This window comes from Haliaeetus leucocephalus, unplaced genomic scaffold (assembly GCF_000737465.1).
Source record: "Haliaeetus leucocephalus isolate CR32 unplaced genomic scaffold, Haliaeetus_leucocephalus-4.0 Scaffold840, whole genome shotgun sequence".
In the NCBI taxonomy this organism is placed as follows: Eukaryota; Metazoa; Chordata; class Aves; order Accipitriformes; family Accipitridae; genus Haliaeetus; species Haliaeetus leucocephalus.
In genome coordinates this window covers 2085290-2146237 of record NW_010973276.1, presented here as the reverse complement: position 1 = coordinate 2146237, position 60948 = coordinate 2085290, and the positions used below count along the sequence as shown (strand labels likewise).

At 50.0% G+C, this 60948-nt stretch overlaps 6 protein-coding genes across 13 annotated transcripts in view; 2 read left to right on the top strand and 4 right to left on the bottom strand.

The window, feature by feature from the left end:
• Window positions 1–14317: 14317 nt before the first annotated feature.
• On the top strand, window positions 14318–17900 carry FICD (FIC domain containing). 2 transcript variants are annotated; one of them, XM_010582099.1, is made up of 3 exons: window positions 14318–14364; window positions 15072–15413; window positions 16364–17900. In XM_010582099.1, the coding sequence occupies exons 2-3, from the start codon at window positions 15122–15124 to the stop codon at window positions 17437–17439; spliced, it is 1368 nt and encodes a 455-aa protein (XP_010580401.1). In that variant the 5' UTR covers window positions 14318–14364; window positions 15072–15121; the 3' UTR covers window positions 17440–17900. The 2 variants fall into 2 exon arrangements, with proteins under 2 accessions (XP_010580401.1, XP_010580400.1); XM_010582098.1 differs by lacking the exon at window positions 14318–14364 and adding an exon at window positions 14717–14933.
• Window positions 17901–17995: 95 nt separating this feature from the next.
• On the bottom strand, window positions 17996–37525 carry SART3 (squamous cell carcinoma antigen recognized by T cells 3). Its single transcript, XM_010582097.1, has 19 exons — window positions 37324–37525; window positions 36296–36422; window positions 35121–35225; window positions 33489–33673; window positions 32339–32444; window positions 31455–31579; window positions 30832–30987; window positions 29516–29654; window positions 28990–29097; window positions 28491–28568; window positions 28225–28283; window positions 26942–27051; window positions 26542–26654; window positions 26054–26130; window positions 25507–25670; window positions 24323–24773; window positions 23470–23622; window positions 21585–21772; window positions 17996–20951 (listed from the first exon to the last, which is right to left on the bottom strand). The coding sequence occupies exons 1-19, from the start codon at window positions 37498–37500 to the stop codon at window positions 20771–20773; spliced, it is 2802 nt and encodes a 933-aa protein (XP_010580399.1). The 5' UTR covers window positions 37501–37525; the 3' UTR covers window positions 17996–20770.
• A 520-nt stretch (window positions 37526–38045) lies between these two features.
• Window positions 38046–41764, top strand: ISCU (iron-sulfur cluster assembly enzyme). 3 transcript variants are annotated; one of them, XM_010582095.1, is made up of 6 exons: window positions 38048–38157; window positions 38229–38342; window positions 38614–38724; window positions 39334–39412; window positions 39791–39895; window positions 41221–41309. In XM_010582095.1, exons 1-5 carry the CDS (start codon window positions 38074–38076, stop codon window positions 39886–39888), a joined length of 486 nt encoding a protein of 161 aa, XP_010580397.1. In that variant the 5' UTR covers window positions 38048–38073; the 3' UTR covers window positions 39889–39895; window positions 41221–41309. The 3 variants fall into 3 exon arrangements, with proteins under 3 accessions (XP_010580395.1, XP_010580397.1, XP_010580396.1); XM_010582093.1 differs by lacking the exon at window positions 39791–39895 and having other exon boundaries at window positions 38046–38157; window positions 41221–41764; XM_010582094.1 differs by lacking the exon at window positions 41221–41309 and having other exon boundaries at window positions 39791–41187.
• Window positions 41765–42847: 1083 nt separating this feature from the next.
• On the bottom strand, window positions 42848–43606 carry TMEM119 (transmembrane protein 119). Its single transcript, XM_010582270.1, has one exon. It carries the CDS (start codon window positions 43604–43606, stop codon window positions 42848–42850), a length of 759 nt encoding a protein of 252 aa, XP_010580572.1.
• A 6179-nt stretch (window positions 43607–49785) lies between these two features.
• Window positions 49786–52027, bottom strand: SELPLG (selectin P ligand). Its single transcript, XM_010582092.1, has 2 exons — window positions 51951–52027; window positions 49786–51096 (listed from the first exon to the last, which is right to left on the bottom strand). Exons 1-2 carry the CDS (start codon window positions 51997–51999, stop codon window positions 49877–49879), a joined length of 1269 nt encoding a protein of 422 aa, XP_010580394.1. The 5' UTR covers window positions 52000–52027; the 3' UTR covers window positions 49786–49876.
• A 4086-nt stretch (window positions 52028–56113) lies between these two features.
• CORO1C (coronin, actin binding protein, 1C) overlaps window positions 56114–60948 on the bottom strand; it is a 52096-nt gene continuing 47261 nt past the window's right edge. For all 5 annotated transcript variants that reach the window (XM_010582086.1, XM_010582091.1, XM_010582088.1 and 2 more), the window contains exons 6-11: window positions 60918–60948; window positions 60163–60267; window positions 58847–58992; window positions 57677–57734; window positions 57340–57585; window positions 56114–56628 (exon numbers count right to left, since the gene is read on the bottom strand). The exon at window positions 60918–60948 is cut by the window's right edge and continues 89 nt beyond it. In XM_010582086.1, the coding sequence (XP_010580388.1) occupies window positions 56509–56628; window positions 57340–57585; window positions 57677–57734; window positions 58847–58992; window positions 60163–60267; window positions 60918–60948 (706 nt within the window). In that variant the 3' untranslated portion in view covers window positions 56114–56508. The remainder of the gene's footprint in view (window positions 56629–57339; window positions 57586–57676; window positions 57735–58846; window positions 58993–60162; window positions 60268–60917) is intronic.

The following is a 60948-nucleotide window of genomic DNA, read 5'->3' as shown; positions in this document are numbered from 1 at the left end:
CAATCCAGGGCTTGCAATGGCTTTTAATTCCTGCTTGCATCGTGGTGACTCTCACTTAGGTTTGGAAAGCGAAGCAGACTCCAGGAAACATGAAGAGTCGATTCCAGGCTATTTTAAGCTTAAAAACAAGAAATACCACAGCTTCTCCAACGAGTCCAGAAGCCAAGAGCTGCCCAAACTCAGGGCTTTGTCGGGAAAATCAAAACTGAAACGGGAAAGGGGCAGGATGGCAGGAGGGTGGGAGGTCAGCACAGTTTGAGGCCATGCTTCGTCCCCGCCTGCCCCCAGCACAGCCAGCCCCACGGACGGCATACTGCCAGCTCTGACTCTGCCAACGCCCCTCTCAACCCCGTGAAGTCATTTTAATCAGAAGCTAAGGTGCTAAATTACATTTCTCCAGCCTCAGTCTCCAGGCACAGCCCTGGCCCTGCTGAGCTTTCCCCTGCCGAGCACATTTTAAGCAGCTTCCCAGAGAAAACCACACTCAGGGGCAGCAGCGAGGGATGCTCCGCACAGACGGGCAGCACCCAGGGAACCCCAGCTCTGTTCTCCAGGACTGTCAGGTGCAGGCAACTCAGCCGACACAGGGACATCTCCCTAATTCCTGCTGGAGTGCAACTGTCAAACACTTTTACTAAGGCTGATGCATGTTCTGGGGGATTTCACCCTGGTCCTGCTCTGTGCACCCAGCGAGTGTCCCCTCTGCTGACACAGAGAGTGCATTTCCCACCCTCTGCCATGGTTCCCGACACATTCTATGCCCCAGCTGCACGGTCCTTCAGAGAAACTTCAATACCAACACTTCAAAGTGTGTCTCTCTCTTCTCCAACAAGAAGAGGTACTTTTCAGAGCTGTGTCTTTGTTCCATTTAAGCGGCAGGTTGTGCTGGGAGTGGGAGAGAGGGAAACAGATGCTTTTCCTTCATGGTTTGCATAATGGATTTCTCCTTCCACTTACTAATGTGGTGCACTTGGCCTAAAAAGAAAAAAAACTTGCCGTAATATTTACAAGCTAATTAGGCAGAGGACTGACTCGAACATCACTGGAATACCAGAAAAGAGCCAGTTGGGCTGGGAGGGCTTTAGCTGATTTTCCCTGGAAATTAAAACTGCAACAGGCTACTGCTGGCTCCAGCAGGGAGCCAGAGCTGTCCCCTGGGACCTCAGAGCACAGCCCTGCTCCCAACCTGAGCAGATTTCGAATTTCTGTGCCATGGGATTAGAGAAAAATTAAAGCTATGCTTGAAAGAAATAACAATTGCTTTATATTTAGCAGCACTGCCTTGTACAAACCTCAGCCAAAATGCCATTGCCAATAACACAAATTTTACAGTACATAAAACTCTGTGCACCAAGGGGGGAAAATGCAACATGGAATCGCTTGCTCCTTCCACACATCTCTTCATAGCATTGCTATTTTCTGCCCTGCCAGACCTTGGCCCCGCATGTCTGAGGCTCAGCAAGCCACGATGGGTCCCAGGAGCAAGGGATGGAGGCGTCTCTGCAGCCCCGAGGAGGTCTCTCCCCGCTGCGCTGATTTACCGTGTGGCAGGCAGTGGGAGTGCTCTGTGCCAGCAGATCATCGTCCCCACCCTCACCCTGGTTATCCATCAGCCAGCAGCTCGCTTTCAGAGTGCTTGTCCCCCGTGACTCAGGAATTATAGATCTACCCAGCAAAGTCGCAGGGAAATAATTGTTTTTTTGCTGCTCAGCCCTCTGAAATTCAAGGAGAAAATGAGATTTTGCTTGCTTGCTTTAGATCATGGGGTTTTCTTCCCTGCTGTGCTTATTTCAAAATCCCCACTCCTCCCATTCGGCTGCCAAACAAGTGCAGGGAGCTACCAGCGGCATGACAACGGATGCCCCTGGGTCTGGGGGATCAGCCTGTCAGCTGGCTGCCAGCACGGCTCAGCACTGGGGAAAGCTTTGATGAGCCCAAGGGGGAAATTTCAATCCCACTTCGGACCAAAACTTGGAGATGGTGCCCACAGAGAGGCGGATTTGCAAAGCTTCACGACTTCAAACACGGATTTAAATAGCGCCTGGACAAGAAGCACATTCCAGACAAATAGAGATGTTCCACTGGATACATTTAATCTCATTAACCCAGGAGCTGTTTGTGAGTTTTTGTTCAATCGTGGCAGAGCAGGGAACCAGCCGCAGCAGCAGTTACGCGCAGAAGCCGGCAGGGAAGCTGCATTCAAACACAGCTGAGATCAACCTGTCTGCTTTTATTGCCCCCCCAAGCAGCAAAACCACTGCGAAATAAATTACCCCTAGCAAATTAGTGTTTCTCTGGAATGAGGCGAGCTCTCAGAAGGGCTGACTCCTCGGGCAGGCAATGCTCAGCAAGGCCAGGCGGCCGCTTCTGCGGAGTCTGGGTCACAGTGCTGCCCACGGTGGGAGCACACGGCCACATGTGGCTTCGTGCAAAATACAGCAATGATTTATTGGCTCTCCTGCTCTGCAATTCTTGCCCTGCCAGCCTCCCCTCCTCCTGAAGAAGAGCAGAAACAAGGACAAGGGAAGGAGCTGGAAAAGGGTTTTGATTTCAGAGAAAGGGGGAAGATGGAAAGCGCAGGGGCAGCTCCAGCGCTGCAGAAAGCAGGATTTACAGCCCTCTGCCACAGCCTTTCGCACCCATATTGCACCTCCACCCAGTCCAATTTAATTGAATTGATTTGTTCGAATGAGCAGCCACCTGAGCCAAGGGCCTTATTTACGCCAGGATCTTTTGAGCGACAGCACTAATAAACACCAGCAAAGAGGAGATGTGCATGACCCTGCCGCAACCTGGGTGTGACGAAGGCACAACCCATCTCTGCTAGAACTTGCTCTCCCTCCACAAACAAGATTTACCACTCTGTGACTCCCCCGGGGCCTTTGCTGATGCCAACGTGCAGCTCCCCTACCATGTCCCTTCGGCCCTACCCAGGTGCTATGCAGATGCCAGGGCTCAGACCCCAAGTCGCTTGGAAGCACTGAGCCATGGAGACTCTTCAAAGCCAGATCTGGCTCCTCAGCCAGCAAAAGGCAAACCCGGGAGCTTGGTGGCATCCTGCAAGGCCGGAGCGCGGCAGGGACAGGCTAGAACTCCCTCTGACCCTGCTGACACTGAAGAGCTGGCAGGAGCCCTTCAGCTCCCCTCTTGGCCATGCTGGGGAGGCTAAAGCAAGAGGCTGTTCAGCAGCATTACAGCCTTTGCAAATGGCTTCTGTGCATGAGCTGCAGGCCTGCTGCCTTTCCTGCTCCTGCCTGATTCCTTATCCACTCTCTAGATGTCTTGCCTGCTAAAAAAAGACACCCTAAAGCAAAAAAAAAACCCCAAAACAAACCAATCCCAAACTCCATTCCAGATGGTCTAGAGGAAAACTCGTATCATTTGCCAAAAAGCCAGGATTTTGCTTTCTCAGTCCTGAATTTCAAGCTCAGAAAGGTCAGACCTCCCATAGAGACAACTGCAGTGCGCTCTACTCTTTTCTCATCACTAGATTCGCAAGGTTTGCAATTCCAACTCATTACACAAACCCGAGACTACTGTGCTCTTGTCAAACCCACTCCCTGCTTCTGCGTTCTGCCTCTTTTAAAGCAGAGACCACATACCCTGGGCACGCAGGGAGGCTGGGGCTGCAGCAGGGCACTCCATGCCAGCTGAATTCTGCCCCAGCTTCTCAGCTGTATGATCAGAGTCTGTCCTCTCACCACCGCAGGCTTCACCTGCCCCACCTGAAAAGGCAAGTGAAGGAGAAGGAGACACATCCCAAGGAGCTGGTTAGCTGATGTCTGAAGGATGCCAAGACCTTTGGTGCAGAACATGAGAAAAGAGCAAGTCAAGTGCTCTCGTGAACTTCAGCGTTACTGAATCACGGTCATGCTGGAGGGAGCCCACTGGGACACGTCTTGGCCAGTCCAGTCTCACCCGTCTGTTTCCAGCAACTCCGTGCCAGCATCCCCCTTCTCTGCTGTCTGGATCTGAACTCCTCTTCAGCACATGAACAAACCCAAGCCATTTGGTCTGCGTAAGAGTAACTGCTTGCAGGAGCTCTGCTCCAGGGCCACAGCTGGATGGATGCCTTCTCAGCACTTGCTTCTTGAGATTCAGAGTATTTTTCACTTCTCTGCCAACTGGAAATACTCAAGAACCTCCTTTCAGGTGCTTCACCTGCATTCCTGGATCCTCCAAACACTACTTGGGTGGAGACTGAATCAGAAATGACATCTCACAAACATCAAACACTCTGCCAGATGCTTTTGTCATCTTCTCCCGAAGCCAGGCACCATGAGCACAGTGTACTGGAAGGCCAGTCCACCAGCTCATTTACATTGAAGGAAACAGCTCCTACACAGCGTTTACAACATCCATCCAGCATTTTCTCTGCTCTTAGAATACCAGTAAACAGCCCTGTTAGATATGAAACAAGTCACTGGTTCGGCTTTAGCAGCTGCTGTGTTATTTTGACCTCTTGTACATCAGTCTTACCTGCTGCCTCATCCCTGAGCCCCAAGACAGCTCTGGCAGGGCACACTGATCTCAGGGACAGAGAGGTGGGAATGCTATGAGCTGCAGGACCTGCTACTCCAGGGCTCCCCGCGCCTGAGAAATTATGTCAGCATTCCCTGAGCGTAGACAAGGTCTAAGAGCAATTTCCCCACCATACCCCATGGTGGGCACAGCTCATTTCCCTCTCAAACACTTCGCACAAGAGGTAAACAAGAAAAGACCGAAGAGAAAATGAAAAAAATAGCGCAGCCCAGTTCTGAAGCTGGCTTCACGCTTTGAGGACAAGCAAAGGCTTAGAAGTAACTTTTGCACACTCGGGGGAAGCTGATCAAAGAGGCGCTGGCTGGAAGGAGCCCATTTATGGCTGGCGTTGTGTAATACCCGAGTACACTGCCAAGCATGCCACGGCAGCAAGGGTTAGGGGAGCTTCTCATGGCAAATCACTGCTGGGAAGAGCCCAGCAGAAAGGCACGCTTGAAATGCAAGGGATGTTCCTCAATGGCTAGGCAGAACTCTTGCTGCACACCCCAGAGGATCCTGAGCTCTGGTGTTAAACCATTTACAAAAGATCGCAAAGATCTGCTCCAATTGTTCATCCTGGTGAAATACAGGGAAAATAAACTTTTAGAAATCAAAGGCTAATGCATGAAGCAGATGTGCCAGCAATGATAAGGCAAAGCAAGGCTTTTAGAAACCAAATTTCAGCTTTGCACAGATTAGACATTAAAATGAACTCACTTAATTTCATGCCATATGCAAATCTTTACCAGCTGTCCGCTCTGTAGTCACTAGAGACTAAATGTAATAACTAAATGAGAACAAAAACGCAGTGAAGATTGGGTTCTGCAGAAGCCTAGTTATTAGCAGGTTCATGGTCTGGGAAGTCAGGGAGCCTGCCCAGCCTGCTGCCCACGGCTGGTGAGGCACATAACCCAAATGCCAGCAGGAGCCTCAATTAAACATCTGCAAATAAAGTAACTGTAAAAGATGAGGCTACTACTTACTCCTGACATTCAAGGGTTCCCAGGCAAGCTGCTGTTTTCTGCACGATCTGACTGTCACTAATTTGGTAGCTGGACTAACGCGTGACCCAGCACTCCCAGAGCAGAGGCCAGGTAATCACCAGGCATCTTCCCAGACCACAGCTCAATGGGACAGCAAAGGGACACCTCCATTCTCAGGCTTTTCTCTTCCTTGGTAGCCCTGGATCTATGACACACATATGCCATCAGCCAGAAGTCCATGAATGCGGAACAAGGAGGAACATTCCTGTTTCCCTCTAGAGTAAGAAGCCCTTGAACGCTGATCCCCACCAAAGTAGAGAGCATCGTCCTGGCTCACGCTCGTACTGAGCACACGGCTATGCCGTGCAGCACTGCTGGCCGAACTACAGCTCCATTCCCAAAGGAGCTGCACTGAATTATGACCCAGCATTGGCCATTTACCGAAACATTCAGCAAGCATCAGCTCCACTGAAGTAATTCCACAGAGCTCTTAGCTCTTGCCTGAAGCCATTTGCCATGTCTGGGAGAAATGGCAATCTTATAATTGCTTCCAAAATGGAAAGAGCTCTGAGAAAAGGGAGGCACCTTGCTGCTTTGTGGGAAGGCACGGTGCTGGCCTAGCCAGCAAAAGCAACAGATGTGCCACCGCTTTCAGGACCTGAACTGCATCCAGCTGCCAACACCATGGGCTGGGGTTTAGGCTCACCTGGCAGTAGCTGATCATCAGCTACAAACAGCACAGATGTAAGCTGCAGCTTCTGGAGATGAGCGAGAGGCAGGTGAGGAAGCCACAGCGAGGGAGGGCAGAGAGCCGGAGCTCAGCCTGACAATCGCTCACCACTGGAGAGCTGCAGGGAGGGGGTGGCACGCAGAGGGATGCAGGCGTGAGATTCAGATACCAGAAAGCAGGTAACAGGTTGGCTAAGAGGCAAGAAACAATAACAAGAGTGCTTCATCAGAAAGGCTTCCTCACGGCTAAGACAGCATGTGGGTTTAGACAAATCACCTGAGCTGACAGACAAGGCACGAGCCCAGGTGTGCGTGCCCTAGCTGCACTGTATTTATTTTCACATCACCTGCATTGCATTCCTGGGGAAAGGCACAGCTCTGTCCTGCTCTGCCAGCATGCTGCACCCACATCCTGCAGGATGAGGTTGGGATGGAGCCGGCACAGGAGCATCAGCACACCACACCTAGCTTTTCCCATCCCTTCACCCAGCCCAAACAGGAGCCTGCAGCAGCCCACCCCAGTATCACCCTTTTTGGGAACAGGCAGCCAGTAGCGAGGGCTCAGGAACAGATGGGGCAAGCCCAGCATGGTGCCAGGGCTCCACTGGCATCGGCAGAGAAGAGCTGCATGTGTACAGCGCAGCAAGGAGCTTCCACGCAATGCCGAGAGCTTGCAAAAGCAGCTCATGGTGCTTGCCCTACATACCAGCGCAGAAAGAGATTTACACACAGCTCCTGTTCCAGCTCAGCCTCTTCCTGTTGAAAGCCATAAAGCCCAACAGAGGAGATTTAACACTCCATCTCCAAAGTAATTAAATCCAGCCATATAAAGTGAAATGTTTAACAACTTTGAGTTTTGCACAGCGCTGGAGGAACCTGATAAAGATGGAGTTACACTGCTGGTAATAAACAGGGGCTGTTCTCTGCACCATTACTGGCAGGGGGGAGAGAAGAGCCTGAGTTTTAATTTGGAGGAATTTCAGAGGATGCATTTTATTTAGCAGCATGCAGGAAAATTAACAGAGCACCATGGAAAGATGTGAACTACACATGCTCTTTCTCCGTATTTCCATGAGGGCTCTCGAGTCAGCGACTGAGCTGTGCTGAGAACAGCACAGATTGCTTTGCAAATCCATTTCCTCCAACTCTTGCCTTGTTTCTGAGCGTAGGTGCTGAGAACACAGTAGTGCAGAGTTCCTGAGTTCAGATCTCTACATCAACGTTACTAACCACAGAGGTGCTTTATAAGGGATCATCCACTTGCTTTGGTTTGAATTTTTAACAATCAGCACATATAAAGAGCCACTTGACTATCCCAGGCTCCAGGAGCCTTTGGAAACTTAGATCCATGGGGAAGCAAAGCCAGAGTGGTCAGCAGTTACCAAGGGCTCTGCTCCAGAGCCCCTGCTTTGCTTCCTGGGATTTAGGAACTTAAATAGCTCTTGAAGACTGCATTCAGGGAGCACCTCCATTATCAAGCGCTGCTCAGGGCAGTCCCAGCTCAGCAGAGACCCTCGCAGGCAGTCCATACCAATCAAAAGACTGAAATGTTGGGAATCAGCCCAGGACCAGGACATGCTGGCCTCCAGCACCCAGCTCAGGCTCACGCACAGCCCCCTGAGAATCCCCTAGCACTTCTGCCAGGACACACCGGTGCCTCCCCAGCATCCCTGCACTGGCTGAAGTTGCCATGGTGACTGAGCATCATCCCCTCTCCTGGTAACTTTAAGGAAAAACGTCCCCCTGTTCAGCAGCCACCCATGGCCCTCCATAGCATGCGGCTGTCCCTAGACCACCTGCTCTCAGATTCTGCCTCTCCCCTGGCCGCATCCTGCACCCAGGGCTCTGGCAGGCAGCAGAAGGGCAGCGTGGTCCCCCAGGACAAAGCGGGCAGGATGGGGACAGCTGCCTGTGAGGAAGCACCTCCAGCTGGATGACACTGCTGGCTCCATTCTCCAGCTGCCAGGAGCCTCCTGCAGCTGAACATCACCAAGGAAAAAAAAAATAAAGACAAGATCAATGAGGATCTAGTCATCCCCAGATCTAATCAGGGTGGGTTTTTTAAATGAAGTCCAAGAAGGGAAGAGCTTAAGGGCATCTAAGACTAGAAAAGGCTCTCTGAGCTTAATGCCTGTGGCCTCTAGGGCCACCACTGCCTCCATCCCCACTACAGCCGATGGCATTGGCATCTCCCTGGGCACACACACAGGCCCCCAGAGACCCCAACAGTGCCAGCCTTGTGCTCCCCACCTGTGGAAAGGACCATCTTCAGCCAAGTCTGTCCCACCGTTGCATTAGCAAGAAGTGCCACCTCCAAGTCTGACAAGCTGTTGCCTTGCCCTCCCAAATCTGTGCGGGGACACCTGCTAAGCTCTGACAGCTGTCAGTACCTTAGCAGGGGGCGAGCTGAGAATCTTACAGGGTAAAATAGCTCCTTTTGTAATCTGCTCCTACAAAACACCTACCCTCTTGCCTGTTTTAGCCCTCCTTGTCCTAGATTACAAGCCCTGGAGGCAGCAAATGTGCAGAGTTTTAACTATTAAATGATGCATCTTGCAAATGTATTCCCAGTAAGCGTGCTTGCTGGAAAAGAAGTCTCTGCTGTGGCACAGACAGCTCTCCACCCTTCTCTGCCAGGCTGCACTGCAAGTGCTGCCCTGATCCGACTGCTCCTCTGGCACCTGGAAAGGATCAGGAAGTTGTTTTAATGCCTGCATGGCTATTGGGAAGCTGTTCATCCTTGTGCTGTGTCCTAAGCAGGTTTCCATGCTCCTCGATACCCTGCCAGAAACCAGTGTGCCAGGAGGACGGACAGTGCCTACGCAGACTTTGACACTCTTAACGAGCATCGCTTTTGTTGCATTTTTAGCTGAACACCCCCCTGCCCTGCTTCACTCAGCCAGAGGAGGAGGGAGGTAAAACTACAAGATTAACTGAGCATCTTACCCCAGAAGCCCTCATTATCCCAGGAGGTCTCCACTGCCTCCTGGAATCAATTACATGGACTGGAGTTGGGGATACCTGGCACTTCACAGGATCAAAACCCAGAGAGGAGACTGTGGGAGGCAATTTCCCTTCTGTTATTGACATGCAAATCATCGCTGCAGTAGCTCACGGGTTTAATATATTTCCAGATTGCCTGGCGTGGAGTCACATTAGTCAAGTATATGTGGCAGTTAGTCCAAAATTACTCTTATTATAGAGTCAGCATTTCCACCTTAGCTTCAAGGACAGGCTGGAGATGAGCGTGCAGCCACTTGCCTTACCCCTCCCCCAGGTCCCCTCTGGGGCAGGACTCCCACAGAGTTTGGGGACTGTGAGTAAATGGCCACGAAGTCCCTCATGAGCTAGAAACGGACTGAGGTCCCTGAGAATCGTCCTCTTCAACCTTGGGAACATGTATGACTGAAGCTTTCTACAGCCCTCAACTTCCGTAAAGCTGACGTTTCTTACCCCAAGGCAGGACAGCCAGCAAGAACAGGAACTGCCGTGAGAAACAGTGTTCTGTACCACAAAATATGTTGGGTTTTTCCAAGATTTTTCAGGTGTGCTGAAAAATTCATTCTCCATCGCTCCCAGCACCATGACTAAAAACTCTTCATGAATACTGGAACAGGAACGTGTTCCAAGCGCTGCCATTTCCACCTCTGATCCTGCTTGGGGACAGTATCAGCCCAGCAGTATTCACTGCTCCCTTTGGATGTTTTTTTCCTGTGCCCCACTGCCTTCCAGACCTTCAAACCAGCAGCAATGCATGGCTGATTGGAAAACTGTGCTGACCACAAGTGCAATAATGAAAGATCTTTTCTTCCACATAGATGGGACTCCTTATTCCCTTCTTCCCTCTAAATTGCATTCCTCATTATACCCAGACATTGCAGAAGGGCTTTTCTTGGGACCTGCTGGTTGAAACAGGCTTACTGGTCTGATGTTAGAACAGCTCTGTCCCAGCTTAGCTGAAATAACGTTGTGCTCAGCTGCAGTATTGCTTTGAAAGTTCTCCTTTTGTCCATTTATTCCCAGTGCCGCAAACCAATCTGTCGGAGAAGCTCGTTCCTCATTATTCGTTAAGAGAGCCAACAAAGCCCTCTGTTCCTGCACCCTCTCAGAGCTTTGTTTTCAGCTATCTATTCAGTCTTCTGTTTGTGCTTCTCAATGTTTTCATTAAGAGCTTTAAATCGTTCACTTAGCCTTGAACCCCCTCACTCAGTGAGGTTTGCAGCTAGAAGAAGTAATCACCACAGTGCAATCTAGCTCTTGCTTTTTGCTTACCCTTCTATTTTCTCTTTAATTAAAAATCCCTTTGGTCTTTGCACTGCTCACTAGCACTTGGATCCAGGACGTGGTTTCCATTTGCCTTGCAAACAGCGCAGCAGAGAATGTCAAAACCGTTTTTCACAACAACCTTGCTTTGACCTGGGTGACAGCTTTACCACCAGGCATTTGATCTCTTACTTGCCCATCTGTTCATTGATTAAAATCCCACACTTCAATATACAATTCTGTCTCTGAATCCAGTAGCTTCTCTTGACAAGACCCTCATACAGACAAGGAGCCTTTCCCAAGTGATGCTTCTCAAGCAGATCACTGCCTCCTCATTGCCTCGGTTTAACCCAACAACTCAAGGGCAACCAGTTGCCAGCAAGCCCAACGACACTGCCCAAGAGCACAGGAAATAAAAGAGATGAAACCTGGGCTGGAGGGGGACAAAAACAGACCACCAGGACCCCCAGCATGGCAAGGCTCACGGGGATGCTGAGCCTGCAGCGCTCTACCTCCAGCCACTCTGGAGACTCGAGGCTGGCAGGGGAGGACAGAGAAGTCCTCTCTTTTGCAAAGATTTTTTTTTTTTTTTTTTCCTTTTAACCTGCCACCCCGGAAAGCCAGAAAGAAACAACACTAACGTTTCTGCTTTATCACATCTTCCAAATGTATGTCAGGTAAGATTATTACAGGGATCAGCCTAACAGGCACCGTCAGACACAGCACTGTGCAAGCTTCAGAGAAACACAAGGTCTGTGCCTTCAGCCACCATTACACCTCATCAGCAATAGATCCCCAAAACCTCCTTAGTGCACAGAAAGGTGATTTTTATCCCAGTACAAACAGTTCCAAAAGGAAGCCTGAGCCTTACTTAACCTTAAAATATATTTTTCATAATCACTGCCTCTAAAGGCAGAAGGTATAAAGGTCCAGGAGAGAGACTGCAGCACGCTGGGAGGTTTCTACAGTGCAGCGAAATGAGTCAGTGCCATCTACCGGCTGCAGGGACCCGTCCACTTGCACACTCACCGGATTCAGACTCAAATATTAAGAAGAATCAACTTCTTACACGTCTTCTCCCGTGACACAACCATAATGCTTCCAGCGTCCCCCTGCAATGCTGTAACGAATGACACCGTTTCAAACGCAAATTCTCCCAAGAGGTTAAGGGTCCAGATCAGAGCCCTTTGGCACAACCGTGGCTCCAGACATGTCCATGTCCAACCATACCGAGAGCTGCTAGGGAGGCCCAGCGGGCCAATCCAGGGCTACAGCTCCAGAGTTTCACAGCCCTACTCTTTCCTATCATCTACACTGGGATCTCCCTTCGCTATCCCTGACAAAATCATAAATAATTGTGACATATGATGTACTGGCAATGGCAACCCTTGAGCTGGCCCAGATCCACACTGAGGAAGAGCTTTGGAAATGCCAAGTATCAGCAGTACTGCTGGCATCCCCGAGGGACAGCGTGGCATGGTCAGTTTCTAGCACAGCAGTCACAAAGAAGTACCACTCCAAGGCTACTGAGAGCGATCAAAGCCAGGATGAGATGCCAGGCATTCCTGGCTATCAGTGTTGCTCTCCTCTGTTGGATCAGATTTAATTGGTGAACAGATTCTAAATGAGCTTCTCACCATTTTTAAAAGGAAAATATATCATCATTCTATAATTATTCCGTAATTAGCCTTGGGTGCCACATCACTGGCACTGAGGAAAATACACATTTCTGTTGAAGCTTCCTCTTGAAGGGCAGACAGATTTGCTCATCCTTCAAATCCTAATTATCCCCCAAACTTCTCTTTCAGCATTAATGGGCTCTGGCAGGTTCCAAATGGCTGGAGGACATGTAATTTTGTGCTGCAGGAATCGCCTTGGGCTCCGTTTGCTGCTGAGTGCTCTCAGAGCTGAGGTGCCGTCAGTCTCTTTTTAGGGACGCTGGTTGAACTGAGTTCATCAAGCTGCTTATGTCAATGCCAGTAAAATCAATAAGCATCTGAGAGAGCCCCAACACTGAGAGAGTGGTTACTGCCTTTCCCAATGAAAATGAGCAAGAAAAGGAAGACTGTCTCTGGAAACCCCCATGTAATGCAACATCAATTGCAGAGGAAGCAGAACAGTGTAGGAGCAGCACAAAGCTAACCTGGATCAGGATGCTGTGCACCAACAGCATCCATACTATGGGACAGCAAGCCCCTTACTATGCTCTTACTTAAGCGCTGGCAGCGTGTTCCTTGATCATTCGGACACAAAGGTGGCTTGTCCTCATTGTTGGAAGTCCACCATGCAAAGAGACCACTGAACCAGCAGCTCCTCTGAAAAGGTGTGGTTTCAAGTCACTGTTCATGAAAGGGACCCTTGGTGTATTCCCAACAGGCATGAAGGAAACGTTGCAAGGCTGTGAGGAACAGTATCCAAGGAGGAGAGAATACTGCAGGCTCAAAACTTTAGGAGGGATTTCAGAGCTGGCTCCTCTCCAAGGCTTTGCAATGGACAGCCTGTGCAGAGGCAGACACATGGGCAGGCATTAGGGCCTATTTTAGGGCAGGCATATTTCGGGCCTGAATTCCTCTTCCTGAATGCAGTACTTGCCTTTCTTGAACTTCACGTTTAAGAACATCTGTTCATTTTACTAAAATAATTTAAATTTGTTCCTTTTGCTTCCTAAGGTCTTGCCAACAAACTCTATCCGGTACCACAAGCAAGTTTTACACATGTTCTTTACACCTTCACCCCAGCCAGTGCTGTAACAGTAAGCAAAAGTGGTAAAACCTCCCCCTGCAACACCCCACAGTGACAGGAGCCATCGCAGCTAAAGAACACATGGTTAAAAGACCATGCTGCACAGAAGCGTGACGTGCGCCATCTGCAGAGAAGCAACCCAGGCCATCGTCTTTAGCATTCCTCTGGGCACATCGTGGGGGAGAGCTCCAAACTCTCACAACCCAAGAGCTGTGTTTACTGCACCTGCTTTTTCACTATTGTCAGCTACAAAGAAGAAAAAGAGCTTAAATTGCCACAATTTATTTCTGACAAACCAGGTTATTTTTCCCTGCCAGTGATGATTTGCTGTGTAAGCATCTGGTAGAAAACTGTCTTACCAGATACTGAAATCTGAGTTACCTGCAATTCCCTAAACCAGTCTCTTTTCCCTTCCTTTTGCTAAAGAGCAGGAATGGGGAGAGATTTGACAAAAGGTGAAGGAAAAGTGCAGAGCACCAAGGTACATTGCTGCCTTAAGGAAAAAAAAAAAAAAAAAAAGAGTATTTTTCCAGAAAGGCCAGGAATCAGTGACAGAAAAGGGGTTTTTTACCATGCCAGTAAACAAGCTGTGAGCACGGAGGACGGTTTGCTGTCCTCCCCACAGCACCGCACCCCAACAGAGCCCCGCTGGGGAAAGCTCCTGGCCACCCACCCCCAAGAGAAGGCCACACTAGCCAGGTGCCACCTCCCGGCCCTGCCCCGAGCCTGAGGAGAGCGACGGGCAACCCGCTGCCTGCTAGGCCGCGGCCGTCGCATAGCAACTGGGGGCGGGCACCGCCCCCCCGTCCTTAACTAGTCGAGTGGGCCCGCCCCCTCCTTTATCTTCCCTTCTCATTGGCTGCTCCTCCTATGATCGGCGTGAACGCTCACCAGTTCTCACCCTCCACGAGCCTCTCCGGCGTCGGGGGTGTGGTGCTACCCGGAAGACGCCACAGGAAGCCGAGGGCAGGAAGGGGGGGAGGAACACAAGAGAGAAGGATCCGCTGCGAGCGCCAATAGGAAAGGAGAAGAAGAGCGGTTCAGCCAATGGCAGGGCGCGGAGGGCGGGGTCCCTGGGGGCGGGGCTATTGTAGCCGGCAGCCGGCGGCTCCAGGAGGCGGCAAAGGGGACGGGGGGGACCCCGGGGGTGCTGGCGGGGTTAGGGGGACCCCGGCCTGAGGGGAGGCTGGGGGCTGCGGGGACCCGGGCCGAGATGTGCCCGGTGGTGAGGAGGATGCCGGCCTGAGGGGAGACTGGGGCCGGGGGAGGGGGGCAGGAACCGGAGGTCCTGGACAGGGAGGAGCTGGGGGTGAGGGGGGCCAGGCTGGGGAGGGAGACGTGGGGAGGGAACGGTGCTGGAGGAGGAGCGGCGGCTGAAGGGGAACAGGGAGGGTCTGGGGGCGGATTTCCACACCGGGAGGACGCGCAGGGGCCTGGAGCCTTTGCCTTCAGAGGTCGCAGGGCTGGAGGAGGGCTGGGAGCTGGGGGAGGGAGGAGGTGGGTAGCTGCGCCGTACATGTACGGGACAGAGCTCCTTCAACCCCTGCAGAGCCCGGTGCCCATGCTGCTCATGGGCATCAATGTCTCCTCCTTATGCCGCTGTCACATTAACATGTAGCGGATCCCATAAGGATTTGCGTTACGCCGAACACTGTGTGCACCCTGCCCTGATGTGCTTAGAGGTGGCAGGGAAAGGTGGGTGCTTGGGATAACTCCTAACAGCTGTGACAGAAACCCAGACGACGTATGCACAAGTCCACACAGGTGCCATGTCTCCAGCACCACGCTTGCCCCATCACATGGAGCTCTGGCTAAAGCTGTTTCTCTTCCCAGGTGGGAGCAGTGGGAAAGGAGATGTTCCTTGTGTCTGCGCTGGAAGCAGGATGAATCTCGTGTCTATGGCGACAGATCCCGAGTTGAAATGGATAACCCTGTGGGTCCGAATCAGGTGGGCGGCCGTGCTTGTGCTCCTTCTGGGCTCGCTCGTGATGCTACTGCTCCCGTTGGCTGCTGTGGAAGACCAGTGCCATGCAGTGCTCAAAGGACTCTCCTTCCTGAAAAGTAAACTGGGTGCGGGCTCCTCAGGGGTCACCAGATACACAGGACAAACAACTGGGCTGAGCGTGACCTCCAATGGGCTGGAGCTGCTGGTGCTGAAAGGCAAAGCCTCCCCAGGTAAGAGTGTCCCCAGGGCAGTTGCAGGGGAACAGCTGATTCTCTGTATAATAACAACCCACATCTTAGAGATCTGTCCCCCCCTACCTGATGATCTCCTGTACCCCATAATGGTAACAAACTCTCACTGCCCAACTGCAAATTAACATCACCCAGAGGTCAGACATGCCATAGCCAGCCTGACTGCATTCCGTTGCCCTGCACCACAGAAGGGCGATGTGCTGGTGTTCTCTCAGTGCTGCTTTGCCTCTCAGAAGTTTTTCCTCATGATTTCAGTACGAGTAAGTTCTGTTAAGGTAACTGGAATACAGAGTATACTTAATACAAAGTAACTTGGGGTACACAGCATTAATCCTGAAATCCTGGCTGTCATAGAACTGCCTTTCTGGCAATGACAGGCTGCAGTCATTGCCTTTATTGGCCAGGACGTTAATTTGGAAGACAGTCAAAGGAATCATTACCATTCCAGCACTGTATCTTTGTTCGTTTTAAAGCTGTTATTGCTGGGAAGGTGTTTGATAGTTCAGTGAAAAAACGGATAGAAGTGCTGTAAGCAGCTGTGGGCTGTGCTGCTAGCAAGAGAACTGGCATTATTGCCAAGAGAATGTATTTAAGACTCTGTGTCCCCCCACACAAAGCAGCCTGGTGGCTGAAGCGAGTTTTGCCGGGATGGCTACACGCCTGTGGTCAGCTTGAGCCATGCTGCTCACAGATTATCCCTCACCACGCTTCCTGCCAGGAACAGCTCTGCTGCCACGTACTCAGCCTGTAAACGTGGCATAAGCCTCTGCGCTTGTAGCCCAGCAAAGGCTGGAATACAAGTTCTCTGTTACGGTTCTGACAGACTGACTGGCTTTATTTAATTTTTTTATCAGTGAACAGTGATGGTCTCCAGAGGTCTTCAGTAAAACTCACTACCCTGTTATCTAACTGATATTGTTGCATTTCAGAAGTGAAGTTAGAAGCCAAAGCAGCTCTGAATCAAGCCCTTGAAATGAAGCGCCAAGGAAAGCGGGAGAAGGCGCACAAACTCTTTGTGTATGCCCTCAAAATGGACCCTGATTATGTGGATGCCCTGAATGAATTTGGTATCTTTTCTGAAGAGGAAAAAGACATTCTTCAAGCTGACTATTTGTACTCTAAAGCACTAACCATTTCACCCTGCAACGAGAAGGCTTTGATCAATCGGGACCGGACGCTACCTTTAGTTGAAGAGATAGATCAGAGGTATTTTAGCATTATTGACAGTAAAGTTAAAAAAGTGATGGCAATCCCCAAAGGCAATTCTGCCCTGCGCCGAGTGATGGAAGAGTCCTATTATCACCACATCTACCACACGGTTGCTATTGAAGGAAACACTCTGACGCTGTCAGAAATACGACACATCATTGAGACCAGATATGCTGTTCCTGGAAAAAGCTTAGTGGAGCAGAATGAAGTGATTGGCATGCATGCAGCTTTGAAATATGTCAATACCACGCTGGTATCACGGATAGGCTCTGTAACCATCAGCGACATCTTGGAGATACACCGGAGAGTGCTGGGCTATGCTGACCCAGTGGAGGCAGGACGGTTCAGGACTACTCAGGTGTTTGTAGGACATCATATACCACCACATCCCCAAGACGTTGAGAAACAGATGCAGGAGTTTGTGCAGTGGATTAACTCAGAAGATGCCATGAGCTTGCACCCTGTGGAATTTGCTGCGTTAGCCCACTACAAGTTGGTTTACATCCATCCATTCGTAGATGGCAACGGAAGGACCTCGCGCTTGTTAATGAACCTCATACTAATGCAGGCAGGCTACCCGCCCATCACAATCCGCAAGGAGCAACGGGCCGAGTATTACCATGTCTTAGAAGTAGCCAACGAGGGCGATGTAAGGCCTTTCATACGCTTTATTGCTAAGTGTACTGAGACGACTCTGGACATGTTGCTCATTGCCACCACAGAATACTCCGTGGGCTTACCTGAAGCAGATGGCAGCACTGCTGGATGCAAACAAACTATCCCTGTCAAGACCTGAGGGTTGTGGACATTCAGGAGCCAGTAAACACATGGGAGAACGCCAAGCCACTCAGTATTCCTGCTGGGAAATAACTCAACAGGAGATGTCACTTTTTAGCATTTCATTTATTTAAAGTGTCTTACATTGGATTAAATTAATATAATTTATTTATATACATAATGCCAAGTTGAAATGTGAACTGTTGATGTTGATTGTGCACTATAACTTGCTTGTGCTACTGGAAGGAGGTAGGGAGAGGTGGCAGAGGGGCTCAACAAGCTGAAGCAGAATTTAGTTTCTCCTTAAAATTAAGCTTTGAGAAGCCACTTCAATCACAACCCTTCACCTAGTCAGTCAACTGCATCGTCTTACCTTGTTAAGGAGCTGCTAGGCAAGACAAAGTCTTAACTGAATTGTTGCTTTTGTGTTACCTCTTCCCTGTTGTTAAAAAAAAAACAAAACACAAAAAAACCCCCACCAACCCCCAAAACACAACCCTTGCAGTAACAGCACTTTCCCAGCTATATTAATCAGACTCTTTCCTGTCAGTCATACAAGTCTGACAGTACTGATCAGGAAGGAGGCTAAACTCCAGTTCAGCAAAGGCATCTCTCCCCTCCCACTTCTGTTTTCAGTAGCACTGTGCATGTTTAGTTTCAGTTGCCTTTCTTAGGGTGAGTTTTGTAGAACAAGTGGGAAGTATTTGGTTTAAGATTACAGATGATGTGACTGAACAAGAGAAGAAATGAACTTCTTATTCACTGAACTGCGGGGTGCTTTTGCTGTACTTCAGACAGAAGGACTACCTAGCACTGAGGCTTTGCCTCAGAGCCCAGGAAGCCCTGGGAAACCGCAACTGTCCTTATACATTTCAGTTCAGGGTTTGAAAAGAGCTTGCTTCTGCAAAGCTGTAGGCAGAAAAGGTTCTTATACATAACTATGAGACAATTATCAATTTATTATTTATCAATTGTGCCATTTTGGTAAGAATATGTTACCAAAAACTTCAGTTTCTTCAATCTACACAAGAGAACTTTTCACAATTAATTACTAGGTCATGTTATTACTGTGATAAATGCATCAAGAATCCCATGAAGCCTCTTTGTGCTGCAGTGGCAGTTAAGTGTAGTACCTGAAAGCTGCTGTGCAATTCAAAGCAGCATACTTATCTTTGTTTTTAAGGTAAAAGCACCTGCAGCCTAACATAGAAGAATAGCTCCCTACACCCCTGCTTGGCAGTTGTGCAACAGCATAATTGATCCCAACAAACATCTCTAAGGTCAGAAAACTTCCATTCCAGTTTAGCGTGCTGTGAAGTTTAAACCCTTTGCAAAACAGCATAAGCTATTAGACTGTCCCAGGCCAGTGTTAAGTTTCTTCCCTTCTAACTCTCTCTTACTTGCAAGGTAGCTAGGACATATTTTATACAAGCAGACAATAGGACAAGACCAGGAGTTCTCTATATGCTACAGCACCACTCCATGCTTATGTACCAATTACTGCTGACAGGGAAAGCAAACAATAAATGAGGAAGGTTGTTCTGTCCTTACAAAGTGTGCTTATTTTTGTAGTGCAAGGTGAATATAAATAAAATCTGCACTTTAGAGCTCGGGGGGGGGAAATGTTATTTTAGTAACAGATTAATAAACTATTTTAATATTAAAAGTCTTTGTTTGGAATAGGCTGTTCTCAAAACATTCTTCTGCTGCAGTGAACTAAAAAGGGGTCATAGCTCAGTTTGTGGAGTAGCAAGTTACACAGTGCACATCCTGGCTCCTTCAGCTGCCTGCAACTGTACTGCAGCATGAGGTGCTACAGAAGGTTCCAAAGCAGCAAGTCCAACCCAGCAGCCAAAGGAAACTTATGTGCCAGCCTTAGCATTCCCACCTCACGAATCAAAGCTTCTTATTGAAGTGTTATTAGAATGTTTCTAAGCTGATTTTGAGATACAATCCCACTGTATCATCAGGATAATACTGGATGGCTAGCCAAAGAGGCTGCACACCATACAGTGACAAAGCACCAACAGAACTTGCTCCCTTGCTGTATCACCACAGCTGCCAATGTTACATGCTTCAATCATTTCAAAGTAAAGCCAAGTCAAGTTAGCACAGAATGTAAGCACTGAAAATAGTGTTTATTTGCAGCAGTACTTGTGTTGTACAAGTGAACTTGGTACTGGTGTCTCCCCTCACATTCAGCCCCTGCATGTGTTGACTTCTAGAGTTAGCGTCAGTTTTAGTCAGACAAGCAGTAATATTTCTGTCCAAGATCACATACCAGATTATTTTAAAGTCTGAGGTGATTACTGAAGTGGTTCCAGGATATTCGTACTAGATGGAATGAGCTACTTAAAGGTATGCAAGTGACACCATGTATCTCAGTGCACCTGAGAGGCGAGGTACATCCGTATTACCCAGCTGCCATAGGTTAAGTGCAGTTCCAACACCCACATTTAAACAAAAGCAACAGTATTTATAGAAAACCTTTGAGAACTTGAGTTTAATAAACCAAGAAACATCAGCTTGCACTTCACATTTGTACAAAACCATACAGAAACCACCTGCAAAAGACATGAGAGCTAGCTAGCGAAAACAACAAAAAAAATGGTCCTCAGCAACAACATGTACAGCTTTTATGGGAAACAAAAATTACCAGATCTAAGTATTATCTCATGACACTTAAAAATAATAATTTGAATGTCTTTTACAAATACACAATATAAAAAACAGGTCAACTCGAACAGAACATTAACTGCTGAATACATATATATGTGTATTTGTGTATATACATATACACACATATGTATAGAAACTCTCCCAATACTAAAATAGGCCATTGTGGTGAAGTTACTAGCATCTGCCATTTAACTCTTAATGGAAGGAGATGAATGTCCCTGCGTGCGTGTGTTTGGGTGTAAAATGGGTTCATTATCAGAGAGAATGACTGCATCACAATCTGAACTGACCAGTGGAGCTTGACAAGGTTATCACTAGGCTTTCACATTGCATCTCATTCATTAATGAAAGAGAAATATTTATAAAGTATTCTTAAAACTTGATGTGGCACCTAACCTGTACAGGAAATATTTCCCCCCTCGTTACCCTCAATATGAGGGATCATATAACACCATTTTACCAGAACATAGTTTAACTCTTTGCTCTTAGAAACAGAGGAGAAAAACCTGAATTTGTACCATCCTACACTGATCTCGATGAATGCAGTAGTCCAGAACAGTATTTACACACGATTGTGACTGGCGTTCTCTCCTTGCTAGCGTAAGGACACAACATGGCTTCCATAAAGGCATTTCACATTTTACCAGACCCGCTGATTGCAGACTTTTTGCTCACTTTTTCAGTAGCATCTTGGCAAAATCAGCATTGGACATCTTTTTAGGCTCCTCAAGGGGTTCGGATGAAGTTGCTGGTGAGTTCTGGACCATCCCATTCTCAGCCTTAGCCACAGGATTACTCTGGCGCTGTAACGCACGAGGCATCATTGAAAGCTGTGTCCTTCCCTTTCCTCGCCTGGAGAACAAAAAGTGACATTTAAAAATATCCCAGTGCTCTTTGAACACACTGTTTTAGCTTAGGGAAACACAAAGGACTTTGTTCACTATGAAGAACACTCATTTAAATGTTATTTCTGTCATTTGTTTCAGTAATAAGTAGTGCAAAGCTTTCAATGGGTGCCCTTTGAAACAGTATACCCAAGTCCTGGCAGAAAACAACTGCCCAACAGACCCCAGAAACTGAAGCTCTGTGTTTATCTACAGGGCACATGCAATACAACACCAATGCAATGCAAAGCAGCAGGAGCACTCTAAAAGATGGAAGAGCAGCCCTAATGCTCACTGCAAACAACGGCTGGTTCTCCAGAATGAGAGGACATAGAAGTTATTGGTGCTCAGGTGCTAACATCAGATCCAACGGGATGTCCAATGGCCAATACTTCCAGTCACTACAGACCTGTTTCTATTGTGAAAGAAAAAAAAAAATCTGCTTTTCCTCATCAATCCAGCAACCCAATTTTTTTTTATGGTTCAGCACCTTTTAAATGTTCTCTCATGTTCTAGAGAAGATTCCTACATTCTAGTGTATAAAGAAACCCAGTGTTTCCTTTTTAAGCATTGCCAAGCAGTCTTCCTCACCAATACTTACGCTCCGTAAACCTGTCGTGGTACCGCAAATTGCGAGGCTCTGCCTGCCTCAGGCTTGTCTGGCAGCTTTCGGAGAGGTGGGTTACTGATCGCCACCTTGATGACATGTTCCTTCACTGTCAAGCCATCCATTTTCAGCACAGCCTGTGAGGCCTGAGCTTCATTTTCATATTCCACATAGGCCAGGCCCTAAATAAGGAAAAGAGGTAACCTACATTAGTTTTAGTGCTTCTGTCTCTGCATGACTGCTTTTGCAAATAATTTGGCCAGCTGCTAAGAAAATCATACAGAAAGCAGACCTAAACATGGCTCAGAGTCCCAGTATTCTTTAGCTGGGGAAAAAAAAAAAAAAAAAATCTTATTGACACATCTACAACCTCCACTTCTTGACTCTTATTCATGATGCCCTAATTTGTGGAAAATATATTAAAAAGAAAAAAACCCAACCAAACAAAAAAACCCCAAGATACCAGTAAAGTAAATACAATAAACTACCATGTCAGTGGCAAGTCTTCCCTTTGAGATATATATTACATATATATCCATGCTGAATCTGGTATTGAACAGATTGGGATTCATAGTGGAATAAAAGATAAATCAATCTGTAGAGCTAGAACAGAAAGCTAGAACAGAAAGATATATACACACTCTCCTGTGATTCTTCACTAAGCTACAACTCATACCTAAGGAATCAAGTTACCAACATAGGGCCATCGCGGCCACCTTGGTTTCAAGAGCAGTAAAACCCATCTTAAGCAGCTCCACCAAAACTGACAGACCCTGTCTCCAAAGAGACTGGCTTTGCTGCCCTGAGAACAGGGACTGGTGACAAAAGCGTTCTTTGCAGGACATGGATCTGTGTTGACTTTGTGCAGTAACAGCTGATAACCGCACCGCTGCTGGTGTGCCTTCAGTAATTGGGTCTTATTTCCAGCAAACAGACAAAAGGGCAGCCACCGGCATCTGCTACGGCAGGCTCCTACAGCAAGTACACTAGCTGGGAGGCATCACCTCTCAGTTCTGTTATTGTTATTCTTCTAAATGACATTCAAACCCTTAAGCTGTATTTTTGGATTATCCCACAGGAAATACAGATATTATTTTTCTTTTACATCAGATTCAAAGTACATTTATTTGTGGTTTAGAGAGAATCCCAGCTGAAACTAAGCTCAGAACGTGGACTGCAAGACTTGGGGTACACATGACAGCGCTCATTACAAGGTATGCATGCAACAGGAACTGTACTTGAGATACTACCAAAAGCAAGAAAATAGATCAACCCCAGGATGGCACCAGTTACAAGTGCCCAACATTCAGATATGACCGAGGTGTCAGGTAGAATTTTGGCAGAGCAGCAGCTGGTTTAAAGTCTCTTATTTAACAACGAGTCATTTATTCCAGGATGGAAATAATGAGCCCTGTCAGAGAGACTTGCCTCTTTTCTCACTGGCATATCTATTATTGCAGCAGGTATTATGAACAATAGCCTCAAGAAACTGAAGAGAGGGAGGAGGGGACTCAGTTATACCAGATGAACCCTGTCTAGTCAATTACTTTAAAAACAAATATTCTTTGCAGACTTACTAACGTCTATTTTTACTATACTGATAGTGCTGTAAACATCTTCCCCTCCATCCCCTTTATATCACACATACTCGTTGTGCAATTTAAGAAGTATTTTGGAAAAATTCTTCTTCCCCTCCTACTTCTTATTTGTTAGCACAAAGGCACACTGTGCTATATAAATCCAAACATTTCTACAAGTTTTAATGCAAAGCCAGGTTGGCAACTTTTAAATACAAAACCTACTTTTTGTATCCAAACTTCATGAAGAGCTTCTTTTCAAAGAATTTCTTGAAATTAAAGAGTGGATTAAGGATGCCTACCTTGGGTTTTCCAGCTCGGTTGGTGACCAGCCGAATGTCTTTCACATTCCCATGTGCTTTACACACATCTTCCAGCTCTTCTTTAGTGCAGGAAAATGGCAAACCAGATATAAACAGTTTATGTTTCTCCAGTGTAGTGCTATACCTGAACACCTGAAGAAACAAGGCAGCTGTTAGTTCACAAACCAGAGACTCCAAGGATTTTAATCTATTACACCCCCAAAAGGTTAGAGTACTTCATATTTGCATGATCCAAAACTACCTTAAAGCCATGAGTAGTATCTTGAAAGATATTTGCATATAGACACAGGCACACACTAAGGACTTGCAAGTAAACGCTCCTAAACATCTATGTCTCCTTTACAATGAGGGCAGCCATTGATAACGTCTTCTTGCTCAGTTGTCACCATCTGAACATTAAGTTTTTCTGTACAAAAACTCCATAATGCAGGAAACCACTGATTACACAACTGATCTCTAGTACAGACCATTAACAAGAATGAGTGGGTTGTGTAACAAATGCCCACAGCTGTATGACTCAACCAAAAAAAGTACTTCACAGACTGAGATGCTCAGGTAAGAATCTGGGTACATCACACCATTAACAAGGTGCTCAGATTAGCAGATTTCTGCAAATCTTGGAGTAAGCTAATGTCAATCCTGGTTTATGGCAAAGTAACATAAGACGCAAGAACTCCCAGAAAACAGTTTTACTGCTAAGACATAAAATTACCATTCCAAAATAGCACAACATGAATTCATTAGATGCAAGCACTCTGGAAGCAACATACTCTGGAAGCTTTCCTATGCAGTCCCACTGTTCAACCTATTACTTGAAAGAATAAAAGTTTACCTTAAAGTCTGGATTCTTGTTCTTGTCAACACATGGAGAAACAAACATTGGTCTTCCCTCCACAACTTTACGATCCAAGCCAAGAGCTTGGAGAGCAGATTTTTCTTCCTTGAATTCTACATAGCAGTAGCCCCGGAAAATCCCCTTGTTGCTGAACACTGGACGGATTTCTGCTACCTCCCCACAGGTCTCAAAGAGCTCTTTCAGTTTCACTTCAGGATCTGCCATGTTGTAGGAAAGGTTGCTGACAAAGACGGTAACATTATCTTTACTGCTGTCATGTAAAACTTTGGGGATGTCTTTTCGACTGGTAGATGGCTTTTCCTTCTGGTTTGCTGGGCAATCTGGCTTTTCAGGTCCACTTCTTCCAAACAGCCCGGTTTCCACCTCCATGTCTTCTTCAGGAAGTACGCCATCACCATCACCCTTGTGTCTCTTGCTGGGCTGCTCTGCCGATTAATGAAATGGAAAGCCTTACTAGAAAAAAAATTACACTATGTCCTTCAGCACTGAAATTATGCCATCCTCTATTATTACCACTACAGAGTTTGGAAATGGCATGTGAAACCACAAATACAGTGACAGGTATTAAAGACACAAAATAAAAATCTGCCTCAGGTTTTTAAGAACGAGTAACAACAGATTATTTGACCAAGACAGCAAGTATTTAGATGAAAGCAACAGGGATATTTTTTGCCTTTTTTCTGTCAGTTACAACTACTGATTCATGTTCTTTCTCTTTGTCTAATGGGAAAAGTAAGAAACACAAAAATGTAAGAGCTCTCAAAACTCCCAGGGGCAGCAACCTATTAAAATCTTCTGTTACCATTCATTCCAAGAGACTGCTACAATACTGAATAACCCAATTTAGACACATGCCTCAGCATCATTCAACAAGTCAGGAAAATGACTTTTTTTTTTTTAAACAAAGAAGAAGAAAAAAAAAAAAATCACTATTACTCTGAAATACAAAAAGCCCTATAGAAGTTCTTATAAACATATACTTCTGTTGATCAAAAACCATTTAGTCTTGCTTTCATTTCACTACCACAAAGATCTAGGAGAAAGAGAGCCTGAATAGATGGCAGCTCTAAAGATACCACTTCCTCACTGCCTCTAACAGAGGGGAGACAACTAATAACCCTGTTGCCAGAGGTCTGAAGTTTGGCTTTTTTTTACCTTCTTCTTCTTGTCCCCATTCACCCTCATCATCATCATCTGCTTTGCGTTTGTCTCCAATCCTGGTTTTTTTAGCCTTTTTGGAAGCTTTCTTTTCTGCTCGAGCCTGCTTTCGTTGTTCAGCTTTCTCCTCCTCCTGCTTGGCCAGAGCAGCTTCTTTCTCAGCAGCCTACAAATATGCAAGATTTTTTTTTTTCTAGTGACTACAGATTGCAGAGCATTTTCTAGAGTACTGAACCTGGAGGGGTTTCTCCTACGGTACATTAAACATAGCGCTAATGGGATCATCATTTAAAGCACTTCTCAACTGTTTGCTCTTACAGCTTTCCCAGAGTGCACATTATTACTCTTGTATCTGTCCAAGGGTCAAAAGGTAAAAGATAGAAGAGTATCAAAAGAGGTTAACCATAGACTAAAATCAATATTTCTAAGGCTTTAAGACAATTCAGGCTTATCTACGGGAATCAACATTAGAAAACTGACACTTAGACAAGCATGATCTTAATATAGGTATTTCCTATAAACTGCTTAGATAATTCACAGAGTTCTGACCTTTGCTCTTTGTTCATTAACTCGAGCCAATCTGTTTTCTGTTTTTTGAACAGCTGCATCCCAGTCTTCCAATGTTCCTAAAGGATAAAAAAAAGCCTTGTATTTAGCTTTCCCATAATTTGAAAATACAATTCTGGAAAAATAAGAGTCAATGAGTTCATGGAACTTGCTCTTAACATTAACCATGACACATGAAAATTCTAAATATAATGAGTAGCCTTCAAAGAAAAAGAAAACAAAAACTAAGCAGAGCAGAAACCTCTCATTTATAATATGACACTCCAAAAAGGCATGGAAAAACCCAGTAATTTCAGCAGGCTCCAAGTCAGGCCAGAAAAGAAGAAAAAAGGAAAGAGCTGCTTGTGTATATTACAGCAGTGAAAAGAAAATAAGCCTTCACCAGAACACAAAACACTAGATCAAAATTCACTCTGTATCATTGTACACTAACTGGACTGGGTAAAACAAGATGACATGCAGTTAGTTACCTTCTATTCTCTCCAGTGTGAGCAGCACCTCACAGACGTGCTCTGGATAGTCACTTGTGCACTGCACAGCTCGATGCAAGGCCTTCCTGCAGTGCTGAGTATCACCGTGAGCTCTGCGGTAGGGAAACCATGGTAGTAAGGAGCAAATCCTCCACATCAAGATTACAAGACAGGACACTTAACTACATTGTATGCAAATGTTTTTCCTCCTTCCCCAGCAAACTTGCACTACACATTGTTGCTGTAATACTTCTGAAATATACTGCAGAGCTTCTTTAAGAAGCTCAAAAGCATATTATAAACCCATATGAAGTATACCCATACTAAGTATCTAAGTCTTGTCTCACACAGAGAGGAAACTAAAAAGGTAATTAACTCTTCCAGCCAGCCAAGCTCTTACCTTTCTAGGTTGTAATACTCCAGCCACATGTTAGCGTATTTGGCATTTCCTTTAGTCATAATGTTGTCCCAGAGTTCTCTGGCTTTCTGCATGTTGTTACATAAGCGGGCCTGAAACACAGCATCCAAAGCACTCAGTATAATTTAGGATTATTTGTTCAACGCCATTACTCCCCAGCCTCCCCCCAGCCCCCAAAACAAGAAACCACCACAGATGATGCACACAGCCCCAGGAAGACAGATCTTCTTCTTAGAGCAATCAAAGTGAACACCTAACGCAATCCTACTACTGAATAATACTTCCCTGCCCACCTGTTACATCAATCTTGGTTTCTGGCTCCCACATACATTTCATTTTGGTCATTATAAAAAAAAAAAAAAATTAGATAGTTGCTTCTAAACTTTTCCTTTTGTCATCAGAGCACTTAAACACAAACCAAACCCAGTTCTCAGTCTAGAAGTTTTTAGGAAATGGAGCAGGGAGAAGTGCTTAGGAAAGGGCACAGGGGAAGAGGGGAAATGGATTAAGACACCCAAGTGGGATTCACCTGATCTAAATGTAGAGGTACATGAGTACACTAGACAGCTGACTTATTAGAACTGCTTTAGCATAAGCTGAATCACACCTGGATGTATCCATTTTCTCCCTCCACTAAGTGGACAGAAAGGGAAAGTAATTAATTCAGGTTCAGGCCCACATTGTTCAGGAGGATTACAATGCCCAAGACTTTGGCAATCCATCCCATGCATTATGCCCAGAAAAATTATAGCACAAAAGTTAACATGACTTATCCTGATTCGTATGAGCCTGTGGCAAAGGAAGGAAAAAAAAACCATCCACTCGCAGACAGTGACTGCACCAGCACACTGATACCTGTACTAGTTTGAAACTAGTTAGCATAGGCAGCACTAAACTAGGCAGGATTCAAGGCAGTTCACAGACTTAGTGTGCAGTTCCAAGCCACTGTGGCTAGCCTGATAACCAAGTTACTACTCACACATTTCTGTGCCATACTGCAGTCACAGCAGTACAAACATGCTAACAATCCTGACCACCTTCTCACAGAGAATGCCGTTTCTTTCCTGGGATGTTGTGCTTTCAGTCTGAATCTATACTACATGCTTGACCAGTCCAGACACAGGAGTGGAAAAAGAAATATATACTCATTGAAGTTACCCAGACAAAATGCCAAAGTACAAGAGAATTGCATCCTGTACTTGGAATGTTAAAATGATCAATTTCCTCTAGTCTAGCAATTTAAATACAGCAGATAGAAACATCACCTCAACTCTTGCCCAGTTCTGCATGATGGTGCAGGATGGATCTCCACTCTCACTGAATCCTGGGAATAAAAGTAAGTACTGTTTGTGAATGGCTCTCGGAAATAAAGTGTTTACTAAACAAGTTTTACATTGTAGATGAAATGTTTATCTGTAGCTTTCTTAAAATGTGAGACCCTTGAAGACAAGTTAAACATTGTGTAGAAAACTGGTCTTATAAAAAAATATTTTGAAGAAGAGAAAACAATGTATCAGATGATTTAACTTACTCTCTTCTACTTCTTGTTTCAAGTACTCCACAGCACGTGCAAATGCAGACCGCAGCTCTTCTAGTTCTTTACTTGAGTCTTTAGAAGAAAGAAAGAATTGCCTTAAAATAATAATTTAATTTTCATCTCCTGTCCACTACAACTTCTCCCTAACACCCAGTTATTTTACTGGGAGGTGGGGAAATGGGGAAAAAAAAAAAAAAAAAAAAAGCCAAAATTTATTACTTCAGTAAAACTCACTACATGCATAATAAAAAAAAAACAAACATCAAGTACCTAAAATATAAGCCAGGGCATTTTTGCAAAAGCACAATCTATTCTGTCAGCAAGGAGCTGCTTTAAACCAAGTTCATATATTTTATAGACACTAACTGGCCAGAAAGTAGTTTTTGTGAAAGATAAGAAACTACTGTTAATTTTTTTAAAAAGTAATGCCACTACTTCAGAGAGATACATAGAAAACAGTTCAAATATTTATTCACACATATATCATATATACCTTGTGTAAAATCCACCCTCCTTCTTAGGTAATCAAGATATGCCTGCCAGATTTCTACATAGTCTGTTGCCTGAATAAAACCTGCATTCAGAGCTTTTTCAAACATTTCTGAAAGAAAACAGGGAAAACACCCACACAAACATATTTACTTTTCAGATATTGACAAAATTAGCAAGCTACAGTGTATAGCACAAAAGTATAGACACCTTACATTTCTAGGAAGACGGGAAAACACAAGAAATCCTACATATAGCAAATTGGTTTAGAAAGTGAATTTAAAAGCCAGTTTAATTCAGTAATGTTCATGCAAGGTTGTTCATTGCTTGTTCAGAGTTAAAGCTACTCAGCAAAAGCAGCTTTGCCCTAGAAGCACACCACTGTACATTTCATCAGCTTTAAGACTGTTGCAGCAGGGTGAAAACAAATCCTACAACATCCTACGAGTCACCATTTGTCACACATTACTCAGAGTGCAGAAAGCAGTTCTGTACTGTAAAGAAGCTTTGCTGAGATGGTCTTTCTTTACCAGAAATAATGCCGTGATCAACTCTATGCCTCTCCATCGCCAAAAGATATCTAATCCACAGTCCAACCGTCCAGGGACAGTTCCTAACAGCACGGTCATGAGCAGACAAGACCAATTCTTTCACTTTCAGCTGCCGGTCCTGAAATAACCATACAACAAAGTTTTAAGTTCCTGGTAGCCAGAGAGACCATCCGAGACAAATACAAGCTTAAAAGGAGCCAACACCTTAAAAAGAGTACTTTCATTTTATATTTGAAAAACTAAGACAAGATGGGTATTTTAAATTCTATGTTCCTAAAAACCCAGTGAACACCTTCAAATCAGAAAGGATATGCTCAGGAGCAACACAAACAAGAACTCCACACCACATTCATTCTGCAATACCTAACTGTCTGCTTCTAACCAAGCCAGTTCGGTATTTTCTGCCAATGAGATAAATATAATAAAGGCACCGAGTAAATTCCCAACTGTTCTTAGTACATTAAGAAGAGGGGAGGAAAGGATACAAGAAAGAGGGTGCACACATAGTCTACTCAGGCAGTCGCTGTTCCACCCGCAACCTGCTGTCTCAGGCTAGTAAGATAAAGAGACAATGGAGCAACTCAGCCTAGATAAGCCTCCTGTAGTGAGTTACACTGATCTCTTAATTAATAGATTGCCCTTCCGTCCACAGGTAAAGCCCTGCCTCTCAAGTTCAATATGATTTTCAAACTGCACGAACTAGCCCACATGTAAATATAGAGTAAACATCTGGGTTTGTTTCAGCTTGTTGGTAAATTAAGTTTTTTGTTCTCCACCACAAAACATTCTAGAGAGCACTGGCAACCCTCAAACAGGCACTTTCATTAATTTATCTGTGCCTCCTGAAGGACAGGCAGGCTCCCCAGTGATTCAGACAGCACTGAACTGCTTTGCCTACAACAGCTACAAGAAAAGGAGGGACATCCTCAGAAGCAATGCCTCACTACCAGAGACAATGCCAGGGCTTACAACAGTACAGCTGGTTACACCTAGCCAACCCTTTGCCAGACAGTACAAACCTCGATGCCCACCCCCAGTTTAATTCCACAGAGAAAACACACAGCTAGAGGAAAAAGTGAGGAAATACTCACTTGATCAATAAACACACCACTGAAAACAGAAAGAAACCAAAAGGTGAAGTGAAAATCAGCTTCTGAAGAATTTAAAGACTAAGGGACAGGACTGAGTTAGAACTTACTGGTCATTTGTTTGTTAGCCGCTAAGATTAAAAAAAAAAACAAAAACCAAAAAACACATAGGAAAATAAAACCTCAAACATCTGGTTTTTTCCTTACCAAATATTGGTTGTAGCGCGCCCAAAGATCTGGCACAAGGCAGTTCTCAGCCAAAGCCCTCTCATAGATCAACTGAATGCGAGCTGGATCACCTGCTTTCATTTCAAAATCAATATAAGCTTGATATTCTGCTAGCTTTGGTGTTTCAGCACCCAGCTATAAAACAAACAGGGATACAAAAAATTAAAGTCATCTAAATAAAGCACAATTCAAACAGTTCAATTGTTACTTAGAGTAGGTCTCACAAAATTTCAGACAAGAGCTTAGCCTCTAAGTATCAACAGCTTTTGATTTTCACATATCTCTGAATATCGCCCTGGTTCTTAAGCCATTCAGATCCCTACTTTTTATTCCTCTTAGCCCAGCATACTCATCAATGCTGGAGGAAACAGCCAGAGTACTAATGCACACCTTAGGGTGGCCCGACATAGTCAACAGATTCAATAGTTTCCCGTACACCCAGTTGTGAGGCTTCTTGCACATTGCTCACAGCTGAAAGAGTCACCTAGTAATACTCAGCCACTTTATCTCTGTGACTAGAAAAAAAAAAAAGGGGGGGGGGGGAAATCACCCCAAAGCAATTAACTCTTAGTTTTGAAGCAAGGTATAAGTAACAGCATTACCAGTGCCTCTTCATATGGTTTACACTTCTCCAATTGCTGTAGAGCTTTTTTGTAATTCTTTATTATTGTTTCTGGTATTGGATCTTCTGACCATTCCTCATATTCAGCATATGAAGCCTCCATATCTATTAAAACAAACATGAAACACCATCAGTAATGCACTTATGGGACTAAATAACCAGATTTCAAGCTACGTTTGATTCTAACACATATTTGTATTTTTATTTACACTTTCGATCTTAACTGTCACACTACTGCATGCTTAAAGGTTCAGACACTTCATCTTATACAGTGCACTACAACACAAATTCAGGGCAAGTTATATTAAAGCTACCTATTTGGATTTAGAAAACTAAAGTGGCAAGAATTCTCCCAAGGCTTTAAAGAAAAGAGAAGAAGCCAAATTCTTTCAATATGCAAATGAAGTCAAAGAACTGTACTTAACTTTCTCCTATAAGCAAAGCAGCAAGAAAAGGCACTCAAGGAGTTTAAAGTATGAGGTAGATATGGCAGGATTCTAACAACGCAGCTGTCAGCACGTACTACTCTGTACCAACCAAGGTTCTTATGTAGTGATCATCACAGCTGAAGTCCTAGTTCCTAATGGTCATGTTTTGTGCTCATCACTTGTAATTAAATAGCCTCAAATTATGTAATGAAGAAACAGATAAACAAAGTTTCAATGAGTAAGAATATTTCTGAACAAAAGGGATCCGTGCATTACTCAAGAGGCCCTAAAGGCAGGCAAATGTCATTGATTAAAGAATACACAAGTACTACAGCTACAGTTTGTGTGGCTCTACCAAAAGAATAAAGACAACTAATGCCTGGATCACTGTAACACGGCTTATCCATGCCATCTCTCCAAGTGCACCAGCTCTTACCTAACAACGGGATCCCCAGCTGGCGCCTGAACAGCGTGTGGATCTTCTCAAGCTGGCTGCAGAGCATCTGCTGCTGCTCAGGAGATGGAACACTGCCAGGAGCCGGCTACAAACAAAAGGATTGAAATTTAATCAGTTCCCTCAAGCCCGAGCTGATGAACATGATGGCATATTGTTTATGAGTTGGGGGATCTGGGCTCCAAATGACTACATGATCCTTGAAGAACAGACACAGCCAACTTGTATTTCAGGTCACTGCTGTGAAAGCTAAAACTTGGAAATTGCTAGACTCAGAAGCTGGATGAATGTGAAAAGCATTCCTCACTGCAAGCTGACACATGCACAGGGAAATGATAACCTGAAAAAAAGTAAGCAGCATGCTATCGTGCCATTTCACGAACCCACTAGGCTGCCAAATGGTTTTTCAATAAATCCCTGGTGTATGCACAGATGATTTAAAACTTCCAGCTTTCTTTCTGTTTGTGAATGAAAGGCTGTTCTCCCATTACTCCTTTGTTACAAGCATTTCATAGAATGGGGTTGGAAGGGACCTCTAAAGATCATCTAGTTCCACCCCCTCCCTACCATGGGCAGGGACATCTTTTAACTTCTGTCTATTATGTAATAAGCTACAAAAAATAAAATGAAATATTCACATTCTGGCTATCTTGTAAAAGGTATCTTTCACAGATGTCAAACTGCATGTTCCAGGGATAATACACTATCATCCAACAGTCACAAAAAGTGTGAAATAATGAATGATTTAAAAGCTGAAGTAGAAAACAGTCTAGAAATGTAAACATGACTGACTATGTTGCAAAAATATTCACTGGCAAGAACATCATTTAATAATGAAGCTACTCAATTTAAAGCTATTCTTGCCAGTTCAAGCTAAAGCAACAGAGTTAAACTTTGCTTCTGGAGATGAGATTTTTTGATCTTATTTAAACACAAATCCATTACTCTATCAACTAAATACATAGAATGTTTTTCCCAGACCAAAAGGGTCAGTTTCTACAGCTGAAAAGAAACAACTGTGTGACATTACAGCCTCTTTTCTCAGAAGAGAGTGATGAAGGGGTAGCACAAGATGACTTCAGAAACTACACCACAACTTATCTCTTACAAGAGCCCAGGAGACTGGCCTTACCTGTGCTGTTTCCAGTATGGCGTTCTCAAACTCGCGGTACGCTTCCCATAAAGCTGTTCCTTTCGTCACATGCAGTCCAACTGCAGTTAATGCTCTCTCAAATATTGAGCGAACTTTCTCAATTCCTCCTTCCTGACCAATGCCACCAATGGAATACTGGGCATATTCCAACCAAATTTCGGGACCTAAACAAAAGTTATGAGAAACAGATGACCTAATCCTCTCAAAAATAAAAAAGGCAACTCTCTGCTTCCCAAACACCTCATTTGTTGCATATAATTAGACCAACACAGGACAATTTTCTTTACCATTCAATGTACTAAAGAAAAGTTAAAATATTTTATTCCATGCTCTTGGTTCAGCACAGCAGCTACAGTTTTCTTCTGAAATAAGTCATTCTTGTGGTTGTTATTGACACCAACCATATGCCACCTCTGGTATACAAGCTACATCAGAGATGCATCAAGACCTCCTAACAGCAACTTCACTTTTCTCAAGCACACATGCAGAGCTCAGACCATAAAGCTGTCGCACTCCTACATAACTCAGATTGAAGTAGGTCCTTCTCCTCTTTCCAGACTCCTATACTCACCTGTTCAGACACTGCTTAAGCAGCATAACTATGAAGGTGAGGAGGAGGTGCCAGAATAGTGTTAGCTGCCTGGCACCTCTCCCACCAATAGCAGTCTCTGACCAAATTAGGTTCAGGGACCCCCAGTAGAGACTATCCAACCAATGGATGTTAGATTGCACATCTCAGGCTCCAGAAATTGTCCTGCCAAACCCCAAGTGCAATCCACCCAGCAGATCCAGAGGATGCCTCCTCTTAGCTCTTCACCTCTCCATTCCTCCTTCCTGAACGATCACCAACACCCTGCGAGGCCAGCTATGCCGGTGGTGTAATATGACATTTTGTATATAGCTTCTGCAAGGGATTTGCCTCGATGTTACCAAGCCCTCTGCTTCTTCAGGCTTCACGTTTTCAGCACCTCACCACAATACTCAAAGGGCATGCAGTTACTCTCTGTTTTAAGCTACAGCTGCAGGCAGGTCCTGACAAATGGAGACACAAGACACCACGTACTTCCCTCACTTTTAACGAGGATGATCAGAGCCCCGTACCACAGCATGGCTAGGTTTACCTACTTCACAGGGTTTCAGGAATGCCATCTCCCAGACAGTAATTACAAACTGTTCTGAAAGAGCTGTCACATAGCTGAAGTGGCAGCAAAGACCGTGCTAACTAACACAGAAGGCAGGAGTAGAAATGAGCCTTTTAAAACCATTCACTTTCCTCAAAGAAAGAGCTAAAGAACCCATAACGGGTAATGGAGAAAGCATTCACTAAGCGAGCACAATACCTGCTGCTCTTAGAGACTAGAGAAGTGCAAAATATGCATTTAAAAGTTCTTACAACATTTGCTTAGAAGATCTTAAAGACTGCCGTAGCGTTTAAAGCATTGCCTTTGAATGGCCTTAACTCCAATGCTTCAGAAAAACTGAAAATTACTTCACAATAACATTTTTGGTCCATTTTCTGCATTATATCAGAAGGAAGAAACCTTCCTAGAAAAAGAAAGCCATAATCTGAATGCAACACAATACATTTTATAGCATACATTAACAACTTACAGATGTAGTCTTTCACAGCTCTCTCAAACAGTTCATAAACTTTCTCTCGCTCAGAGCTTTCAGAAGCCATTTTTATCTCATCCTTCAACCAGTCCAGCCAAATTTCTGAAAGGAAGAAGTTTAGAACACATCACCAATGTTCAGAAAGAATAAGTTAAATCCACTTGTTGATTTTTTTGTGAGAGTTTTTAATAACAATCTTAAAAATGGGGAGAGGGCCAATGGAAAGAAGACAGCACTTTTAGCCTCCACAACTACTCACAATTAATTTAAAAGTTCATTATAGACCTTTTCAAATTGGTACTAAACAAGACCACTTATATTTAAAGAGAGCAGAAGTTGCAAGCAGCAATTTATCAGTACCTTGGGCAGAGGATCAGTATGCACCAGTAATCAAAAGAGGCATCCAGAGGTACACCCTTCCTCGTGCTTTTACGAGAAACAGTAAATGGCTTTAGAGACTGCAAGTTTCCACATACATATCAGGAAACCTTCCCTTGCCAAGGCTAAAAGTACACTGGCAGAGCAGCCTCTGCAATATTTACACTGCCTCTATGTTATGAATAAAAAAGAAACACCCACTTCAAGGGCTACCTATAACTTCCACCAACATCGTATTTTTTTGCTGCTTGACTGTGAAATTAAACTTTTGGCAGGAGTTTGGGCTCTGAGTCACATTCACTGACTAAGTGACTGCAGCCGTTTCAGTGCTGCCATCCCACAGCTGTACGTTACCAGCCCTACAGCAAAGGCAGCACAAGCAAACATACGCCTGTCCCTGGGCTACAGCAGCTTGTGTCCTGGCAGCAACTCACCCAGCTAACAGACAGACAGACTGGAGTAGGTGGGCGCACACAAACACCCCCTCCCACCAGTTCCAAGCTACCACAGCAGCCTCTGGCAGAGGACAGGGCAGTCACAAGTGGCAAGAACTCAAATTCCTGCAACAGGCTCGCTACCCTGCATCTGGCAGACGCCAAGCTCAATGCTGGCCATTAACACCAGCAGCATTCAGAAGAAGTCCCAAATCTGTTCTTTCAGGTTTCTCTAGACTGGAACAATGTTGTTGAAGCCTGGCTAAATAAACATATTATTTCACTACTGAAACAACGGTATTTTACATGGATGATGGTTAAGCTGTATCAGCTGCAACATGAGTAGAAGATGATCCATACCTTCAGTAAGTGGAAAGAGCTCACTCATCTTCTGACGAGCTCTCCTGAGCTTGACTAGCTCTCCCTCCTGGCGGAGCAGCTTTATCAGATCCAAGTGACAGTTATAGTCAAAAGCATTGATGGAAAGCTTTAAAAAAAAAATTTTTTTTTAAAAGCACTGTTGAGTGACGGACATGAAGAAATCAGAGAACATTTAGCAAAACAGAACCCCATACTCTGTTTTGGGGCATACAAATCTCATCATGTGTTCACATAGCCCAAACAACACCTACCTCCCTACACAGTTGCACCAAACTTCACTATTGTTTGCAAGATGCCTTCAGGTCACAAGCAAACATTTATAAAAAACACTTCCAAGTTTAACTAAGCTTTAAAGTTAAGCTTAGAGCTTAGCTTATGCCTCTAAACTCTAAAGGTTACTGCTCAGCAGTGCAAATACCAACACCAGCAGTACAGCAGCTACCAGCTACAGAAACAGACCCAAGAGTGCAAAATGAAGAAAGCTTTTTTCAATAGAGCCAAATGTGTTTTGATTTCTTCAAAAGCAATTAAAAAAACCCCAGACAGCTAGCTGAGTTTTTTTCCAATGACTGCGAACTGTCCTCTAGGGCTCTCCTCTGCAATTTCCCCCTCAAAAAAACACCCAAGCCCAACCAAAACACTTAGTTTCCACTTAAGACTCCAAACATTCACGTCTTGACAGTTCCCAACGTCAAGCTCCAGGAGCAGCCATACATTTATTTTTTTTTCCAATTACCGCCGCAGCTATTCCAGCAGGCAGTCACAAAAAGGAAGACCCTACTAAGGCCGGGTCTCCACGAGGAGAGGCCTCGGTTCTCCGGGACGAGCCTTCCCCGGAGCCCCAGGGCCGACGCGTCTCTCATAGCAACGCGGGCGGGCCACCGGCGCAGGGCCCGGCCCGGCCTCCAACACCACCTCCCCCTGGCTAAGGGCTTGGACCGGGCGGAGGCCGCGGTGCTGCCCCACCGCCCCCTCCCCACGCCGCCGCCAGCCCAGCCGGGCCCCACCTGCTCCTCCAGCCGCTGGATCTCGGCCTCATTCTCCTTCTCCTCATCTTCTCCGTCACCAGACGATTCCGAGTCTCCCTCATCCTCGGAGTCGCCCCCCGACTCAGGGTCACCCTCCGGCAGCCGCTTCTCCTCCTCCGCCGCCACCGCAGCCGCCTCGGCTCCCGCCGCCGCCATCTTATGCAGCTCCCTTCACAGCCAGCCGCGCTCCGCCGGCCGACGGGGCTGTCCCCGCGGCGCCTGTCCCTCCGCCGCGCACTGCCGCCGGGCGAGCGCTGCAAGAAGAGGGGCGAGCCGCCTCCCGCAGCACCCCGAGCTCGGCTACGCACCGAGGCCGCGCTGCGGTGAGGGCCGCCGGGGCCGGACCCCTTGTCTTCTCGGTTAAGGCGCAGGCGGCGCCGCGGGCACCTCGGGACCAGGTCCTCAGGGGGCCTCCGAGGAGGGCCGGGGCGTGCGCAGCACCGCCCGCCCGCCATATTGAGTGTGGCCGTCGCACATGCGCTGGCTATCGCGATAAAAACGGCGTCGTGACTGGAAACAGCATTTATCGATCGCTTTAGCGACAGCGCGAAGCTTTTTCCGCCAGGCGGCCTTCAGCCCTCGCCTCCTTTTCACGGCGAACCCCGCCGCGCCCGGGGTAAAACGTGGGCGCCCGGCGGTGCCAGGCCTGAGGCAGCGCGGGGGGCGTGGCCTTCCCGCGCGAGGCTAAAAAAAGGCGGTGCGGCCCCGCCTACTCCCGCCAGGCTCAAGATGGCGGCGCTGAGGGCGGCGGGGGCGGCTCTGCTGCGGCCCGGGCGGGGGGAGGCGGCCGTCAGGCGGGGCTACCACAAGAAGGTGAGGGGCTGCGGGAAGGGATGGGAAGGGATATAGGTACGGTGCCCGTTAGTGACGCGATGCTCTCGTAGGTGGTGGATCACTACGAAAACCCGCGCAACGTCGGTTCCCTCGACCGCAACGCCAAGAACGTGGGTACCGGCCTGGTGGGCGCCCCGGCCTGCGGCGACGTCATGAAGCTGCAGGTGACCTTGGGGACCCGCTGACACCGGGGACGGGGTAGGTGGGGGCGGGGGGTCGCCTAGGGCTGTTGCGAGGCCCAGACTCGTCCCCTTCCCCTTAGGGGTGCAGCGCGGCCTTTCCTCCTCCCCCCCTCCCGAAATGTCCCCTGGGGCCCGGGCAGGCTTGTCCCGAGGGTGTGGTGGGACCCAGGGCCCTGCCTGGGCCTGAGAAGGTGATTCTGGGGTGCCTGGTAGAGCTGAGCCAGCTGCTGAGGTGCTGCCGACGCTCTCGCAGGTGGAAGTGGACGAGAACGGGAGGATTGTTGATGCCCGTTTCAAAACCTTCGGCTGCGGATCAGCGATCGCATCGAGTTCGCTGGCGACGGAGTGGGTCAAAGGGAAAACGGTAAGGGTCCCCGCCGGGATCGGAGGTGACACCACGGAAAGCCTTCAAAGCTTTGAACCTACCTGTGTTCTCTGTTGGGACTGTGTAGGAAACAGTAGTCTAAGAATCCCAGTACTGACTTTGTGCAGCGCAGTACAGTGATGCAGAAAGCAGCGACTGTCAACTCTGTTAGTGGCCTGACTTCTGGGGTAATAGTTGCCTTTTCCAAGAATCTGTTAATCTGTAGGGAAGTACTTTGTGTTTTATGCAACAAATCAAAACATGCTGATCCCAGATTCTGGAAGAAAGCTTAATTATGGAGCATCTTTAGGTCATTTAGATCTCTCTTTCTGCCAAACAAGCAATGCGCTTCTGTATTATGATAGAAGATAAGCAGCCTTAGAGCAGCCCATCCAATAACACTCAGTCTGTAACACTGGTATGCTTTGGTTTGTTCCCACCACTGCTCAGTCCGAGACATTCCTTAATTCTGCCATCCTTCACTGCCCCTGGCAGTTGAGATGTTCTTCCGTGTGGATTCTCTTGGCTCTGAAAGCACTCTTAGCAAATGCCTTTGTAGTCCATGTTGTACTTCATGTGACCGGTGACTACGTACTAACTGTATTTCAGGTTGACGAAGCGCTGAAAATCAAGAACACTGATATTGCTAAAGAACTCTGCCTTCCTCCAGTCAAACTGCACTGCTCTAGTAAGTAAAGGACTAAACGGTGAAAGTTCAAACACAAGCTTGTATTTGAGAGGGAGGCTTCTGGGAACAGCGCAGATGCTTCTGAATGTTGTTTTCCAAATAAAGTTTCTGTGCAAGGAACAGCTAAGGTTAGCCCACAAGAGAAACTTGCTTATGTCCAGATTTTGGGGTTATTTTAAGAGATTTCAGATCTCTTTCATCTTTTGGATTCCATAGCTCAGCAGACTGATAATAAGTGTTCAGATTCTGACATTCTACTTCTAAGACGCTGACTGGTGCTACCTGCAGTGGTGGTCACTGCTGGCTGCTCTTGTTTTTACAGCATCTTTTGTTCTAAATTACTTTTAGCTGTCCTTGAAATACTTGTTTTGTTTGTAGTGCTGGCTGAAGACGCAATCAAGGCTGCCTTGGCTGATTACAAGTTGAAGCAGGATCCAAACAAAGAAGAGTCAGAGAAGAAAGCAAACAATGCCTAAAGTGACTGTAAAGCTTGTTCTCATTCCACTTAAATTTGCAGTGCAATTATTCTAGCTATTAGTAGGATCCTGCGCACTACTAAATGAAGCTGTAAGATACGCACAACTTGCGCACAACCTGTCACTGTTCATGTGTGTACAGCCACTCTTGTAGTGCTTACATGACTGGGATGTGGGTATTTCGGCAGCCTGTGTCCTGTCACGACTGTGTTTGAAATGTTTGAGTGAAGAAGACTGCTCAACTGCAGAGAACTCGGTGACTTCTCTCTGGGGAGAAAATCCTGCTGTTCCGGTCCTGGAAGGGCTGCACTTTTTTTGGAAGATGTATAGTTTTGCCTAATATTTTACAGAATTTGGTGGGAAACATTGCCTTGGTCTTAATGTTTATGTAGGAACTGCAGATCAGTCTGTGTAACGATGCAGTATACAAATGTGGGGCAGCACATCTGCCCACAAAGTTCAGCTGTGTCGGAGTTTCATTTTGCAACCTGTGTGCGAGTTTCTCTTCTGTGGGTTGCCGGGACGCTCTGGCAGGCACTAGAGGGCACTGACAATAAATACACTGCTGGGAGACCAGCAAGTAGCAGCTGGGTGTCACTGCTCCAGGAATCCAGGAAGCACAGACCAAAGCTAGCAGGGCTTGATTCTGCTGGCATCCAGTCATTACTAATGCTTGCTTGCTTTTTTTTTTTTTTTTTAAGCTCCCATTAGAGGAACAATCTTAATTTTGGAGTGTCTTCTATAAGAATGCAACCCTTGGGATTGGCCAAGTACTCTGTTTAAAAGAGAGTAAATGCACCCTCGGGTTTGAACCCAGGAGGGCAATAGCACAGCTGGGGTGCAGAGCTGAGGGGAAGCTCCCAAGGGAGCAGGGGTTGGTCTGTGCCCTCTGCAGATGATGCCTCTGCACCCTGCCAGGCACAGTTCAGCTGAGCTTTGCAGGGGGAACAGGTCGTGGGGAGAGCGTCACTGATGCTCAGCTACTGAGGATTTGCACAGTGAGTGTGAGCTGGCTCCCTGGGAGCTGGGGGCACACCAACGTTTGAAAATGAAATGTTTTGCCATTTGGCTTACCCTCCGTGCTCCAGGCCACTGTGCCCTCTGGTGGTTGCTCTTTCCCAGGGGAGTATTTCCATAGATTTCCAAAACAAACAGAAAACACATTTGAAAACTTTGCCTGCTCTTAAGATTTTAAACCACCCCAAGAAATCTTACTTGCCTTCTTTCATACCTAGGGTGTTTTAAAAACATTAAAAACTGCATTTAAAAATAAGTAGCTTGTTCTGATGTATCTGTCCATGTTTGTTGGTTGTTTTTTTTTTTTAAATGCAGAGCAGGCCAAGTGTGGTTGCTGCTGTGGTTTGTTGCTTGCAAGACAGCTCTGGCAGTACCTCAGCTCAGCACCGCCCTGCGTGCCGGCTGCTGGCCCTCAGCATGGCCCCTGTCTCCTGCCACCTTCCTGCAGCGAGGAATGTGCCTCGCTCCCTGGGAATGGTCCTGCGGTTTCCGGGATTAAAAAAAAAAAAATCAGGGAAACTTCAGACGCCCACATCCACTTTGGGGCAGAATCAGCTCCTTGTGCTTGTGGGAGCCCCTTGACGAAATGCAAGAGGGAGATAAAAGCCAGCACGCTCTTCCAAGGGGAAAGGTTGTCCTGATGCAGGGACATGGGGATGCATCCCTACCTGCCCCACAGCTGGGACAAAATGTGGGGTTGCAGGGGTATGGGGATGCAAGGATATGGGGATGTGTTGCTTTCCAGGCAGAAAAGCCTCTTTTGCCTTGCAGGTTTGCCTGCCATCCCTGCCAGGCACAGCTGCGTCCCGGTGCAGAGGCATGTGGCAGCACTGCAGCCCCCCCCGCCCTTGGCTGCAGGCTGTGAGATAAAAGTTTCCCCGAAATGGCGTGTTGGTGTACAGATTTTGTGAACGATAAGCACGTTCCCCCGGCTCCCAGGGTTTCACCCACGCAGATAACCTTCACCCCGAAGCACAGCCAGGCCGGGTGCGCCTGCCGGATTCTGGGGTCATGTGTGGACCCCACAGGGCTGGAGCTGAAATTGGCTGCACCCCAACAGCAGCCTGATGCAGGGAGGGCCCTGAAGGAGGAAAAAGTTGTGGGGACTGTGCCTCGGCCATCCCACAAGCTGCAGAAATACACAGGAGAGGAGATCTGCATAGGAAACATCTTTATTACTAGCTGAAGGAGTTAAGAAAATAAGGCAAAAGTCCAGCTGGGCTCTGGGCTGCCCTCAAGTCACGGCTTTGGGGCAGAAAAATGGAAGGGTGGGTCCTTGCCTCTAAATCCTCTTCCCTTCTCCCATTAGCTGGGCAAGGATGGCCAAGGTCATCCCGTCCTCGGTGGCTGCAGCGATCAGCAAAGCCAGCCCATGGTGCCCAAGGTCAGGGGGAGCCCCCCCCCCCCCCCCCGGGGGGGGGGGGGGACACACAACTGCACAGACACCCCCCCCCCAGCTGTGGTCCCATGCCTCTGCCCAGAGGGATGCAGCTCCTGGCCAGACAGACCAGAATGCTGCTAATTAGTAAAATAACATTTGGGAGAAAGTTGGTGACAGGTGGCAGAGAGCGAGGGCTGCCTGGCACAGCACTGGGGGGGGCCAGAGCCAGAGCTGGGGGGGGCATGCACCCACCCAGTGCCCAGGGGTGGGAAAAGCCCCTTGGGCAGCTGGAGCAGTGGGGCTGATGGTAACTCCAGCACTGCGGAAAAACATCGCCTGCCAAAAAAAAGTCATGGCTTTGCCACGGCATCCCGCCGGTGCAAGGGTCAGTGGGCCCTGGGGGCGGGGGGAGTCTTGGGTGTGGAGCGGGGGGGCCTTCATCGGGGCTTTCTTGAGCCGCCACGTACGTATGGAGCAACAAACCACCACGTCCATCGCGTGTCCGCGGGGCGTCCCCTGAGCCGGCGGCTACCGGAGCTCACCAGGGACCGGGTCCCTGCCCTAGACGCTTGGGGGGGCCGGGGAGCCATCCTGGGCTGCGTTGGGGGCCCCCTCTCCCCGTGCTCCCGTTGCACCCACTGCTTCCTCAGCACTTGCATTTTGGGGAGGGGGCTCAGTGGATTGCTCATCGCCTAACTTTTTGCTTCCTTCCTCCTCCTCCTCCTCCTCGGCAGGGGGTTTCTGCTCCCCCCGGGTCCCGTTGGCCAGCGGTGCCTTGGGGGGGGATTTGAGGTTCTGGGCAGCCGCGAGGATGTCTGCCTGCAGCTGCCGGCTGCAGTCGAGGGGCTCCTCGGCGCTGGGGTCGGGGGCTTTCTCGGGCACCTCACTAAAAGCCCGGGCCCCCCCAGCCTTGTCTCGCTGGTCCACGTACTTCTTCTTGGGGAAGGAGGAAGGGTAGTAGGCGGATGCCTTGTGCTTCTGCCGGACGATGACGGCGGCGCAGATGATGAAGAGGAGGACGAAGGCCAGCGAGCCCACCACCACCACCAGCAGCATGTATTCCTTGAAGAAGTCCACCAGCCCGTCCAGCATGCCACCCGGCGCCGAGCTGTTGGTGACTGTGGTCCCCGCCGCGTCCCCCAACGTCGGGCCGGTCCCCGGCGTCACACGGTGGATGGGTGGTGCGGCCGAGACCTCCTCACCGTCCCCGCTGCCCCCGCCGTCGGCCAGCACCGCGGTGTGCCGGGGTGCTGCTGAGTGCGCCGGGGCCACCAGCAGCAGCAGCAGCAGCCACATGCCCATCGCTGGCCGTACCGCCATGTCCCCTGGGGCTCGTGCACGGCGGCCTGCAGGATGCAGAGGGGAGAGCAAAACGTTAACACCCCGATGGAGCAAGACCCCCGAGCCCTGCCACAAGCAAGGCCCCACGGTGTACCCACCCCAAGCCCCGCATGCCGTTCCGGCACAGAGGGACAAGCACAAGCGTTGAACCACCAACAGTTAGTTCGGGCGCTCGCTTATTCACCCGGCTGAATTTGCTTAAGAAAAGCAAAACGCAGCTCTGGTTTCCTTGCCCCGACACTGAGCAAGGGTCTGCGTTTATTTTGCAACGGCGCACTGCAAAAAATAGATGGAAACCAGCTGAATCAAATTGCTCAAGCCTGGGGGATGCTGTGTGCACACGAGGAGACCGGGGCTGCTGCCAACAACTGGCTTCAGACAACGGTCATTTGGCTGATTAGAAAATTCCTGAAAAATTGAGGTTTCCAGTGGAAACTTTGACACAGGCGACGCTGCCGAGGGGCCGGCCCCCGGCGCAAGCGGCATTTCCCAACCGCTCGTCCCGGCACGGATTGTTACAAACGATTCCCAGCTTGAACATGGCTAAAAATAGGTTGGCAGCAGGATTTCACCCTGGTGCTGCTGCGGTGGCCAAGCGGTGCTGGGACGGGGCATGGGACAACCCCTCCCCAAAAGTCTTTGTAAAGGGGCAGCCCTGGAGCTGGGTACAGTGAACAGGGGGGGGTCCTGGCTGCCTGAGCATCCCCAGTGAAGGGTGAAGGCCAGGTCCATTCCCTTGCCGTGCCACTCTGTGCCAGATGGGGCTGGATCTGCCCCTCACCGGCAGCCACAGCCCACAGCACTTTGTAGGACATGTCAATAAGTGTTTCCCATCCCCGCGCACAGCCCAAAGCTATGAGCCGGGGTGAGCCCCCCCCCCGGGCTCCTCACCCCCGTGGGGTTCTGGAGCGGGGTGCGACAGTCCCCAGCACGTCGCGGCACATTCCTGGGGGATGGCAGTGAGTTTTTTGTCGCGCCACGCCACGTAATGCCATCGAGCCGTTCCCAGAGCTCTCCCCCTCCGCACAGCCCCACGGGAAAGTCTCAGGAACCAGCTCCCCTGGTCCGTCAGCAGGGACCCCCCCCCAGAAGAATTCCCCCAACCTCGGGCCCCCCAAATCCCATCCGCTTCCCATTTTCCGCCCCCAACAAACCCAACCCAGCAGCGCTGCAAGCCGGGAGGAACTCCAGCAGCGGGACTTGGCTTTCAAGCTCCTTCCTGGCTGCAAAATCTGGTTTGCATTAAACCAGAGCAAACAAACGGCGGCAGAGGTGGGAGGTGCCCCCGGACCCCCAGACCCCCCAACCCTCCCGGCTCACCACAGGCGTCGCCGCTGCCATGGGCTCTGGGCTCGCTGCAGTAACAGCGGCACTGCCAAGACGAGGGGTTTTGGGGGGCTGGGATAAGCCCCTTCATCCTGCCCCTCTGCTGCCTTCACCACAGAGAGGGGCCTCTCGGCCATGGCGGGGAGACGGGTCCCGGGGAAGGTGAAGGCATTAATTCGCCATTAGCAAGCGGAGCTGACGAGCAGCCACAGCCGTGGAGGGGCTGACCGAAGCCCAAATCAGTACCAAGAGCAGACCCTGTTGCCACAGCCATTGTCAGCCTTCCATCCCCATCCCCTTCCCCACCCTATCCCATCCCCATTCTCACCCACCCCCAGACCCACAGCACGTCCCCAGCTCCAGCTTGGCCGGATGCAAGCGAACCCCGCTCCGCTTCCCTTCGCTCCCCAAATGCTTGGGAAATTCACGATTTTGATGTTGTCCAGGCGCAGCATCCTCCCAACCGTGCCCAGGCACACGGCTGCATGGCCGGCTCCATCCCACTTCCCGCTGCGGGGACCATGCCCAGTCCTCGCCGCAGCACCCCCAGCCACGGGGCAGCCTGCGCCCTGCTCGGGAGCCACCCCAAAATTGGGGGAGCAGGCTGGCATTGCCGGCGGGATCCTCACCTCGCCTGCAGCCGCCGCGTCAGCAGGAGGGAGCCGGGACGACGGGATCTGTCCCGTACACCTCACCTCCTTGCGCCTCTTTCTGCTGCTTGCTGGGATGGAGCCTCCTCCTTCTCCTCCTCCTCCTCCTCCTCCTTCTCCTTCTCCTCCTCCTGTGCCGCAGCCAGGGACCAGCTTGTTCTCATTAGGGCTGGTTTGGGGAGGGAGTGTGGGAGGCCGGTGAGGGGCAGGCGGCCCCCGGCCCCCTCCCAGCTGAGATTCAGCTGGGGGCTGGGGGGGCTTCCTGGCCTCTTGCCCTGACAGCAAAGGGGGGGAAACCTGGTGCCCCCCATCATCCCAGCAGCGCTGCTGGAAGGGGCCACTTTTTGGGGTGCAAGTGGGGAAGGGGGGTGTCACAAGGGAGGGTTTTTGCAAAGGTGCTTTTTTATCCACGAGGGCAAAGGTATAAACCCTGTCCCCTGGCCAAGTAGCTGAGCCACCATGGTGGGACAGTGGTGCTGGCACCCCAAAAATGCCTCCTGGTGATGCCATGCCAGGAGCAAGCATGGCCTCCACCCAGCTGCCTTTCACTCTGCTCCTGGGCCCCCCATCATGCCAGCCCAGGGCCAGATCCAGCCCAACCCCTGGGCACAGGCACGAGACGGTGGGGCATGGCCACTGAGGCCAAGCAGCACCTAGGGTCCGAGGGGGACAGTGAGGGTTTCGGGCTTGATGCCCCAGCATTATTGGGGGCTGGCAGCATAAGCATGGGGGCAAATGGGGCTTGGGACCCCCCACCTTGATTTCAGGAGGCCATTTCCTAAACATCCCAGCCTGGAAATGCTCCGGCACAGGTATCTCTGCCTCGGGGTACGGGCAGGGGTACAGAAAACCACTCCTGCGGTTCCCCAGGCCGGTGTGGCAGCAGCAGCCATGCAGCTCCCCAGGGTAGTCTCCAGGACTGGGGTCCCAGCCCCCCCGCAGTCCCCTCCGCCTGGGCTGAAGTTGCTCAAGAGGCTGCAGCCGCCGGCGGGTGACCTCATCCTCTTGCTATTCGCCTCTACGCCTCCCCGGGGACCCGGCCAGATCTCCCCCAAAAAAGCCATCGCCAACGCCCAGGGACTGCGACCACCACGGGGCTGGGGTGAGGGTGCCTGTCCCCATCGATGCTGGCACCAGTAAGCCAGAGGGGAACCGGCGCCATTTAGGTTTCTCCCAGCGTCGCCGAATGTAATCGTGGCTCCCAGAAATAACGGGTCCGTCCGTCTGTCTGCAGCCGGCGGCTCCATGCAGCTGCTGGGGCGGCTTTTCCTGGCCTTAAACAATCAGTGCTGAAATCTTAGAGGGGAAGGGGGAAAGGCAAGGGGAGGCCCGGGGGTTGCGAGGGCGGCCACGCTGCTGAGGCGAGCCAGCCTGGAGGAGCGCCAGCGGCATCCGGACTCGCTCCTGCAGCCCAGATGGGGATGGGGCTGTGATTCCCCACCGTGGGCCCAGTGATGCTGGCGTTGGGCTGAGATTCCTTGTCTAGGGTCTCCATCCCTCCCTGGCCAGGGTCGCCATCCCTCCCTGCCCAAGGTCCCCGTCCCGTCCTGGCCAGGGTCCCCATCCAACCCTGGCCAGGGTCCCCACCCTTCCCCAGTTGTGGTCCCCACTGCCCCCAGCCAGGGTCCCCATCCCTGCCCTGGGCTCTTCCCAGCGCGGCGGAGGCATGGGGACAGGCAGCCCCCGGTGCCAGCACACACCGGCCATTACGATGCTGTTTTTGCCTGCGGCTGGGGAGGGCTCGGCCCCTCGGCACTGGGCAGGGCTGTGCTGCCCGGGCCCCGCTTTGTAATTTGGGGCAGCTGGAACGTTGGGACCCACAGGGCTCGGCTCAGCGGCACAGCCGGCCCGAGGTAACCTGCAATTTGAGACATTTCGGCCCTGCTCTGCTTGTAATTTGCTTCACTGGGCCGCACTTTGCTGCGCCAGCAAAATACCCGGTGGGGACTGATCCTGCGGAGCTGCACCACGGTGTGCAGAGCACCATGCATACAGCACCGTGCCACACGCAGCACTGTGCAAAGTACCGTGCTCAGCATCATGCGCAGCACCCTGCACGGCATCGTGTACGGCCCCATGCCACACACAGCCCCGCGCACCTCATGCTGCCAATCCCACTGCACGGCACGAAGGCTTGCCGGGGTGGCATGGCCCGAGGATCCTGCTGTGACACCGCGCTGGCTTCCTGCAGATTCCTCTGCCGTGAGCTGGGAGATGGCAGCCCGACAGGACCTGCTGACTATGCCAAATAGGGCGATTCCCAGCTCCTGGCAGCCGGCTCGTGCTTCGGTGGTGGAGGAAAGTTTATCCTCGCTGGGCTCCGGCTCTGGAGCAGCAGGCGCAGGGCTGGATGAGGGTGGGAGCAATCCCTCCAACCTGCACCCATCTGCCTTTTTGGGACCTGCTGAGCCTCATCCTCACCTGGACCGGGGGGACGAGCCACTGTGGGGTAAAGCCGGATGATGGGAGCATCCCTTTGCCTCTGAGAGAAATTGGGGCTGGGGGTGACAGTGGTTGCTGCGGGCTCCCATTCCCCAGCCTGGCCCCAACAGCCCGGAGGCACATAAACCTTCGTTATGGCTGAGCCATGAACTCCTGCGGCTGCTTTTTGGTACGGCAGGGCGCTGTCATCTGCATGCATGAGGACACAGTGGGGTCAGATCAGGGTGGCATCACTGGAGAGCCCACTGCCAGGGCGTGCCATCCGGGGACCGGCCACCCCCACTGGCTGCATATCCCTTCACCCATGCTGACTCACCCATAAACATTTACATTTGCAGGAGGGAGCGGGGCTGGCAAGGCTGCTCAGCCCCAGATGGAAAATATCCGAAGCAGAGCATTTATGTAAACAGGCAGTGGGGCCGGGGCGGCCAGGGTGCAGGTGAGCGGCCACGCTGCCAACCCACCCGTGGGACGGCCACCCCCGAAAGCGGCTTTCGAGGCAGCTGCGCACCCAGGGCTCAGCTCGGGGACGAGATGGCACAGCGATGCCTCGAGCGTGTGCCGAAACGCTTCGCTGCCCAAGTGTGTGCTGCAAATGTGGAGGGTGGCATAAGCTGCGTGGTGGGGCGGGGATGGGGCTGCTGAACCTGGCAGTGGGGGGGGAAATATGGGGACAGGGACACTGAGCCTGGTGGGGCAGGGATTGGGATCGAGCTATGGGGACACCGAGCCCAACTGGGGCAGGGATGGGGATATGGGGATAGGGATGCTGAGCCTGGCCGGGCCAGGGATGGGGATGGAGAGATGGGGATGCTGAGCCTGGCCCAGGCAGGGATGGGAATGTGGGGACACCGAGCCTGGCAGGGCAGAGACGATCCTGGGCCATTTCTGCTTCCTCGGGTGGCTCCCCCAGGGCTGGGAACAGGGAAGGGGTCAGGCTGGTGGCTCGAGGAGTGACCAACACCTGCACACCAGGGAGAGGTGGGACCTGGGAGCAAACCTGAGCCCCCTTCAGTCCCCGGGGGTACAGGCAAGCTGGTGGGACCCTCGGTGGCCGCTCATGGCTTTGCTTTCCCCATCCCTCCCGGCCCCAGCCACAAGCAGGCAGGGACAGCCTGGGCCGATGCCGCCCTACGAGGCCGAGAGCCTGCGACCACCATTTGCCCACCTGGGATGAGCCCTGGGCACACCAGCAGCGCACAGGACCACCCCGACGGGCAGTGGCGGTCCCGGAGTCGTCCTGTCACCTCGCTGTAGGTGACCGCAGGGCAGGAACACGTTACGCCACGAGCGCGCCCGTCCCCGTCCCTCCACCCCCCGGCATTTCCGCCCCAGCACCGCCACCCTTTCCGCTCCCACACCGCGGCACGAGGCCGAGCCCACGTGGGGAGGGGGTCCTGGGGGCTGTGGTCCCCAAACCCCCCCCGGGGTCTGGCCCCCTGCCTTGGCCGCAGGTTTCATTTCTGCTCCCCTCCAGGGGGCCTGGGGCTGCTGCTGGGGGAGAAGGATGGAGAAGTGAAATTTTGGCAGGGGGATGTGGGCAGGTGGTGGAGTGGGAAGGGGGCCGGGGGGGCTGGCAGGCACCGTACCCACCAGGAAGAGACCGCCATGTCCAGGTAACACTTTAATGAGATCAGCCTTGAGGGCTGAGCTCGCCCTGGGAAAAAGCAGTTCCCCATCATGCCAGTCCAAGTTAAAACACGAACCCAAGGGGATGGGGGTCCCCTGCCCGCGGTTCCACACGCGGCAGCACCGGGGACTGGGCACCATGCCCACGGTGCAGCCGCCGGCCCCCCCGGTGCTCTGAGATGCAGAACCCCATCCCCACGGCTCAGGAGTGCTCCGGCAGGAAGCTGCTGAGAGTCAGATTGTCACCATCAGCCTCGGAGCCGCCATCGAGCAGCAGCTTCGACCGCCGGGCCGGGCCGGGCTTGGAGCCATTGGTGGTCACCTCGCCGTCGGGCAGCAGGGAGGAGATGCAGACCATCTCGGTGTGGCTGAGCCGGCGGTTGGCCGTCCGTGCCCGCCGCCAGAGCAGGGCACCCAGCACCCCTGTGCACACCATGAAGGTGGCGGCCACCAGCGCCAGCAGCAGGATGGCCAGCAGGCACTTGCCCATCACCCTGCTGGGGTCCCAGGGGACTGGGACCGTGGTCCCCTCAGGCTTCGTGTCCCAAGGGGCTGAATGAGTCGGCGTGGGGAGGGCCCCGGCTTTCTTGACTTTCTTGTAACCCGTGGTGGTGGGGCTGAGGGCTGCGGGGGTCACTGAGCGCTGTCCCACGGAGGAGCTGCTGTCCGTGCTGCCGGGCACTGTCCCTTCCTTGCCGGGTGACGTGAGCTCGCTGGGGACAGTGGTGATGCTCATTTGGGGTGCTGCCAGTGTGCCGGGCTCTGCTGGCGGCGCAGAGCTCAGCAGCAGGTCAGGTTCAGGGGAATCGGTCTCGTCCAGGGGATCGGCCGTGGTTGGCACCACAAGTGCCCGGTGCAAGCTGGCATTGGTGCCGGGTGCTGGTGGTGCTGCAGAGCTCAGCAGCAGGTCAGGCTCAGGGGAATCGGTCTCGTCCAGGGGATCGGCCGTGGTTGGCACCACAAGTGCCCGGTGCAAGCTGGCATTGGTGCCGGGTGCTGGTGGTGCTGCAGAGCTCAGCAGCAGGTCGGGCTCAGGGGAATCGGTCTCGTCCAGGGGGTCGGCCGTGGTCGGCACAACGAGTGCTCGGTGCAGGCTGGCATTGGTGCTGGGTGCTGGTGGAGGTGCAGAGCTCAGCAGGAGGTCGGGCTCAGGGGAATCGGTCTCATTGCTGCTGGGCATCGTGGTGGCAGTGTGGCTGTGCCTCGGTGTGGCAGCGGGGGTGCTGGGCTGCTGCCCACCCTCAGCCCTTTTCCTGCGGGAGAGCAGGGGGGGCTCAGCCTGCGCTTGCCTGGCCACCCCCCAGACCCACTGCACTCCACGGTGCTGCCCCAGCTCTGGCGCTGGCACAGCCCCACACGCCTGCAGGGTGCTCAGCACCAGCACCAGCATCACCAGCATGGCCCAGCCCGGCGCCATGGGACCTGTGGTGGGGAACAGAGGGGAGCAGGTGAAATCGGGGCCCTGCTCCCTGCGGAAGGAGGCTGAGCTTCATCGTTCAGGCTGGCAGTGGCCCCAAGGAGGGATCACACATGAGCGAAACATCCTCCTCCCCTCCCGGAGAGGGGCCCTGTGGTTTGGGGGCCTGGAGGATGTGAACACTGACCTCCTCCAGCCGTGGCTGACAGAACCGAGCTGCCTCCACCTGCAGGAGCTCGGCCCCCGCCAGCTCCACTTGTGAAGAAAGTTTTGAAAAGGAAGTTGAGTGTCTGGAAATGGGAAACGAGCCGCAACGGAGGCGGCTGCTGCGGGACGGGCAGTTGCAGGATGACTCCCCATGCAGAAATGAAACCACAGGGATATCACACACCCTTCAATCAACCCCCCTGAACCCAGGGTGCCTGTCCTCCCACTCCGCCAGCCGGGCTGGTGTGGAGCTCCCTGGCTGAGGCCACCATGCGCCTGTGCATCTGCGCCAGAGCGGGAGAGGCAAACCTGCCCCAAACTCACACTAAATCCCCCCCCGTTACATCTGTCGAGCACCAATACCACCCCCCCAGCAGAGGCCAGTGAGGTCCCTGTGGCCCCGCACCCAACAGCATCCAAATGCCCATCAATGCTCCCTCAGCACCCGGCATCCCCAGGAGGCTCCGGCATCCGCAAAGCACCTACCCGCCTCCTAAACCCCACCAGGGACCATCACTGCGCAGAGGGTGGCACCCCCCCAGGGACCTGCATGTGCCCCAAGGGGGACCCCAAGCATCCCCTTTGTACCCACAGCATCCTTGGGGCTGAGCCCCGATCCGGAACACTCGCCGACCCCCCCTCCAGGGCTCACCTGTGCCGGGGGATGCTGCGGGACCCCGAGCTGCAGCACCGGCGGGCATCACCAGCGAGGGCCCGGCTGTGCCGGTACGGGGGCACGAGGGGCAGCCCCGGGGCTGGGCAACTGCTGAAACCCAAGGGGCGTTGCGGGCCGCCCTCTGCCTGCGCCTCCTGCCCGGGCAGCGAAGGAAAGGCGGGCACGGAAGAGCGGCTGTGGTTTCGGAGAACCCGACGGGGGAAGGACGTCATGCCGGGAGTGGGGCCACTGCGGGTTGGGGGCTGCATGCACTCACCAGCAAGGGGGGCCAGGATGTGAGATGTATCCCAAAAAGGGACCTCCTGCCCCTCTCTGATGTGCTTGGCGCCCCGTGGGAGCCCACCCTGCTGGCTCAGCCCCACTGGTGGCTCTGCCGAGCTGTGTGATGGGGGCTCACACCACCCCGAAAGCAGAAGTGATGGCAAACATAGTGCCAGGGCTACCAGCCCTCCCAGGCACAGTGTGGCTACAGATGGGATGGGGGGGCAGATCATGGTGCCCCAAGAGGAGGCACAGAGGTACCCCAACACCAGGAAGCAGCATTTGCACGCAAGGATGAGGAAGAGGAGGAGGGTGAGGGCCTGGCTCGATGCATTTGCAGAGCCCTCATGCTGGGGCCCTTCTCTCAGTACTAACATCCCCAGGACAACAGCCTGCGGCCAAGGAGCTCCTGGGGGCCTGCGGGGGCCACCGGGCATCGTCCCAGCTGCATGGTGCTGCACCAGCTGGGCAATACCCCACCCTAACCACAAGCACCGGCACGGCAGCAGGCAGGAGGTGCAGCCGCAGGAAGGGTGCTGCAAGAGCACATCCGCAGCAAACACCCTGCGGCTGCTGCCGGGGGCCGTAAACAGCCCCACCGCCTCCCCCCACCCCCTCCAACAGGACCCTGAACCCTCCCTGTGCTGCAGGCTGGATTCACCGCATCCCTTCTCAAAATCCTCTGGCTGTGGGGAATGGAAGACGGTCCCAGTTCCTGCCACCCCCAGATCACTTGTGGGAAAACAGGCACAGAAAATGGGGGTTCAGGTCCGTGGGAGCAGCTGCTGCGGAGGGATGAGCATCCCCTGGGATGGGTCCAGGGCGTGCATGGGTGGCCTGGGAGCACCACCTCTCCAAGAGTATCCCTGTCCCGTCCCCTGGCACGGTTGGGCCTTTGGGGTTGTGCCGGGGTTGGCGTATACCAGAGGCAGCTGAAGGCGGTTGCGAGATGCCAGGTAAAACACCACAGCCCCGGGGGAGGCTCTTAAACCTGGATGGGGACCGAGCAATGCCATTTCCAGCCTGGGCTTTCTTTACTGTTGCAGGCTTTCCTCCGCCCCTGAAACAGGTTTCAGCTGGGGAAGAGCAGAACAAGCCCCCCCCTGCCCCCAGCTCCACAGCAGCCCCCAGCCAGTGCCATTCCTTTCCGAAACCACATCACACCCATCTCAGCTACCCCGAGACCCCCCCAGCAAGTCCATGCCATTGAGTCCCACATCCAGGCAAGCTCTTGGGCTCACTCGCAGGGAAATCGCCAGCAAGTCCACATGCAACCCTGGGGATGAGCCCTGGCTCTCCTGCGACAGAGCAGAGGAGAGCGGAGGAGTCCCAGAGGACAGACCCCGCTCAGCCCCAACCCCACATGCTCAGGTTTCTGTCCCTGTGGTTAAGGGTAGTGCCATCATTTAATAACCTGGTTATTGATAAAACCTGAAGCGCAGGTGCTAACGGGCAGCGGTGGGTGCAGGATGCAGAGAGTCAAAGAAAAAGCAAACCAGAGGAAGTTTATAATCAATGACTTTTTATCTTTTGAAAATGGAAGCAAATATTTGGACAGATACTATGGCCGCTCTATAAGAGCGCATCTTTCAGGACTTCGCTGGTTCTCTTCTGGGATATCACGGCTACAAAAAGCTTCAGGCACTGACTCCGGTTGAGCCTGGCTAGGCATCAGTTCATTTAAATAAAATACAGGCTATAAACTAAAAAGCAGGGCGGCCTTTCCTCCGCCCTCCTCAGACCATCTACCACACACCGATCTCCTCTGGGCATTTCAATCCAGCATCTCAGAATACTTATTTCCCTCCAATTAGAAAAAACAAAAGGTCCCCAAGCACACAGCCCTGAAGTCACACGTACAAATCAGCACAGAGATCACCGTTTGGGGGAGCATTACGTTTGGTTTTGTTTTCCAAAAAAAAAAAAGGTAATTAGAAATACACATCATCTCAGGCATTTACTGCAATACAAAAACATCACCAAACATTCAAATAACCTGGAGTGTCTGGACTGTGAATCCAGCATCAGTGGTCACAGACACAGGGCAGGGGACACTCATCCCTCCTGCTGTGCTCACCACTTAAAACAAAGAAAACCCACTTTTATGAAGCTTTCATGCTATGCAATTATAACACATCCTCTGTCTCTTCACATCCCATTCTCATGCCTCTCCAGCTACGTCGCCTGGCCGTCCTGACGGTGTGGTTTCACCTTCACACACACAGACATCCCTCCAGAACAGAGAATCCTTAATCTGCAAGTTCTGAACATGCAAACACTGGAAAAAATGGAGAATTTGAGGATTTCTAGCTAACCTAATGAAAAAAAAACAAACCAAAACAAAAAAAAGATCACTTCAGCCTGGACGAAGGGACATGTCCCCCCGCCGAGCGGCAGCCGCCGATGCCCTGGGCAGGGGGACGCTGCTCTGGTGCATCAGGTCCCAAGCACACAGACGTGCACGCACACCGGGGATGCAGTGAGCTGCTTCAGGGATCGATCCCCAGCTGGGACAGGTAGTGAGGCTCCTCAGCCCATCACTCTCGGCACCCAATAGCCTTTGCCCACCTTTGGATTCGACAAGGGTTGCCGATGTTTCCCCGGTACTGCGGGGACGGGCTGCGTTGGGATGGGCAGCACCAATCCAGCCTGGCACAGCTTGCTGGGGTGGCACAGATCCCATTCACACTGCAGGGACACAGCCTGCAAGCAGGGACCTGTGTCTGCCCCATCCCCAACACAGGCAGCCCTCCCCTCGCAGGGAAGGCCCCACCTGAGCAGAGGTTTGCCGAACTGAGGCATCCAAGAAGTTCCATGAGGAGCTCGCAAGCCTGGCATGCTCACAGGGTCTCTCCCCTGAGGATCTCAAAGGACCGTGTGAGAAACCAGTTCTCCAAACTGGGATCAAAACCACCTTCCCCAGTCCCTTCCACTCCAAAGGCCTGGGAGTGAAGGGGGTCTGGGTATAGAGGTCACTTATCTGATCCAGGAACATTTCCTGCAAAGTTTTACAGCCGGGTGGGGTGATGAGGCAGGAATGATGGAGAGGGGAAAAAAAGAAAAATTATAAAAAATAATGGAGGCGTTTTGTTTCGGGCGACCCGTCATGATAAAGTCACCTAGCTGCTGCTAATGCTGCTTTGGAAGCAGAGCCTAAATTTCTAACATTAGCACTAATGTGAGGGGCCAGAGAATTGCAAGCTCGCAGATTTCAAAAGCTTCTTAAAGTCAATGACCTAAAGAGCGCGGTGGTGCAGCTCTAGTGCAGAAACAAGTATTTACAGCAATGCATACAGCTGAAATGGACACCACGGAGAACGTGGTGACTGCAAATGTCCCACGCTCGCATCTCCTATGGCACACCTTCAACGCTGTACTCCATGGATAAATGTAAAAACATCTCCTGCATGAAAGTAACTTCTGCCTCAAAATAAAACAAAACAAAACAGTAAGTAGAACATGCCCGTTTGGACATGGCTAGAGGAATCCAAAACATGAGGCTATTTTAAAAGGGCAACATGATGCTAGTTTAAAAGTTCTTCAGGGTGTAAAAAGGGAAGAGGCATTTTGTGGCATGGATCACCTCATTCAGAACTATGTTTTTTTCCTTTAAACTGTCAGACAGTGGTGATGGGGGGACATGTTAGGGAGGCAGGAAAGGCAGCTTGTACTATCTCTGAGGGGTCTCAGCAGCAGCCTCAGCCACACTGCAAAGGAAACCGATCTGATTGTTCGAAATTGAAGATTTATACAAAATAGCTTCAGTTTTGTTCTCTGAACAGTATAAACACCCACCACGCACACACACACACACGCGCACACACACGCAGTGCTGTCCCTTTAAATTTAAAACACAAATACTGCAAAGTGGCAAATAAGAAAAATAAAAAGCAACTTCTTTTTTTTGGCAACTTTAAAAAATGGTTAAGAACAATGTGGCATTGGTCCCTAAATCTAGAAAAAGATATTTGGGCACAACATTGAAAGTCAGAATGGATTTTTTTCAAGAATTCATAACATCTGGAAAAAAAAAAAAGACTGTAAAAGTAGCACTTATTCTTTTTGACTTGTTTGACACAGTCACATAAATTCATTAAAACATCAGAAAAAAAAATCTTTCACTAAAAAGCTTGGCTTTTAATCATCAGCTCTTGTTGACGTGAATTTAGGAGAACAGGAAAGCTCGTACTGGAATGCTGCACGCTGCTGCTTGCTGAACTGGGGAACTGGAATGTGCCTGGGCCGGCAGCGGGGCCAGCGCCGCTTGCCCTGCTCAGTCCGCGATCTTTGCCATCTGCTGCTCCAGCTTGGAAATGCGCTCGTCTTGGTTGGTGATCGTGTCTTTTATAGATTTCAGCTCTTTCAAAATCTCATCCAATTTGGCTTCATTTTGCTGGAAGACAAGACAAGACATGTATTTGTTAGGAGAGCTGGCGGGATGAGCTCTGCAGACAGGAGTTTTCAAAGGAAGGGGCTCCTCTGAATGGGATTCTTGCGAGCCATAAGCGCGCCAGGGTGCGTGGGCAAGCAGGGTGAGTGTGTGCCGCACACCTGGCAGAGGCACTGTGGCAATTGCAATGTGCAGGGCACGCACCAGCATTTCCAGTGGCAGCAGTGCAAGCTTCAAGGACATACTGGACCAATATCTGCTCTTTAACAGCATTTAAGGACCTACTGGACCGACAAGTTGTCACTTCCACATCTCTGCGTATTACTATACCATGCACTAGCGACGGCCCCCGATTAGGGACTTGTACAACCTCCTTCTGAACTTGCATAGTCTGAGGTTTGTTTGTCCCACTGTCTGGGCTGGGTTTTACACAAGAGGTGCACAGAAGGTCTCCCAGGCAGGTGGGTGGCTGGACCAACAAGCCAAGCTTTCCTTTGTGTCACAGTTCCCAGTAATCTCCCACAGATGCAGAAACCTTGCCTGGAACACCACAACTCAAGTGCCACCTCAACTCCAGGTCATCCACCAGCACCCAAGTCCTGGTGTACTTGAGTCATATGTGCTTGAGCTTTGTTATAACTATTTCTGAAGATGCAGCACCCTGGTAATCACGTCTCAGGCCACCATCCCCAAAAGCTCGTGGATTTTACTCACAGTGTTTGAGGCATCAGCTGCTTTCTTTGGAGCATTTATGAGATCACTTTTCTTGTTTGCGGCAGGCTTGTTGTCCAGTATATTCTTCTTGACCACCTTGAGATCCCTGTTCTTGCCTGGAATGTACCCATGCTTCAAGGAGATGAGAAGGGGATCGGCATTCTTCCCCTCAAACCACTCCTCTGCTTCCAGAGCTGCTTCTGGGCCAGCTGTATCAGGGTACAGGTCATCTTGGAAAAGGTCCGACTGCAAGCCAGAAGAGATGAATTGGTCAAGTGCTTTGGGGCTGGAAGGTGCAAGCTGGCTTCAAACCATATAACCAGGAGGTAGTGCTCACCTTTCGAGGAACCGTCATGATGATGGGCTCACATTTCCTCTCATGAAGCTTGAAGAACCTTTCAAAGAAAAAGAAAAGGTGTGACTTAGATGCGAGGACAGCCAACACCCCATGCAAAGGAGGCCTTGGTTCTGCTGCTCATGCACAGCAGCATACTGGGAGTCAGAGGCAATGGAAAACGAGCAACCCTAAGGAGTCACAGCCGGGCTGCACTAGGACTTATAGGGCCCTGCAAGGGCTGAAGGAAACCACCTGGGTGCGTGCAAAGCTCCCCTCTTAAGTACCAGCTGTCTTCAGAGGGTCACACTTTGGCCAGAAAAGGCTGTCAGTGAGGAACAGCCCACTGCTCAGACCCCTGAGACAAGCACCCCACCAGTGATTTACAAGTACACACTAGCCAGCCTTCTGCTCACTGCTCACACATGTCTCCACATTCCGGTCACCCCTTGCAGTCCCACTTTGGGCCAGTGCCACAAACTCCAATGTCCTCAGCCTGGCCACCAGGCACTGCTGCTGAAATATTCCATGTGCTTGAGGCAAGTGCAGGCTCTGCTCCCTTTCAGGGGCTCCTGCTTTCAGTAATAATCAGAGGAGCGTCAAAAGGCTTCAGGGGCAACATCCACCATGTTCCCTACCAGCAGTGTGCCAGGAGCCATTGCACTGACACAAACCTGCTTTCCTGAGGTGCCTTCTTCCTTTGCTGTGTTTTCTGAATCACAGCTGCACTCTATTCACTGCACTGCTGCTTTAATTACTCTCTAAATTCCTGAAACCAGCTTCCAACCCACTTGCTGTGTACAAGCTGGAGACCGATATCAGACTTAGGCACCGAAAGTTTATCATCAATGTGTTGACAGCATAGGCTGGAACCAACCTGATGCTACGTTTTCTGCAGACAATTTATTCTGCTAGGTATCACTCATTCATTTAAAACAGACTCAGCGTAAGTCCCAGCACATTCTCAGGTTATATCATGTTATGCCCAGCAGAAGTATTGCTTCATGTCACAGGTCCTAGCGAACACTGCAGAAGCAATAGTGTGGCAGAGAGACCTTTCCAACAGCGGGGTCCTACACCCAGCAGCAGGACTTTCCATTTCTGAACGGCCAAGCTCATGATGGGGGGACTTGCTAAGATGACACCACCCTCCCTGACAGCCTCTCTCCTTACCTGGCAATCTCACACTTGTTCACATCAAGGCCCCTCTTTGGCATGAACCCCATGCCCCTCTGCGGCTCTTTGCTGCTGAAGGTGTTGAGGTAGTGAACATAGGGGGATTCGTCCGTGATTTCAAAGTAGCGAATGCTGCTGTCTCCCTGCAAGAAATGAAAGGAGGACCACTGCAGAGGCTGGAGGGACCAGCACACCCTGTGCCCGCGTGCCTGCTCCCTGCTGGGGTAGGCAGCCATCGGTCTCGCCCGATAGCCTTTCCTTCCACGAACGGCGCCACAGAGCAATGCACAGTTTATAGCTATTTTTTTTCAGGCTAAAACTTCCACTGCTTGCCAGTCAAGTATGTCTCATCTCAGGCTGCTCACAGCAGTTGCTATCAGACAGCACACTGCTGCGCTCTTGCTATCCATATGGCATTAGCAGAACTACCATAAAGCAGATCCCTACTGTAACTCAAGTACATCAGCTGAACGGTTTCTCAGCAATAAGTGCTGTTCTTCAAAATACTGTGGTACAGTGACCTGAGCTCATGCTTCAAGACTGGGGGTGTCAACTTCCATACCTCCTCTTCTGAAAAAGCTAAACTTTCTGCCACAGTCAGGCAGAAAGGCTATAAACCAGTTTCTCTTTGATTCCAGGCAATTCTACTACACTAGCATCTCTGAAACAGCAGAAGAGGTAGCAGATATAAACCAAGTATTTCTCATTAGCTGTTTACAAAGATGGGATTCTTGAATGCACTTGTATGGATCCTCCTTCATAATTACTCGTTCATCTTGTCTCTGGCTCCTATTTGTAGAAGTCCAAAGCTGCAGCATTAGAAGCAGGCACTTTAGAGCACTTAATGCCTACAAATTGCTTTTAAAAAGGAGGACGCGATTCCAGTTTTCCATTAGTTAACCCTGCAACATTACAGTGAGTGCTGTTACATGCTCCATCATCTTCAAGCACAAGGTGGATAACATCTAAAATGTACCTTCCACCCACACTAATGTACAACCTTTTGGGTCAACACCGACAAGAGATGTTTTGATGACGGTATCTGACTTGTTGCATTAAGAGCAGCTTTACCTAAGTAAATCGATCTCAAAGAAACATCCAGTTACATAGCAGACCTTCACAGGGCAGACTTCACAGGTTCTCTGTAAGGTCCTGCAGAGTGAGGATCAAACTGATTCCAGAGCAGCCTGATTGCTAATGTTTGGGTTCTACCTTTCTCAATTGAGACACTTGGGGAACATTTCACAGGCATCGCTCATTTGAAAGGAGCCTCCCGCTAAACACACCCAGTCATTCCAAAAGCTTCTCTTTACCTTGCCACACAAGTAAATAATGTTGGTATCTGGATCGTAGAACGGCAGCAGGACCCCATTGCTGGTGTCCATCTCATGAAGGGCTATTGGCTCCTCCATGTTTTTCTGGAAAGAAAAAAATGCCAGTGATGTTAATGAAGAATGAAAGAGCTCATGTTAATGTAGGATCTAAATTATTAACAGTTCTTTGTAGCTAGTGAACACGCAGCGGTGTCCTCACCACCCTGAAGGATCTGTGTGTTACAACAACAAATGATGTAAATGTTCACAAGCTTATTCATTCCCCAAGGACATTTTAATCACAAAATGCAATAAAAGCAGGACCCCAAAAAATTTACACAGTCAAGGGAAAGATGTGACATAGTCCTGTTAATGAGTCCCTTGTGCTAGTGTGATGGGATTGTGGCTGTCTTGCTCTGCACATATAACGTACAGAATGAAGTGACTTTCACACAGCCACTCTGCTCTCTGTGTACATCTTCTCGGGCACTTCAAATGTGCAACTGTCAGCTTCGTCACTGCTCTTGGTAAAGTGGGGATTGGTACAAGAGAACTCATTTCCTTTACTGAGTGAACATCCAGCCTAAGTAACGGCAATACCTTCTGGCACAGGAAGTCTGTGTAGGAGCAGGCAGTAGATGGAAGAGGGAATATGCTCAAGTATATGAACTATGAATTTAGTGGGTGACTGCAGGTCTGGGCTAGTAACTCAATGGACATTACAACAGCAAAGTAATAATGGGACAGGAACCTACTGGATTCCAAAGGGCAAGCTGCCGTTCACTC

Coding starts and splice junctions, on each gene's coding strand:
- FICD (XM_010582098.1), top strand. CDS start 14,819: ATGTCTCCTCCTTATGCCGCTGTCACATTAACATGTAGCGGATCCCAT. Junction 14,934..15,071: donor CTTAGAGGTGGCAGGGAAAG/GTGGGTGCTTGG, acceptor TTCTCTTCCCAG/GTGGGAGCAGTGGGAAAGGA. Junction 15,414..16,363: donor GAAAGGCAAAGCCTCCCCAG/GTAAGAGTGTCC, acceptor GTTGCATTTCAG/AAGTGAAGTTAGAAGCCAAA.
- SART3 (XM_010582097.1), bottom strand. CDS start 37,500: ATGGCGGCGGCGGGAGCCGAGGCGGCTGCGGTGGCGGCGGAGGAGGAG. Junction 23,623..24,322: donor ACAAGAATCCAGACTTTAAG/GTAAACTTTTAT, acceptor TTGTTTCTTCAG/GTGTTCAGGTATAGCACTAC. Junction 21,773..23,469: donor ACCGAGCTGGAAAACCCAAG/GTAGGCATCCTT, acceptor TTCCTTATTTAG/GGCCTGGCCTATGTGGAATA.
- ISCU (XM_010582093.1), top strand. CDS start 38,074: ATGGCGGCGCTGAGGGCGGCGGGGGCGGCTCTGCTGCGGCCCGGGCGG. Junction 38,158..38,228: donor GGCGGGGCTACCACAAGAAG/GTGAGGGGCTGC, acceptor ATGCTCTCGTAG/GTGGTGGATCACTACGAAAA. Junction 38,343..38,613: donor GCGACGTCATGAAGCTGCAG/GTGACCTTGGGG, acceptor ACGCTCTCGCAG/GTGGAAGTGGACGAGAACGG.
- TMEM119 (XM_010582270.1), bottom strand. CDS start 43,606: ATGGCGGTACGGCCAGCGATGGGCATGTGGCTGCTGCTGCTGCTGCTG.
- SELPLG (XM_010582092.1), bottom strand. CDS start 51,999: ATGCCCGCCGGTGCTGCAGCTCGGGGTCCCGCAGCATCCCCCGGCACA. Junction 51,097..51,950: donor CGCAGCATCCCCCGGCACAG/GTGAGCCCTGGA, acceptor TCCCCACCACAG/GTCCCATGGCGCCGGGCTGG.